This window comes from Gallinula chloropus (genome assembly GCF_964237585.1).
Source record: "Gallinula chloropus genome assembly, chromosome: 4".
In the NCBI taxonomy this organism is placed as follows: domain Eukaryota; kingdom Metazoa; phylum Chordata; class Aves; order Gruiformes; family Rallidae; genus Gallinula; species Gallinula chloropus.
The window spans coordinates 34,000,620-34,061,567 of NC_140088.1; the positions used below are offsets into that span (position 1 = coordinate 34,000,620).

The 60,948-nt window shown below is 49.9% G+C and overlaps 3 protein-coding genes across 3 annotated transcripts in view; 1 reads left to right on the forward strand and 2 right to left on the reverse strand.

Annotated features, from left to right (window-relative positions):
* Positions 1 to 5,356, reverse strand: part of VPS18 (VPS18 core subunit of CORVET and HOPS complexes) — a gene marked incomplete at its 5' end in the record, with an annotated part of 13,201 nt that extends 7,845 nt beyond the window's left edge. The window contains one exon of the mRNA XM_084263454.1: positions 5,266 to 5,356. Within this exon, the coding sequence (XP_084119580.1) occupies positions 5,266 to 5,356 (91 nt within the window). The remainder of the gene's footprint in view (positions 1 to 5,265) is intronic.
* An 8,834-nt stretch (positions 5,357 to 14,190) lies between these two features.
* RHOV (ras homolog family member V) lies at positions 14,191 to 18,489 on the forward strand (the record flags this gene model as incomplete). The annotated part of the gene is made up of 3 exons (XM_084263915.1): positions 14,191 to 14,386; positions 17,693 to 17,751; positions 18,049 to 18,489. The coding sequence occupies 3 exons, from the start codon at positions 14,191 to 14,193 to the stop codon at positions 18,487 to 18,489; spliced, it is 696 nt and encodes a 231-aa protein (XP_084120041.1).
* A 22,114-nt stretch (positions 18,490 to 40,603) lies between these two features.
* On the reverse strand, positions 40,604 to 60,747 carry SPINT1 (serine peptidase inhibitor, Kunitz type 1). Its single transcript, XM_084263547.1, has 11 exons — positions 60,700 to 60,747; positions 60,085 to 60,560; positions 51,174 to 51,325; positions 48,996 to 49,134; positions 47,700 to 47,870; positions 46,996 to 47,022; positions 45,305 to 45,430; positions 43,704 to 43,754; positions 42,649 to 42,819; positions 41,899 to 41,955; positions 40,604 to 40,805 (listed from the first exon to the last, which is right to left on the reverse strand). The coding sequence occupies exons 2-11, from the start codon at positions 60,515 to 60,517 to the stop codon at positions 40,609 to 40,611; spliced, it is 1,524 nt and encodes a 507-aa protein (XP_084119673.1). The 5' UTR covers positions 60,518 to 60,560; positions 60,700 to 60,747; the 3' UTR covers positions 40,604 to 40,608.
* Positions 60,748 to 60,948: the final 201 nt, after the last annotated feature.

Here is a 60,948-nt window from a genome sequence, read left to right on the forward strand (position 1 = left end):
GGTGTCATATTTGCTAACTTCCCGTCAACTGGAGCCTTCCCAGTTAGCCAGGACTGCTGGTAAATGCTGGAAAGTGGCTTGGTGAGCATTCCTAAAGGCTCCCTCAGTACCCTTGGGTGCTTTCCATCCAGCCCCACAGACTTGTGTGTCTAAGTGGTGTAACAGGTTGCTAACCATTCTCCTTGGATTCTGCTCCACATCCCTGTCTTCCTGCTCAGGGGGCTGGGTACCTAAAGAACAACTAGTCCTACTATTAAAGCCTGAGGCAAAGAAGCCATTAAGTACCTCAGCCTTTTCTTCACCCTCTGTCACTGTTTCTCTCCCACATCCAATAAAGGATGGAAGCTCTTCTTAGCCCTCCTTTTGTTGCTAATGCATTTATAGAAACAATTTTAATTGCATTTTATGGCAGTAGCCAGAATAAATTTAAGATGGGCTTTGGCTTCTAATTTTCTCCCTGCATAACCTCACAACACCCTCAACCCTCCTGAGTTGCCTGCCCCTTCTTCCAAAGGCCATGAAGTCTCCTTTTATTTCCTGAGTTCCAGACAAAGCTATCTGTTCAGCCATGCCAGTTTTCTTCCCTGCCGGTTCATCTCTTGGCACATGGAGATTGCCTGACACCTTCAACATTTCCTTCTCAAAGACTGTCCAGCCTTTCTGAAATCCTTTATCCTCCAAGGACTGCCCTCCATGGTACTCTGTCAACCAGGCTCCTAAACAGGCCTAAGTCTGTCCTCCAGAAGTCCAAGAAAACCGTTCTGGTGACCACCCATCCTTACTTCTCTGAGAATCAAAAGCTTTACCATTTCATGATCTCTGTGCCCAAGACAGTGTCCAACTGTCACATCACCCACAGTCCTTCTCTGTTCATGAACAACAGGTCTGGTGGGGCACCGTCCCTAGTTAGCTCACCCACCGGCTGTGGCGGGAAGTTACCTTCCACACGCTCCAGGAACCCCCTGGGCTGTTTCTTATCAGCTGCATTTTATTTCCAGCAGATGACTGGCATGTTGAAGTCCCCCATGAGAACAAGGGCTAGTGATCACAAGACTTCTCCCAGCTGCTTACAGACTATTTATTCTGCTTCTTCATCCTGGTTGGGTGGTCTTTGACAGCATCCCACAATATCTGCCTTGTTGGCACTCAACCCTAACTCCACCAGTGTCAAGCTCTGGAGAAGCAGAACACTCCCTAACATACTGGGCTACGCCATATGCCAGTGAACTGCAAAATAAGGCAGCGTTCATATAAAACTGAAGCCAAGAGATGATACTCATTAGCAAAATCCTGGAACACACGTACATCCACAAACAGATCTTATCACAAAGTTTCACCCACATTTGTCCCATGAGATAAGTTTTCCCATAAGCACAAAGCCTTACATAACCCTCTGACAAAGAAAATAGCAGAGGATCTCAGTCTGACCACACTACGTCAAGCTAAAAAGCAAGACAGATTGACACATTGCCAGGTTAACCCAGCTGCCTCTCTCCACATGTGAGTGAAGGATTTCTTAAGCAAGCAGATCCATGCAGCAGTTACCCTGGACAGGAAGATTACAACCCAAAAGAGCTATAGCAAGTTATGGCCATTCATGGTCGATGCAGCCAGCTAGAAGGATGTAAACTTACAGTGAAAAGAAACCTGGAATTGCATCTCAGAAAACAGACTGCTTCCATCCTAAGGAGCACAGGCCTGACACTCTCTAAGCCTGGGAATTACAGCACCATTTCAAAGCACACTAAGTACCTATAATATCCCCCAAATTATCCTGAAAAATCTAATTTCAGCCATTTTGGTGCTGAAAAGGTTAGTGTAATAGTGGAAAGCAGCCCGCCAGCACTACAAATCCTTAAATTACCTACTCCACTTGTGCCTCCTCTTTGCCTCTGTCACCAGACCAGCTGTGGGATCTTTAAAGGATTCTTGTTTTCGAGCAAAGATGTACATGGAGGAACAGACAAAGCAAGCACAGTCTGGGTAGGCAGCCTTTTGCTCAGCACATGTTTTCTTACACACTGATCCATATCTTAAACATTCCCCACTTAGGCAAACACATGTTCCTTCCAATTCTTCCCAGTTAGGCAAAACAGATATTCTTCATTTCAGATTAAGGAACTGCAATGCCATGGCTTAAATTTTCTGGTACAAATCGCAGTTCAAAGCTTGAAGACAAAACTTCCAAACCACAGATTCACAGGATGTCCCAGCTAACCAACAAACATAAACACATCCTTACACATATGAAAAGGAAGGATTACTCTGATGGGAAAAACCCACATAGCAACAGATGACCAAGTCACATTCATTTAGGCAATCTTGAGTATTTTTCAGGTTGCCAATGAGCAAAACAAGACTGATAGACAACAAGGAAACCCACACACAGGAAGGAAAAGGAAGAACTACCACCCACATACATGTAGGAGTTTTGAGTTAGGATGAGCTGTTTGTTTGGTTTTTGTTTATTTGGGGTTTATTCAGTCATAATTCAAACCAGTGGATTGGATTCCAGCATTTGGGACTCTTTAGGACTGTGTTCATTAAAATTATAACAACTGTAGGAACATCAACATGAACATAAGGATTTTAGCTACCATCCATAACAGAAGGATGCACTTATTTAGCTTACAGTTCTCTATACAGAGGAGATACATATACAATACACAGAAGAACATTTCACAGTGAGGGTGACAGAGCCCTGGGACAGGCTGCCTGGGGGGGTGTGGAGTCTCCATCTCTGGAGATATTCAAGACCCGTCTGGATGTCTCCCTGTGCAACCTGTCCTATGGAACCTGCTTTGGCAGGGGGGTTGGACTCGATGGTCTCTGGAGGTCCCTTTCAACCTCTACAGTTCTGTGATTCTGTGAGATGTCTATTTTATACCAAGAATTGAAAAGAATTTCTTTTCTTTTCAAGAATTTCATCCTGGCCCCAATGGACCATTTCTGTTCAGGAGAGATTCTACTGCAGCATTTCCCACCCTGATTTCTAGACAAATCTCCCTTTTCCCTTAGAGCTTTCAATCTCTTCAAAGAGTTAAGCTCACCAACATCATCTAAGTCTAGAGGATCAACGTAGGCCTTTTCATGCTGAAACTGTAGTACTTTAGGTTGGCAACAGTCATAGCTTGGTTACCTAGACCTTTGAGAAACAGCACCTGCAGTTTAACAAGCACAGGGAATGACTAATGAAGCAGAGGACTAAGTTTTAACCTCTTCCAGAATTTCCAACCTAACCTTTGGGACTGCTTTAAGGAGGTTAACTAAATAGTTAGCTTACATCTTTTTTCTGAAATCAATTTGCTTAGACTTCAGACTGCCTACAACTTCTACCAGCCTAAACTTTGTTCAAAATCATCACTGCTGTCTGAATTAAAAATAATTAAAATCCTGATTAGGTTGTGGCTTTGCAATTAAGCAGTTTCCAAAATGTCCTTTGTCAGCAATCCTCAGCAAACAGGCGGATTTCTCAACTGTAAGACAGGCATGACTGAAGACAGTGTTGCAGCAGTCAGGAAGAAAAGCTGAGTCCTTGAAAATTTATTTTTGGTAACACAGTTTGTCCCAACACCGTTTTGCACAACACCTATTCAGGACACTCACTCTTTATCTAACATTCCACAACAAAATAACTATGCACATTGAAACAAACACAGGGTATGTATCCACGTCAGTACCTAGACTCCGAGTAATCCTGCCTGCGTATTTATACCCAGTAGTATACACAGAATCACAGAGAATCCCTAGGTACCCATCCTCTACTAAACCATATCCCTGAGCACATCATCTGCCCATCTTTTAAACACATCCAGGGTTGGTGACTCAAACCCCTCCCTGGGCAGCCTGTTCCAGTGCCTAATAACTCTTTCCATGAAGAACTTTTTCCTAATGTCTAATCTGAACCTGCCCTGGCACAGCTTTGTGCCATTTCCCCTTGTCCTATCACCTGTCACTTGGGTGAAGAGACCAACACCCACCTCTCAACACCCTCCTGTCAGGTAATTGTAGGTAGCAATAAGGTCCCCCCTCAGCCTCCTCTTCTCCAGGCTAAACACCCCCAGCTCCCTCAGCCACTCCTCATAAGTTTTGCTCTCCAGCCCCTTCACCAGCCTGGCTGCCCTTCTCAACACAGTATAATTCATCAGTTCTTTACAACATATAGAATAAACCTCACAACCTGGTTTCCTCAAAGGGGAAAGAGCGTATCCATGCATTTCACATCTCAGTGACCCAAAAATGCCAGATCTGTGTAGCAGCTGGTACTACCACAACAGCACCCAGGAGAACACCATCCTCTCGTAACCTGTATTTCTCCTCCACACGCAAAATGTTATGAGGTTGCATCTAATAGGGAACAATTATTGAACCTAATAAACCTTTATCCTGGGAAATACCTCCCATTTGTTTGCTTTCTCTCACATGCAAGAAACAGCTGACTGGTCATCACACTGATTGCACACCTTCCTGAATAGTGCAGGACACCAAAGCTTCACAGACGTTGACAGAAGCATTTAATAACAATACAGACTGCCTTCTTAGCAACCTTCTTCAGCAGTAACTTTTGTCATCATGTAGCTAGCCTAAAGGAAGCACTTCAAACAATGAAGCCTTTGGTAAACTACCCCTCAGTTAGGAAAGTAACCACGCACAAGAGTGACTGTGCACACGGCCTGAATGCTGTGGCTCTAACAGTTGGGTTCTTCAGAGAGGGGGGGAAAAACTAAAAAAAATAAACTGATGAGATGGTCCCAGACAACTACCACTGCTCTGAACTGAATACTGCTGAGGTGTGGTTATAATTTGTGACTATAAAGACACGTCCCTTCACGTACACGTGTTTCCAACACTCCATGGCACAAGGGGGTATGGTCTTATGAAGCCCTCCCACAGGTAACCAGCATCTCAGCTTTGCTAAGATGACCCTACATCAAACCATCTCACACAGTAAACGATGGTAAAATGAAACGCAGCTGAGCACCATGCCACACAGGCTGCAACACACCTCTCAGTGCAAGCGTTCCCGCAGCCTGCCGCACCCTACTCCCCATCCCGCCCCCAAGTAACGCGCTGACACCCTGCCCTGCCCCCCCGGCAGGAAGACTCCCACACACAGGAGCCCCCGCCGAGGGGCTAACGGCGGGAGCAGGCCCCCAGCCAGGCGAGCACTGGGCCTAGGCCTCCGCTACGGGAGGCACGACGTGCCATGGGCCCGGCTAGAACCACAGCGCCGCGCTGCCCCCAGGGGCCGGCCCGGGCACCTACCGGAATGCGGGATGCCCACGCTGGCGCGGCTTTGCTGCACGGAGGCGGAGCGGTACAAGGAATCTTCATACTCGTCCAGAATGGACGCCATGGCCGCCACCGCCACCGCCACCCCCAGACCCGCCGGCTGCTTCCGCCACCGCTCAGCTGACCTCAGCCACGTGACCGCTCGACAGCGCGACGCAACGCACCGCGCCTGCGCCCCGAGCCCGCCTTCCCCTGAGGGAAGGGGCCAGCTCTCCTCAAGTGCCGGGGGGAGTTCCTCACGCAGAGGACTGCAGCCCCAACCTTCTCGTCCCTCATAGCACCCTGAAGGCCCTTATCGGCCTGTACCCTTGCTGCCGGCAAGGCTTGCAGAGCCTGCGCATCCCTACGGTGCAGGTGGCTCCTCTGCACTGCCATTGCAGCCGTGCAGGTGTGATACTGCACCTGGGAGCGAGTGCCCCAGCACAGCGCCTGCGACCAGTAACAGGCTGGTTTAAGCACCCCAGCATGCACCCCCACATTGTGGTTCTGCTGCTGCCCTGCATGGGAAAGTCTTGATGGTTATTGCGGCAAAGCACGTGGGGGTGTGTTGTAAGGCTGCGCTTGCATGGCGCTAGCTTTGCTTGGCAAGCACATCTCAGCTTTCCAGACTTGGCACATTGGATTCCACTTCTGCGGCACTAAACAGCACTTCAGAGCTGGATCTGTTGTTCTGATTATGCCAACAAGTGTCAGTAACACCCATACCCTCTAGATTAAACTAGCAAAATTTATAGTAATAGCATTTACCAAAAGACTGGTCTCTTGCACAACACTTTCTGGGTCTCATCCTGTTAAAAATGGGGGTGGCCATCACCTATGAGGGTGGCGAGGCACTGGAATGGGTTGCCTAGAGAGGTGGTGGAGGCCCCATCCCTGGAGACATTCGAGATCAGGCTTGGAGAAGGTCTGAGCAATCCCATCTAGTTAAAGGTGTTCCTGCTTACTGCAGGGGCGTTAGACTAGGTGGCCTTTAAAGGTCCCTTCCAACCTAAGGCATTCTGTGATTCTATTCTATGAATACAGGTGTACATAACTGTATCTATACTATATATTCTATGCAATCTTCACAACACTTTCTGGGAAGAACAGAGAAATACTGTCCCATGGGGTGCAGGGTAGATCCATTACAAGCTAAAGGAGGGCTTCCCAAATTTAGCTTGCACATTAGGTGGCCATGAGGCACCCGCAGTAGCAGTGGTGCGCAGTCAGCTTTGCACAGACACAAACATACATCTCCTTTAACCCTGCTCTGTTCCTGGGCACCTCGCTCCCATAATCTAGGGCTCTGGTCTGCATCGTTCAGCCTCAGGCCTTCTCCCCAGCGCTGAGCTGGACGTGCAGGTCCCACGCTAGCTGGGTCCCTGGAGGCTCCCATGGCATGCCTCTGCGGGGTCACCTCTGTCTGCTTAGCTAAAAACATGAGATTGCTCTTCCTGACTCAGCCTGCCTGCAAGTGCTGGCAGGAGCCGAGTCCCAGCCCCAGCCTCTGCCGTTTACCCTCTTTATGTGGCAGCTCTGAGCCAAAACAACAAAACCACATTCCTTTGCTCTCCATTCATCCAGATCATCATAAACAGCAACTGTTCCCTTTCAGCTTCTCAAAAGGTACACACAAATTACATGAGGTTTAGGGTAATGAGGTAGGAAGGGACTGCTTGAACTATCAGATCCATTCTCCCACCTGTGTAGATACCACATCATATAGTCCTTTCTCTGTTCCTATCAAGCTCTGTCTGAAAGCGTGGGTATTTTTTCCCATCTGCTCCAGCTCATTCCCATTCCACATGCTGATTACTGTCGTGACCTCAAGCTCCAATTTCCAGTCTAATGTAAGCTGTGGCTAGTCTGAATCAATTTCTTCTTGTTCAAACGCTGTCCCTCAGTGTAAAGGACATTCTAGGGCATTAATTGTCTGCAAAAATCACCACAAATCACAGCCTTCTTTCAGATGTACCAAATCCAGGATTTACCAAACCGTTTTTGCCTCTCTCCTCTTAAAAAGAGGAGACACTTCTTTTCCTGAAGCGTCCGAATAGTCCTCCACATCAGCTGCAGCTTCGCCTCATGTTGATGTAAACAGGGGTGAACACAGTTTGACCCCTCGCTTGAGATGAGAATAGAACAGAAATCCTTGTGCATGAAATATTTGCGCATGAGGTCTCCCCCTGTTGCCTTCTACAATGCTGCTTACACTTTTTCTCTGTTTAGGTATATTTTTAGCAGGAGAAAACTGAAGGATTATTTAGCAAGGGGGAAATGAACTCTCAAAATGTATCTGGAAATTAGACTAAATTGAAAGTTGTGCCAATTTTTTCAGTGCCCAGCTCTATGGGGTGTTTCCATTCAAAGACAAGATCAGGATATATATTTATAATATATTTTGCCTTGGTTAGGCCCAGAAATAGAAGAGATATTCTCTCTTATTTTGGCAAATACTATTGCGAGTAAGGACTGATACCTCATGAAAACCTTTGTCTGAATTTAGAATGGTTAAATTGGAAGCCAGATCCTCATTATATTTGGAAATGAAACATCAGCCTAAAACTAATCCAGGCCCATGAGCCTGCTCTGTCCATCTGCACTATCATCTGCTGTGGTTATTTAATTTACAAACATGTGCAATAATTAAATCCCAGTGATGCATTCACAGATTTCATACTCTGAAAAGAAGGGGAGAGCAAAAGTTGCTGGCAAAAGATTTATTAGGTCTTTGATTCACCAGGAGTATGTGGAGGTTCAGATGATTCTATTTTGTGTGTAGCAGTGCTGTTAAGTCCATAAGAGGGACTTGTGGCAGAGAATCAAGTGATTTCAGTGATGTTTGGATTGGAAATCTAAACTCTGGTCTTGCTGTGGTCACACTTGCAGTAATTTTGGCTTAAAACAGTTAACATTTTCTCCAATCTGTGGATTTAGCTACTGACATCTAGATGCTGTCTGACGTGAATCTCTTCAGCTGCCTTGAGGAACAAGTTCTAGATAATGGCATTGACAGACATATACTGGGCCCAAGGACCAGATTCCCTGCAGATTAAGCCTGTCTAAATTTGGGCTTCCACAAGACTATGTCTCTGTCACTCCTGGCTGCCCTGTCCTACCCATGCTTTGTGCTAGCATTAGTGCATGTATGGCTATGGAGTGAGGCAGTTCATTGCCCTGCAGCAGACAGCTCTCTGATCCACAATCTAAACATGAATGCTGGTGCAGAAGAGAGGGTGGGAAGGGCTGTGGGAAGAGGTGAAGGCAGAACAAAGGCAGCTCAGATTGAATTGACTTCAACTGCCCCTGAGATAGTCTAATGACACAGTTATAATTTGAATTAAACTTCCTCACAGATTTCCACTCAAGACATACATTGATCATCACTCCATCTCACTGTAAATAGAATATTCCTCCACTGCCTTCATAAAAGCTATAGGCAAATAAGTGTATTACCCCAAATGCCTCAATAAGATGCCAACAAAGATGGCACAGCCGGGCTCTCAGACACCTGTGTACCTGCTTTAAGGAACGTGCTGCTGATACCAATGTCCCCCACACAATCAAGAGTCCTTCTCCCAAGAGTGACACTTCCTTCCTCGGTGACAGGCAGTGTCTTTGAGTGATAGCTTGCAGATTTACTCCAGCAAAAGAAAATACCATGGCCGTGAACTGGAACCTACATGGGAAGCCATACAGCAATTATAATCCACACTGGAAGAAATCAAGCCTCAAAATGAGTTGGCCAGAGCTCACCTTCTGGCTATTAACCAAGGCCCCAAGCTCTCCAAACTCGCTTCCTGCAGACCAGCATCGCTGAGTGAAATCGTATTATGCCAGAGCAGCGATGGCAGACCTGACTGCCACAGCTCCTCTGACACCTTAAGAAGTTTTCCCACTACACATGTAGTGCCCTTCAGGAAGCACACCTGGTAACCTCACGGAAACTCCCCGGTCATATCCCATCAGCCCTAGACTGAGCATCCATGCACCAGAGAGAAAGGGCAGCAACGTGCTTTTGCAGTGAGAAAACCTTTTTCCCACCACCAGCACCCTGTGACTAATCGCATCACCAGCACCCTGTGACTAATCCCTCCGTTCTGGTCCTCAAGAAAGGTCTAGAAATGATAAGGCTGAGAACTGAGACTGGTAACTTGGCAGAGACAGTGGTCTTACAGCATTTTATGGTTTTCCTAGCAATCCCTCTTTAACCCAGCCACTCACTGTTAGGGTGTTACCTGCCTGCCTCTCCCTGTTTCACATGGGGAATATGAACCTTATCACCTTATTACCTCCCTCACTCTCCCAGATAAGTGTTAACTCCTCTTTTCACATAAAGTGTCTAATTGATTGACATAATTCAATTACACTGAGAGCACTGTCTCCCAGCCTATCCTTAGTCTGAAGTTTCCTGTTTCAGTTTCAAATAAAGGGCTGTGAGTACCTTGAGCTTTGCCTGCTTTTTCACATTTATCAGCTGATTTATTAAACGATGGACTTCTCCAGCAGATGGCAACACACTTCTGGATTGTTTACAGAACATCTGAGAGGCAGGACTCGTTCCTCTGCAAGTCTCTCAGGGGATGAATTTGTCTCTGAGAAAGGGACTGAGTACAATATAGGTGCTTGCTTTTCCTTGGACCATTTAAGAAAATATTTTTGAAGCTAGTGACGTTGTAATTTATCTTTTATTTATCATTCTGTAATCTTAAAACGTAATAAAAGATTATTGATGTAGCTCTTTACCTCTGTGCCGTATCTCTGCATCCCCCCACAGCATTGTTTTTATTTCCAAAGAGGAATAAAGAAGTTCAGAGGGCAGGATACTGGGAGCTGTACTCTCACATCATTTCTCTCCTTTAGTTTCCTAAGAGGCATTCCCAACTCACAGCACTCCGGTGCACACTGGAAATACCCATTAGCTGCCATAGAATCAATTATTTTTACTACTGTGGACTTAGAAACTACGGAGCTCCTATCAATGAAGAGTTTTATGTGGCAAAACAAATACTAGGATCTTTCTTCCTTCAATTTCAGCTGTAGTGATTTTTCTGCAAAGAGCCTGATTTTTCCACTGACTTGTGCATTGGGGCTATTTCTGCCTTTGCAAGGTTGACAGAAAACGGTACAAAGAAGCTTTTGACATCACTTCCTGCAAGTTGCAGTGACTAGAAGAGGTATACCACAAGGGAAAACCGGGCTCCGGCTCTTGTCTTCACCCTTTTGTCTGTAGCTTCTTTTAAGTGGTAATTAAGCTTGATTTTATGCTTGATTTTTTTTCCCAGGGAGGATGTGCACTTAGGTGCTTGAAAAAAATGCCAGGTGACTCAGCACTGGTTGTCTCACTGCTTGTGATTAGGAAGGCGACCGGCCGGGCAGCGGCTGTATCTCAAGTTTTTCAGGGTATCTCTTGGCATCACAGCATGTGGTTTGCTCTGGCACCTGCACTCAAGTTTACCCCCTCTCTCAGTCCAGATCCCCACCCGTCTGCTCTGGTGGGTGATGGCATCATTGCCTGTTCTCACCATCCACCCATTTTTTCCTGCTTCCTCGCAGTAGCACTGTGAAAGGATTCCGAAATGTGATCCGAGGGCATCGTTTGCAAAGGGAGTGTACTGACATACACAGCCCACTTGTACAAATGCAGGAAAAGCCGAAGGCCAGGTTCCCTCACTACCGTGTTACGGGTCCTAATAAATTTTCCTCTCTCCTGTGGTAAGAAGGGGGGGCTGCTATTTTTAAAACCCAGCTCTGCCAATTCTCACAACACGCAATGCTTATTCTGAGGCAATGTGAGTAGCTCAGGAGGCTTTGCAGGAGGCTACGGTAGTGGCTCCCGTTCTGCGACTTTCAGGAAAATCAGTCTGCTTCCACGCCTAATTAAGAAGCTATGAAAGAGATCAGCAGAGAGGCAGAATATGATGCTGCCAGAGGTGTGGTTTTGCTCAGGAGGCAGTGAAAGCCAAGACCACTAGCTGCAAAAAGTCCCACCATCCCGATATTATAACACTGCACTTCAGAGGGGAGAGTGTATGGAATAGTTCGAGCATATGGAATAGTTCAAGCTGATCCATAACTTTGCCCCCACCACGAGACAAGCCCTAATTTCTTCCTCATCCTAACTGCCTTAGTTATAATTTCTAACTTAGTCCATAGGTGGACTTTTGCTACAGCTCCAGTGAGAAAGGTGGCTATAATTAATAGAAATGGTCAGAAGAGGAACTCTCTTCCTCTAAACAGCAGTGCTTTTTAAATAATAGGGCTTTATGCAGATGTATAGAGATTGTTCAGCAGTGACACACACTGCCTAAAGGTTCAATTTCCCCTGTAAATCAATCAAGGTGTACTCTCACAGAGCAGCCTTTCTGTTTACATGAAGAAGCTACACACACTAGCGCAGCCCGGCTGGGTAACAGCTGAACACTAACAGTACCTGAAAGCTGTATTTCGTCTGCCCAAAAAGAGTTTGCTCTTCTGTGCTTAATTCCCAGTGGATGGGAATTCACATATGAGGAATACCGTCATAATTGGTACTAATTATAATTCCTGGGAGAGAGGCCAAGCACAGCCTCACAGACTGCGTTATTTCCCACTCAGCCGGAGAGCCGATGCTGGCAGGAATGCACGTCAGGAAGGTGGCGTTCCTGCTGTAACTCCTGCGTGCACAGAGCCCATCCCTGTGGCTGTCAGTTGAACGGCTCTAGGAATGGGATGGGCTTCCACTGAAAAATAAAAGCACAACGAACCAAAACTGTACCGAAAACCTTGCAGAGCCAAAACGCCTGACTCCTCACGGGGTTGTGAAACTAAACCTGCATCTTCTGTTAGCTGTCAGGAGCGATGCAAGACCTGAGAAACAAACCCGTGGGAGCTGCCCTGTTTGTTTGCTTAATCACCTAGTTTAAATATAGATTAAAAATCACTTAAGCTCATCCACAAGTTAAGCGTGTGTCAACCAACGGCTGTCAGAAACTGCAAGGGAAAAAAGAACAGAGTCACAGGAGGAAGGGATTTTAGGAAGGATGAAGAGGTTTTAGGAAGGGAACGAAAGGAATTCAGTCCTTGGAGTGAGGCAACAGTACATCATCTGGAGGAGCATCCATTCCCAAGTAAACAGCATCTAGGAAAGAAGAGCTGCCAACTTCTCTTCATCTCTTTCCCCTGCTACTCCCTACACTTGCTAATAGTGAATAATTTGGTGAATAATCCCTCATTTACATTCATTTCTTCCAACTAAATGGAAATGTCATAGTTCACAGAATGTCAGCCTGTGCCTGAAATGCACCGAAAAACCTCTGCAGGACCCTGACTTGCTGTGCTGCCTGCCCCAGCATAGCATGTCCCTGCCAGCCTGGTCGGAGGCACAGCCATTATCTCACATGTCATGGAGTGTCGCCTGTCCCAGCAATTTCTGCCTCTTCGGGGGTAGTTCAGCTGTCACCTGGCTCTGAACCAGCACTCAAGAGCATGGCATTGGGAAAAGCCAGCCTAACGCAAGCCAGGTGCTTGAGTTAGCAGCCAGTTGCTGTAACAAGACTATTTGGCACATATTTTAACAGCAGCCTAGTGTATAGCACCAGCCACTAGCTAGCAAAGAACTACACCCTTTGCTAGCTAGGTTGTGCTAGCAAAAACACAGAACAGGTTGATTAAAGCGAACTGCTGGAGAAAAGTGCAGAAGAAAAAGCCATCTTGCTGTTCCCTGGAAGCATGTGGTGCAGCCTCCAAAGAGTGGACATGCTTTGTCCAGCCAAGACTCTTGTACCGGAGGGTCTGCAGTGCTTGTGACCCATCAGCCATGGGGAAAAGCAGTTTAGACTCTGCCTGGTTTAAAGATGTCTTCCCAAGTTTAACACAGGGGAAACGCCTAGGTAGCTTCTCAGTGTGGATGCAAACTGCAGTGAGACACAAGCTCAGTGTGAATCAACGGCTCCTTGCAGCGCAGGTCTGCAGCATGAAGGACATCCCATAACTAAATTGGTGGTGTTCATCGACAGCCAGAGTTTAGCTCCTCCGTTAGGAAACAGCTCCACTTTCGAAGCTGATGGTGCAACGTTAGACGTTGCACGCATTAATACTTTCCCCCCAGTGTTTTCAGTCACTTGAAGGTGTTACTCCGGGTTGCTGTGATAGCATGTCCACATCTCAGCTTCCAAGTAGTGTGTGCCCACTCTTCTGTTTGTTTAGCGGTGCTTCTCCAGGCCGCGAACTGCCGGGGCTGGGATGGAGCCATCTTCCCAGCTTCGTCAAGGGCACGGTGTGCTGTGTGGGCAACTGGAGGGGCACGTGTGACAAGGCAGGAGACTGGGAACCCCTGCGCATATCCAAAATACACCACGTGGCTTTTGCCAGCGTGGGGCTGGGCGAGAGGAGCTCGGTGATGGCAATCGCACCCTTAACTAACGCGACGTGTGGCTTGTTTCCCGATGGCCCTCACAGCACCGACCAGCTCTGTCGGGTTTATTCCCGCCGTGCCAGACATCGCAGATGCTCCAGGGGCGGTGGGAGCAAATGCATCTGCGCGGCAGCTTCTGAAAATTACAGGGGGTGTGAGGGGGGGGCGGCCGCGGCTTCCCCGTGCGTGCGGAGTGCGGTGGGGTCCGGCCGCAATCCCGAGAGCAAGGGCTGCTGCTCGGGGCCGTGGCGGGAGGAGGCGGCACCGCGGCTCTCGCCCGGGGCGCGGCGGCGGGTGGAGTCGGCCGGGCCGGGCCACGCTCCCGGCGGGGCGGGCCGGGGCGGGACTAGGGAAATGGAGGCCGGTTTTGGGCACAGGGCGGCAGGTGTAGCGATGAGGAGTGGTGCCGGGCGGGTCGGAGAGTGTGGTCCCGCACGGCAGCGCGCAGTCCCCGCCGCAGCTCCGCCGACCGGGAATGGCAGCGGCCCCGTCGCGCCGCTGAACCCGGACGAGGTGCCGGCGCCATGCCCCCCCAGGAGCTCCTGGACTACTCGCCCGCCCTGCGGAGACACAGCCCCCCCCGGGGCAGCGGCCCGGAGCTGGGCATCAAGTGCGTGCTGGTGGGCGACGGTGCCGTGGGCAAGACGAGCCTGGTCGTCAGCTACACCACCAACGGGTACCCCGACGAGTACCAGCCCACCGCCCTCGACACCTTCTCTGGTACGCGCTCGCCTGGGCTCCGCGGCGACTCGGCCGGCCGGGCAAGGGGGTTGGCGGGGTGGGGGTGGGGGGAGAGGAGATCTCCGCCAGGCGCAGCCGAGCCCTTCCCTGGAGCGGGGGGGTTGGGGCGCTGCGCATCGGCGGGCTCTGCGGGTGTGGGGTGGGCGCAGCCGGGGGGTGGGCGGGGTGATGGGCGGTAAGGGGGGTAAAGGCCATGGGCATGTTCTGCAACTCGGACCGAGACCCCCCCGCCAGGCGTCGGTGAAGCTGGGCGGGTGGGCATCCTGCGGTTGGCAGCTCTGCGTGTCGACGGGGTGTGCATCGAGTTGGGCTGCGAGGTCTGCGAAGCTTTGCGGTGTTACGGGTAAATAGAAGAGGATGTAACTTGGTGGTGGTGCTGAGCTTCGTTGCACTGTAGGCTTTCTAGTTTTAGGTGGTATTCAGCAAGAAATCCTTTGCCCTGCATGTCCACAGGAGTTAGCACTGAACAGAACCTGCCAAGATGTTGACGAGCTTTATGAGCCCGGCTAGAATTGCCTCCCTTGTCAGCTGATGAGCTCTCATTAGTTCCCACTTTTGTAAATGCCATCTTTGTTCTTGTTCTCCACTCCGCTTCTTTTGGGCTCTGATTTCTAATATAAACCCCAGGAAAGCACAAAGCCCTTTGAAGGATTTCTGATCTTCTTCTGATATGAAGAAACACAACAGTATATGACAGTATAGATCGTTAGATTAGAGATGGGCTCAAGTCAGACCAGGGATGAGACTTCCAATGTGTCATAGTCTCAGGGGTTCTTAGAGGGAGTGTCTTGTTTGTCTGAATGTCCCCCAGTTGCTCGCTCTTATGCAGGGAGTTGTTGCTTTGCTTTTATTCTCTCCAAGATCTTCCACTGTCCCTTGAAAGAAATTAACTGGGAACATGCTGCTGTTCAGGGTCCAGCAGCCCTTTGAGAACATGGAAGGAGACCTTGAGTCCTCCAAGGGAAAGATCGCCATTCTCTCTGCTCCCTTTACACCGATGCGTGCAGTCTGGGCTAGGAGAGGCTTGGCATTACCATAGTTATTAGCCTCCACGTTTCTGGAAAGGGCAGATCCATAGTAAAATCATCCAGAAAGTTGGAGGCAGCATGAGTTCAGGGACTCCGTGATTAGCAGCAAAGAATGTGAAGATAGCTCCACATGGGTTTAGCTCCACTCTGGATGTCCAAGTACCAAGCCTGACTTTCCAGAGGTGCATGGCATTTTGCAACTGGTAGAAATATAAAAAAAAATAAAATTAAAAGCAGGTCTTCCAAAGGTAACTTTCTGCTTTTTGGAAATAAATGGGAGAAGTTTCCTTTCCCACCGCTACTCTTAAACTGGATAAACTTGAAGGAAGTCCCTCCCTGGATTCACTAAGCACAGTTCAAGATCCATTTCAGAAACTTTAGCCCAATTCTCCCCACTCTTGAGGAAGAACCTGCACCTGAAACTGGTGGCAGAACTGAGCTTCACAGTTTATACCATCCTGACTCTGATCAATGGGCTGTAATGCCAATAATATGATAGGAGAAAGCATTGCGTTATCAGGGGAACAGCTCTGGGACTGTGACCCAGCCACATCCGTCTGGGTGCTGCTTCCTGCTGGGCGTCACTGCCAGGTAGAGCAGCTTTGAGTGAAATGTGTACCCAGTGCCCTTTCTCTACTGGGCTATCCTGTTCTGCTGGCCCCTGCGCTATTGTACCGAAATCCAGCCTCATCCCGAGGGTGTGTACTTTGAGGGCGGTGTTTGGAGGGCTGGAGCAGAGCTGCTAGCGCAGTTTAGGCTAGCAGCCCGTACAAAAACCCTTGTGCAAGCACTGGAGCAGCAGGTAATATCCGTGGTGTCTATCTTCTCAAGACTGTAAAACTCTTCTGGGATGCTAATTCCTTCTCTCAACCTGCTTGTGAGACAGAAGCAGCCAGATACTAGAAAGGCAAATGCCCGGTGCCTTGAAGATCAAGTCAGGATCTAACAGGTTCTTTGATCAGGAACAGGTTTATCTTCCTCCTCTCAGGTCAAAAGATATGGTAACAACCCAACCATTTCTCAGTCACAAGGAAGCAATGACTTGCAGATATGCTGTGAAGGAGTGGCACTGTGGTGGATGCACCCACCCCTTGGTGTTTCCTTCAGTCTTCCACCAACTTTCAGTTCATCTTTTTTGAGTGTCCCCCTTGTTACCCCCAGGCTGCTTTCAGGGAAAAGGAGGTCTCTCCTCCCAGCGCTTAAACTCTCCCAAGTCAGTTGTTTCTATCACTTTTCTCACCTGGCTGATTACTTAAAAAAAATCACAGAAGCTTGATCCTCCTTCTGGGTGTGGGGCTTTTTTGGGGTTTTGTGATGGTTTTTTTTTAACAGGACAATAAAGTCTGCTGGGCACAGCCAAGGCATTTAGCTAGCTGGTGTCAAGTGCCAGCCATTATCAGCTTAACCAGGATCCTTGCCTCTGTTCACCAGAGCACAGCTCCATCCACCTTGTCAGGACTGTCAAGTGACTTCCAGCTCCCCCAACAGCTTACTCCTTTTTTTTGTTGGTTCCTAGATAGCCTCTGTGGTGTCTGTGTTAGAAACTTTTAACAGTTTCATGTCAGATTTCCATCAGAGGTCCTGCGAGGCCTCAGTCTGAGTCAGCTGATGCCACATGAAGGCTTACTGTGATTAGGGAGTGAAATTGGAGCAGACCTTATATGCGTAACTCAGCAGTTTTTCAGTGCGCAGATAGTCTCTGAAGGGGATTTCACTCTTCACTAGTTCCCTTTTTGGCTTCTTCATTTCATAAGCTGGTTTTAGGTCTTTGCATTTATGGAATTTATTTATTCTTTTTTAAAGGCTAAATTTCTGGCCCAGATGGGAAAAATCTCCAGTAGCTTATTTAATTGGAACCTAGTTTGAACTTCCACCCCGGGCCAAGAAGCTAGGAGCAATTTGCTGAGGTTCTTAGTTTGTGTTTATCTGCTCTCTTGGGGTGTGGAGGAAGAACAAGAAGTTGTTCTCAGGGCATTGTCTGGTGAAGGACTTTCTCTAGAGAAGCAGTTGACCAGTAATATCCAGCGGTCTGAAAGAATAGTTCCATAACAGCCCAAAACACCTGAGAGCTAAGCCAATCAGAAAGTCTGCTGCAGGTCTCTCCATGTGCCCAGGACAAGCTTCAGCTGCTCTAGTGAGGTTGGGGAGGATGCTCAGTGAGGCCAGACTTGAGTGACTTCAGTGAGTCGGTTCAGAGGGATACAAGCCAGTGCTCTGCAGAAAAGCCAGACTCATCCTTATTTTCTTTCTGCTACAGTGCAGGTCCTGGTGGATGGAGCCCCAGTCCGGATCCAGCTGTGGGACACCGCTGGACAGGTAAGCTCTATCAAAACAACTGTCAGCTCTGGTCCTGTGGGACAGAGACTTCTTTGCAGATGGTGTTTAACTGGGAAGGAAGGAAAGGCACTGGTTGAATGTGAGCTGTTTGCTGATGCGGCAGTCTCTGATGGGTGAATGACAGACTTCCTCAGCACCGAAACTTGTGCCTGAACTATAGCATGGCCACCAAGTTGGCACGATGTCCTGTCTCTGAGGGTGTTATTGTCCTACTTCACACCTTAAGAGTTCACTCCAGTGAAGACTTTCTTTATTTTCCCCCTCCTTTTTCTGCAGGAGGACTTTGACTGTTTGCGCTCGCTTTGTTACCCTGACACCGATGTCTTCCTTGTCTGCTTCAGCGTGGTAAACCCAAGTTCCTTCCAAAACATTACTGAGAAATGGATCCCCGAGATACGAACTCATAACCCCCGGGCACCAGTGCTGCTAGTGGGGACGCAGGCAGACTTGCGGGATGATGTCAATGTCCTCATCAGCCTGGATCGCTACCACGTGAAGCCTGTGCCCCGGCCTCAGGCAGAAGGTTTAGCTGACAAAATCCGGGCTGAAGCCTACCTGGAATGCTCAGCGCTGACCCAGAAGAACCTCAAGGAAGTTTTTGACATGGCCATTGTCAGTGGTGTTGAGCACAAAGCACGGCAGGAAAAGAAGATGACTGCCAAAGGCATCAAAACTCTCTCCAAGTGCCGCTGGAAGAAGTTCTTCTGCTTTGTCTGAAGCTGCTTGGAGCTTCAGTGGGGGGGAAGGAAACACCTGATGCCAGTATTGGCTCAGCACCTTCTTGGAGTGACTGCTCCTATGGCCCCAGCAAGGAGGGTATGATAAGCTGTTGGGCTTGGAAACCTGGCTTTTGCTGGGTTACAGCATCAGATGCCTGGGAGACATGAACTGGATTTCCATTGTGCCAGGATGTGGAATGGTCCATGCAGCTACAAGTACCCACCGGGCATGTCTGTAGTGTCCCAGACTAATGGGAGCCTTTAATACACCAAGACTCTGTCCCAGCACAGGCAGGTTCCTTACACTCTTCTTCTGTCTGAAGCTTAACACGCTTTCAAGAGTCCTGACGCAGCGTAAAAGGAAAACCGTGAGGGACTTGAGAAGTCTGCCCATGCTTTGGTCTGGTCTGCAGGTCGGGCAGAGAGCAGGGCAAGGGGTGACTGCTGAGTTTGTAACATGAGATTTGGGTTCCCCCCTCTCGTTCCGCTTGCCACAGTAGGTAGAAGTCACTTGGCTGTGGAAAAGCCCCACTCTCTTCTGACAGACCCTGTATCGCGAGTGCCCTTGAGAAGGCTGAAGCGTTCTCTAGAGAGGACTCTGCACGCTGGTGGGTGTCAGTGCTGCAGCCCTATCTTAAGAGGTAGTTGTGAACTTGAGGACCTGTTTTTGAAAGGTCTTTTGCGTGTGTTGTGTTTTGGGAGGGAAAAAAATGGGTGAGGAACAGCAGTGAAGTGGCTCTGTCTGTCTAGCAGAGACCACACTCTGTCAGTGAAGGGTTTGTAACAGAACCAAGAGGTGCAATGCAGACAGAGAGCCATGTGGGTAAGGAAAGGAGAATGGAGAAGGAAGAAAAGGAAAGAAAGGAAGGAAGGGAATAAAAGGGAAAAAAGAGATGTAAGGAAGAAATTGAGATGGAGAGAAAGAATGAATGTTGTAAAATGCAAGTTGTGATTCTACTCAGTTGAGATGCTGATATTCAGAGAATCTTTTAGAGATCTGGAAAACTTACTAGGCATCCAAATTTGAAGTGATATTGTCCGTACATTAGGTTCTGAATCAAAAGGATGGGGTTGCAGGAAGAGAGAGTTCCTCTTGGTCAGTAAAATCCTCAGGAGACCAGAATTTACCTCGTGCTGTTCTTCCTGAGGCTGTAGAACAGGAATGGAGGGCTTGGGCTTCTTTCTGTTGTGCTTCCCTTTCTTAAAAATCACTGCTTGATCTGCTGAAATCACAAGCAAAGGAAATCCATGAAGTTCCTGCCAGAGAAAACCATTCGCTATGTATGCTCCATTGCCCTCCCTCCTGTTTCTCAGAGGATTAATTTCCTGGTGAGTCTACTGACATTTTATTACAGAACTTGCATCAATTTCTAAAACTTCTTTCACAGAGACATTTCGTTCTGGTTTATGTAGCAGAGAGCATGACAGGTCTGTCAAGCAATGCTTTAATACTCAGGGTGTTCTCTGTAGCCTGGTTGTGGCCCATCACTTTGGGGACAGCTCTGGAGTACTGTGATGGAAGGAGATACAGCTATAGATTGTTTTCCCTGGACCAAAAGAAGCATACCTGTGCCAGTCGGCCTGTAAAGAAACCCAAATGCAAGTAATGTAGGATGGCTCTGGGTCCAAAAAAGCCTGTGCAAATACCTCTCAACAATCTCTCTGCAGCACAGCTCACAAGGTTCCCAGGATGTGATAGAAGCCGGCTCTCTCCCTGGGTGGTAGGGGATGAAAAAAGTGGGGTAGGTCTTACAAAGAGAAGTGGCCCACAGTCTTGGAGCTGCTTGTAGGGTAAGGCTGAGACACCTGAGAAGGATGGCACATCCCAAGTGAGCTGAACATTGAAAGGACTTCCCCAGCTGAAATGCCGTCCAGGTTCAGGGATGAGCCCTAAGAGACAGATGGCGAGTACAAAGGCAGGCAGTAGCCAGAAGTGAGGTGCCCTACACACCTCTAGGCAGGACACCACTTCTTGAAGAAAGCTCTCACTCAGCGATGCGTCCCTGCGTGTATTTCCTACCTGTACAGGCACCTGTGCTGTATCACTAGTTCAGTTTGTTGAGTCTTTATGCATTTCTTTAGCCAGTGAGACCCAGGGCTGTGGTGTGACCTGCGAAGGAGAGCACGCCATCCCTCACGGGGCAAATCCACGGGCGGAGAGAGCAGCACCCTCCCCTTCTGCTGGGGAGAGCAAGGGTCGTCCTGCAGCAGCTTGGTGTGAAACAGGGATTCTTTCTTTCTGGAAAAGAAACTGTATGGAGAGCTGCTTTCTTCCTCTGTGATTGTGTCTAATATTTGTTCAAATAAATTTTTTTTAACATCTGCTGTTTGTGTTTGCAGCTCTGTGGGTGCACAGTAAGTTGGGCTCAAAGATGGAAGAGGACTTACTGCATCTTACTGACAATAGCACGAGGGGGAAATTGCCCCACTTCTCTCTCTGTGTCCTACAGTGTGAAAATCCCCTCAATGCTGAAACCTTCCGTGATCCTTCCGCTGCCTCAGTTAATTTTCCTCTCCCTCAGCAGCTGCTCAGGGTGGAGTAGCAAGGAGGGGGATGGTGAAGCAAACTTCCCAAGGCTTTCAGTGCCTCTCCCCAGGAGCTACCATCCAGGGGCCAGGAAGGAGGCCCTCCCATCACTCTGAGGCAAGCCCATGTAGGACTTGCTTTTGCAGCCTTAATAACAGCATGCTGCTCTGTCATTACGCCAGTGGCCATTAGCCTTTTTTAGCTTAACTCAGTAGTTAAAAACTGCTGAAAAATTTTGTCAGAGCCTGTGTCCCGTATGTGGGAGTATCCCAGAGACCTCACAGGACTCATCCTTTTAGCTTTAGCAGGAGCCCTGACCTACTGTGATGCTGCTATCTGCCCATGGCTGGAGCTCTACAGATGCTCCAAAGGCAGAGGGCTGGGCAGGGATGCTCCCGGGGAGTTTGGTGGAGATGCAGGAATGAAAACACCAAGGCCCACAGTGCCACAGGAGTGAGCAAAGGTGATTCAGCAGCTAGAAGGGAATAGGAAATTACTGCTGATAAAACCTGATTTGGGAGCTTGTCTCATTACTTCTTTTTTTTTTTTTCCCAAAGTCTGAGAACGTGCTGTCCTCCTGCAGTCTGCTCACTACGTGCAAAGCGACCTGAGGGATTATTTGGAGCTGGCTCCCAGCTTTGCAGCTTCTCAGCATTAAAGCTTACAGGAGAATCTGTGAATGGAAATAGCAGGAGAGTGTGAATTAACTTTATAGGCAGTGAGTCATCCCACTGAGCCATATCCTGTCATGTGTGCAATAAGCACCCTAAAACTCCCTGAAACCAGTGAACAAAGCTGAGCTCCTGGGGGTGGGGGTGAATCTCTCTCATTAAATGAAGTGTCTTACCAAAGCCACCTGAGGCGTCTTTAAAGCCCAGCTCTAGTCCACTCCACCGAACAGTACTGGACCTGTGCTGCTGCCTGGCTCTGGTGCAGTTTGGGCTTGTTTCTGCATTGCAGTGCTGCTTGACCAACCTGTATTTTCAGATGATGCTGAGAGCACAGAAGAGTTCCTGGGAGACTGTTGCTAACACAAACCACCCCACCAGGCTGGATGAAGCTAGCCAAGCCCATTGCCAGGCCAGTACAATCCCACACGAGCACCATGTACTTCAGTGCCAAAAAGGATCCTTACGATTAGTTGATCTGACTTGCTCCATAGCATAAAGCTCAGGATTAGCTGCTAAAGAAAACAAATCCAATGTGACTCCAGTATTTTCTTTCTTGCTCTGGATGCTGGTCAGCAGGCTCCCACACAGCCCAGCATCCAGCAGAGTAACTCATCAGGGCTTTCCCACCCGCGTTGCAACACTGCAAGTGCTTCAGCACAGGTACACACTGCATCCTGTAATTCTGCATGAAGCTGGTATGGTAGCTGCCATCTCTGATGGAGCTGAGGTGTCAAAGGCAGGAACAGGGATAGAAAGCACCCTTTTGTTTCTTTTCTCTGAAGGCAGCACACCCTAAACAGGCTTGCTGGTGCCAAGAGGGTTCCCAGCTGACAGTTGCTTTCCTGAGCTTCCACTGAACCCTGACTGGGAATTAATCCCCAAAATAATACCAAGTTTCATGTGACTCAACACAGTGTCCTTCCAGCACCAGAAGGGCACGTCTGAAAGGTCCTTTCAGGAGACCTTTATGCCCTGTAGGTTACATCCTATTTACTTTGAAAGGACAGGCTAAATTTTTTACTGACGTAAGTCCAGCAGCAGAAACCAGGCAGTGCTTGAACCCTGTTGAAATGCAATTACCAGAGAATGGCATCCTCCCCCACTTCCTGAGATTGCACTAACAACCTTATCACCTTCTTAACAGCCCCCAATTTATTCCCCAGGTGCTAACTAGCTTTTGCTTCTGATTGCTCCAAGTTTAATGCTATTTATCAATTAGGGAACCATTCTCAGCTTGGAAGAAGGCTCCGGTTTGACTTTTCCCAGTTGTAGTGACAGCTATGTAGCTTGCTTCAACTTTGCTCTTAATTCCTTCCTGCCCCTGATTTGGGCTAGATGGGTCCTCCCCTGTGGTCCTCTCTGTGGCCTTGCAAAGAGCAGCACAGTAACACCACAGAAGCTGGGCTGAGCAGAGGCATGGCTCAAACAGGCACTGGCACCAGAAGAAATGTTTGTCCTCTGCCAGCCTGTGCTTCAGTCAGACTGCTGCTCTTCCAACCCTGCTGAGACTCCCATGTCCTCAGCCTGCTTGCTCTGCTTACATGTCTCTCAGACTGCCCTCCCTGTACAGGAGGATGCTGGTCAAGACCCAGCACCCAGCCTGCGTCTGCTCCCAGAAGAGGAATCAAAGAGCTGGCCCAGCTGGCACCTGGGCCTCCTGGAAGCTGCTTACTCATGCCTCTGCGGAGTCCAGCCCTGGGCTCTCCGTTCCCACCGTATAAATACAGCATTGTACTTGCAAAGACCTATTGCACAAGAGAGCAGGGTATGTTTCAACTTATCCCTCAGACAGGTTCCCTCTGCTGCAGCCCCACGTGATCTGCGTTCCCAGGGTGACACCATGCCCTTTCCAGCTCTGGGACTGAGCTGCTCAGCATCCAAACTTGCAGGACTTGTTCTGGAAGAGCAGGAGGAGATGTGGGTCCCATCCTCCCCCTCCATCCCCTCACCCCAGCACTGCCCCTGGGGCACTGTTGTGAACTGAAATACTCTGGTTTCTGCTGCTGTGGAGGAACATCAGGTGCAGGGAAATTTGGCTTGGGGACAAGTTTCACCACTAGTCACTGAGCCAGGCTTTTCTTTCCCATGAGATAATCTTGGGCGGGGCAGACAATCTCTTGAAATTAAAATACAATGAAAATACACGGGCTTCCCAGGGTTTAGGTAAACCTCTCTTTCCTTGTTTTCTCAGAAAGCGAGCCAGGTGCTGCTGAAACCTTCCTCAGGCTTGCAGCAGGTAGGCCAGCCAGGCTCAGCTTTCTGGCTGGGCGTTGGGGCCCATTGCTCCCCCAGCCCCTTGCTGGCAGCAGGGGCTCACCTGTGGGACCTGGTTGTGGGAGAGCTTAGCCTCCTGTGGAGGAACCTCCATAGTCCTATAGATGAGGATAGAGGAGAGAGCGCACATTAGGGAGTCAAGCACGCATGGCAAAGCCCCCTTCCCACGGCACCTTGGTGGCTGCACTGCTGCCTTTGTGGTGGTGGCAAGGGGACAGAGCCAGTGGTTTGCAAGCAGCCACGCACACTTCATGCTGGTGGTGCCATCACCACTGTTAAACTCTGAGGAGGCTCTGGGCACTAAAGTCATGGGCCTACCCTTCCTTCACCATGTCTCTAAGTGTCTTGCCCTGCCATTGAGCTTAACTCTCTGCTTCTCCAGGTGAACACCTGGTTACATAGCTTGGTGGCAACAGGGACACAGGGGATCTAGCTGGGATCTCACTGGCGGTGAGCACCAACACCCCAGCCCTGCAGACTGAGGCGCTTTCTTATTCAAAGGGGAAAGTCAGCATCATGTGCTGCAGTGGGGCCTGTCCTGGGAAGATTTGGTTCTCCCAGCTGAGGCTGTCCCCCCATGGGGTGGACAGGAGAGAATCCAGGAAAATGCTGCCCGAGCAGTGAAAACTGTTGTCAGGCAGTGTTGCAGAGCCCTAGCTGCCATCCCACAGCAAGGCCTGTGCTGGGCTGCCTGTCCGGGGAGTGGCCTGTGCCTGGGGACAGCCAGTGCCCACCGCTGCGGGGATCACTGGGGCAGCTGGGACGCTGGATTCTCTATAGCGCTGCAGCAGGCCAGGAGGCAGGAGGAGCACCCAGCTATGGGCAGAGCTTCAGAAACTGCACATTCATCTTCCCTGCCAGTAAGTCGGAGAGTGCCCGGGGCGGGCTGATGACGCACAGCACACCTGAGATCATTTTCATGGGAATAGACCCGTGAGAGACAGCGAGAGGAAGAGTCAGGGAAACTCTCCCAGCACTTCAGTCAGTGTCAGCATTCACAGGGCAGATTTCACAAGATAAACAAAAGCCTTTAATAACTGCACTAGAGGGAGGCTTTGAAACCCTGTGAAACCTCCGCCAGGAAAGAAAGAATGGCAGGCTCCTTACAGAGTGCCAACACCACCAACCAGCCAGAGGCTCGGCAGCCACAGAGAGAGAGGGGAAAAAAAGCTTGCAAAAACCAAAGTGTGAAGATCTGAGTGTGGGTACCCAAGCTATACTCACAGCTGTGGATACTAATAGGCATGGTGCTATATATAGCACAGATGAATATTCATTCCTCTTGCTAAGGGGTTTTAATAACATGGAGCAGATGAAAGATGTCAGCCACCCTGGAATATTATCTGGGCAGCAGTGTATAATCTGTCAGAAGGGTAGGAGAGGACATCTAATGTTGTGATATCTTATATAGGATGAGTTAGTTTATTTCTTGAAAGCCACTTAGATCTGTAGAATAACAAGAGTTATTAACATCTAGCAGTCTTATGCATATGGGACTCCTGCCAAAGGATGCTAAGCACCACACACCACTCACTCAGAGGAGAAAGAGATAGAGCCTCTGTGGGTTGGGATAAGGACAGTTTGCTGACAAAATCACCATGAACATAGAACAATAATGGCAAATTACACTCACACCCAGTGACAACACAGAATACCTTACCAACCTGATGATTACAGAGTGCTGCCTGATGCAAGGACAGACCAACTGACTAACTGACCCAATACCCTAGCCACACTCAGACTGTCCTGGAGGAACCAAGCCCCTACCCCTCCCCAACCAGTCCCTTTTATGGGGGAGCGATGTCAGGTGGTGTGGGAACAGCCTGGGCTAACTCAGCCCAACTGGGCTGGCTGCTTGGGAAGGTTAATTCTGGCCTGGCCAGAACCAGGACAGATGCTAAGCCTGAAGTATGGGGACTCCATGCTAACCAATAAAATGCAGACAAGCCTTGGGAGGGACAGGACATCCTTAGCACGGGCTGTCTGTCTTATGAGCACCAGGAACAGCAGGGTCCTACCCTTCCATGTAGTGCATTAATCTGCTATCTTCCAGCATCTCTTTTCAGATGATAAAGACACTGCATTAACTGCTGGGAGAGAGGGCAAGTCTAAATATAAAGTCACCAGAAACCTGGAAGTGCTATCATAGTTTCCCTGTGTGGTTTTGAGTGAATGTCTTCTCCATTTGCAAAGGGGGGGGCTCTCTTCTACAGGGTGAGATACACGTTTATTAACTGGTATCCACAGGGCGGCACAGCAGGGGAAAGGTTATTGCCAGGAACATCACAGTGCATCTCCTCATGGACCTCAAAATGGGACAAAAGCCCTGAGACACCAGCCTCTGTGAGTCTCCAAGGAGATCCAGGAAACCAAACCAGATCTGGAGTTCAGGCAATTAAAGGACAAAATCAGTATTCATTTAGAGCAAATGACTCTGACCTTCAGAGCTGTTGAAGGAACCATGAAACCCCATGGTCTGGAAAATAAGTAGATGATTAAAACAAAGCCCTTTACATATTGCTACTTAAATGGTACATATATCACCTTGGAGATGTGGTGGGAGGGGAGGAAGAATGAAACGTGGTATTTTTGTATAGTTAGTGCTATCAAGTTCCCAGAGAAAAATGCAGAGATGAATCCAAAATGCAGAATGTGTTATGTTGGTGTTTGGCTCTGCTGCTCCTACTCAGTGCCTGTAGCACAGGCTGAACTATCTGAGCACATCTGCAGCCCAGGCAGGTGAGAGGCCACTGCACAGGAGGCCTGGGAGCCCAGCAGCAACAGGAACCATTCCCAAACAAGACTCAGAACTAGCTTTACTTATGGGTAGGAGAAGCAGCATCCTACCCCGAGTCTGTCCTGTTGTAGGGTGAGGCGAGGAGGAAGAGGCATTCTGACTATTGAGATGCCACTGCGTAGTTTAGCAGAGGTGATCCAGACAACAGCAGCACACGTTTCCAAGGGCAGCTCTCTGGGGAAGCTGGAAATCTCTGGCCACATCTGTGGCCAAAATAATTACAGACTCCCAGCGAGAAAGGCTGAGGGGGCAGCACAAGCCTTTAAATATTACAAATGGGGCTCTCCAGCAAGCACTGGTTGCTCTTCCCTAAACTCTCTCTACGTCAAGGAGCATAAAAGAGAAGGCAGTAGGAAGAGAACAAGTCCTGCTCTCAACCTTCCATCCTAGAGCATGGCTTTATTGGTAATTAAAAACTACATCTCAGCTTAATTTTCTTCCCACAGTTGGCTGTACTCTATCTTGCCCCCATCTCAAAGAGGCATGTCAGTCCTTTCATATCCCCAACTGGAGTTCACAGAGGTTTGCCAGCATTAATCAGAGGCAATTACCTCTGCCTCTTTAGGCAGGGATATCAGACCTGAGCCTAGAGTGACTCACAGCAGGATTGCTTCCCCCTGCAAGGTTCTTCCAGACATCTCCTTTGCCTGGAGACCTCAGCTGCCTTTGGTCATTCCATGCCTGGGAAACTCTCCTGGCAAGGAGCAAGCCCCAACTACTACCCTGTCCCATGTACTCCGCATCTCTGTCTCTTCATCTCACCTAGAGGAACCAATAAGAGGGCAACATGGTGGCACTGGCTTGGAATCATCTAACCAACATTTTCACATTTTGATAGATAAGCTTTTCTCAATGGATTTTTTTGGGGGGAACCATCCTGTGTTGGTGACCACCCACTGCAATGCAGTCAGAGCTACTGGACCACCAGACTGTTCTTGGCAGTGGGTCTGGATGAACCCTGGAGCAATCCAACCACACTGACCACTCCTGACATCTCCAGGATTCCCACCTTCCTGCTGAGAAGAAACAAGTCACACCTTCAGCCCTTGCAGCTCTGATGCCATCAGGCTGGAAGGTGACCCCTTTCCAGATCCTTCAGCTTCTTTTCATTCAGGAGAGAAAGGACTCATGGTTTCCTAGAGGGAAAATCTTCTGTCCTACAGAAATCCCAAGGTTCAGTGTGGGTCATACCAAAAATATACTTTAGAATATTTACCAGAAATATTCCAAAGTAGTAGAAATATGTCCTAAAGAAGAAATGGAGTTTCAGCACACTGTAGCACTTGGGAAGAAGTGAACTCTAGTAATATTATGCACGATATGATGCAGATACTATGCTGCCATTAACGTTGTCAGCCTGCCAAGACAGCCCCTCTGCAAGTGCTGGCTGTAGGCGTCCTCCCCAAACGGGTTGATGTTATGGGGTCAAATGAGCAGGAAGGAAAGCAATTGACTGAAAATAAACCAAATCTCAGTAAACAGATGAAAGTCACTAAGGGATAATCTAGTTTTGTGCAGAAGAACCGGAGCCCTCAAAAACCCAGGGAGCTGGAAAAACGCCTGAAGCTCCCCTCCCGGGGGTACAGGTCGGGGGTGCTGCTTGTGGAGTCCTGCCTCTTCAGTGCTGAGCGAGCAGGGTACCACTACTTCACACAAGGTGCTTCCCTGTGAAACAGATACCACTCTGGGTGTAAGGAAGCTGCAGGGTGGTAACACACATCCTTGATGTCAAAGTTGCACAGGAAGCAGCTGGTTCTGAAGTTGGTGAGAGCGGCTTGGTGAGCAGCCTGAAATGGCAGGGGCTGGCTGGGTGGCACCCCGTGTCCCACCCAGGGTTTCCAGGCCATGCTGAGTGCAGGCTTCTTTTCAAAGGCCACAAAACTCAACTCAGTGAGCAGGGAGGGAAAATGGGCACGAGGCAAAACCGCCAGTGTCTTCTGCACGCTCCTTCATGACACGCACAGATGTGCTCAGCTGTTGGCAGTGACTGCCAAACAAATGAGCTGTCACTTCCATCTCGGGCGCTGCCAGTGACAGGGAAATCTTCTTATAATAGGGATGATTCCCAGCAAGGCAAACAGCTCTTTTTTTGAAGGAGCACTTCCCTTTTTGCTGAAACCTTTTTTCATCACCTTAGCCAGCATGTACATCCCCATCTGCTGTTCTTAAATGGACAATAGCCTCCTTACTGGTAGGAATTACCCGTGTGTTATGAAGAGGACAGGGAGATGAAAAGCAGGCTTGTCTGACAAGGCAAGCCTTCCCATCACAGAAAACTCTGCGGCACATAACAGGCTGCAACACTGTTTTGGTGCCCATTGTTCCTTTGCATAAAAGCCTTTGAACCAGAGTTAGTAATTATGGGAGCCGCACCGTGCACAGCTCCTCAGCTGCTGATATGTTTATCAGTGGAGCATCAATCTGACTTGCTTCCAGGAGGTTTAGATGGCATGGGGTCATGCTTGCATCAGCTATTAAACTCCTCAGAGCTGGGATGATCTCTTTCTCTCTTTTGCATCTGTGAAGCACACAGCATCAGTGGTGTCCCCATCTCTGATTTAAATAGCTGTCTCAACTCAGTGATGACGATGTATAAGGCTTTAAAGCTTGGGGACTAGAGAGGCACTGCAAAGGTGCAGGAGGGTTTTCTGCCATTTCCAGGAGGTGGCAAACAGAGGGGCTTTTAAACTAACAGATCTTGGTATGCTGAAATGCATTTGGTCATGAAAACACAAAGGTTTCCTTCCCTTTTGCCCTGTCTGAAACTTGCCTGATGACTGGTGGCAAATAAGGGGCTTAGAAACAGTCACCGGCCTGGCAGGATCCTCTTTGACATCTACCTTTACCTGGAAGGAACAGGGATGCTTGGGCAGCAGGGCAGTCTCTCTGATCGGTCCTTGGGTGAATCAGCAAATCTCAGCCATGTTAAACACCCTAAGGATTTCTGAAATCTGTCTTATTTTGTGATGTTTATTGTCAGTCCTTTGGACCTGAAGATCCAGTATTGCAACCACCAGATATGTGAATTATTGCAGCTTGGAATGAACTGCAAGGAGAGGTTGAGACAAAGCCACTGGGCTAGCCTCTGCACTAGAGTCTCTGCTTGCTTGTGCTAGTGTAAAAAAAAAAGGATCTTTTAAAGCAAAAGAACAATTTTGGACACAAATTAGATGGGTACAAACTGGACCAAAATCAAGACGAGTTGGAAAGTAGAAGATGGTTTCTTGGTCACTGATTCTGGATGTTCTGGAGAGGTTCTACCTGGAACAGTGTGAGGACAAACTTCTACCCTTGAAGACTAAGGATGACTAGTTTATGACAACTAGTAGATGACAAAGGTGTCTAAAATAGACAGTAAGTAAGTGGACATGTGTCAGGAGGCCATTTCCAGCCCTGCGTTCAAAAGCAGTTTCATAGGACTGCTGCACCTTACAGTTACCATCGTACTAGGGATGGCTCCTGAGCTGTGCTGAGAAACTTGGACTGTACCTATGTGCAACACGTATTACTCCACTCTGATTGCAGCACAGACAAGCATAGGCTTGGTTAGGAACCAAACACGGTTTGTCTCATTGCTTTTAGTGGCCAGTTTTAAGAAGCATCCATGCACCAGCTCTTCCCTCGTAACGGGGTCCTTAGTCAGGAGCCTCCTTATTCCTTATTTCCTGGGATGGGACAAGGACTCAGCTCCCATCAGCCACCCATAGGACTCACAGAAATTGGCCCAAGACACCAGGGATGGGAGCACAGCACCTCAGCAGACAGCCCCGAACCCTTGTCATAGAGGCAGCGGTCACCTGGTCACCAGGAGGTGACTAGTCAACCTCTGAATGTATCCAAGAGAAGTTATTTTGTCCTCTGCTCCAAGGAGATGAAAAGTACCCTGGAGAGGATGGTTTAGTTTGGCTTTGCTGAAAAGCACCTTTAAACTGGCTGAGAAGATAGCCAGGTCATTTTTACTTTCACACAGCTGCGGGAGATCTCCCAGGACTAGGAGCTGGAGTGTGGGTCTCCTGTAGGTGAGGTTTCCTGGGGATGAAGGTTTCCTTAGCTTCAGTCTTGCTATTAGACACTCTACCGAATCAGAGGTGTTGCTTTTTGCAGCCAAGGCACGTTTTCAGTCCTTAGGGTTCCTGTGCTGCTTTCTGCAAGGTTTGCAAGTGTCCCACCCAGTCTGCTCCTGGAGTGCATTACACAGAGCCAAAAATCTCCTCGGTAGTTCAAACTGGAAAAAAAAATGATTCCCACATCCTTTCCTGGCACCATCACGTCTGGTGCAGAAAGTGTACAGGGCCCCAGGAACATAGCGAGAGATAGTGTGCTTCTGTGACTGGAGAAAGATGCAGTCTCCTGCCTGATGCTCTGGTATGTGGATTGTGCCACACGGTCTGGTGGTTCCAGACACCTTCCAGTGTGTATCAGAAGTCTCTGGGAAGAAAAAAACAAACCCTGCAAGAAAACAAGAGAGTAAAGAAGGGAGTGCTGAGAGTCAGACAAAGACAGAGCTTATGGGAAAGTGGAGGGGAGGGGGGCAAAGGAGCAATAGGAAGTCAGACTTTGAACGAGCCCGGTCATGCCTTGGGTGCCGGTTCTACCTGCCTGCTGCCTGACCACAGCTCAGTTGGCCCAGTGACTGCAGTGGGAACCGAGGCGCAGAGCAGCACCAAGCAAGCAGGGTTTGTTTTCTGGTGGTGCTCCTGTGGAGGGGAGGAGGCCGAGACACCTTCCCATCAGTGTGTCAGCCTTTGCCAAAGGCCCTTTGCACAGGCACCAGAAGCGACTCTGGAGAAGAAGCACTTGTTCACACATGAGGTCTCTGCTGCGGGGTTTGGGAAGCCACTGGCTGTGGGATGGTGGCATAGGAAGCTTTGCTGTTCTCTGCAGCTGACCTTGGGGTGCATCTAGTTGCCACAAGGGACATCGGAGGATGCCATGGTGACAGGACCAGGTATATTCACAAGTTTGTTGCACCTTAGCATCCATTCCCTGCTTTACAGCAGAGAAATGGCATCCCTATCCAGAACATCTGCCTTTCTCCTACCCTGGAGAATACAAGGCTTTGGCCAAGCTCTGAGCTCGGTGAGATGAGGCAGCAACCAACTAAAGTAGCAAACACCTGGGCACATGAGCCCTTCTCCATTGTGAAAAAGAAGTAACAGAATTGAAAGTTAATTACAAGCTCAGATTAACTCTTCTGGATTTCATTAGTTATGTATCAATTAGGCCATCTCAGGAGGGAGTGTCATTAGGAGCTAAGGAGTAGAAGGGGCATTAGTTGGATGGAGTCAGGGAAGACAGCTACTGCCTAGGGAAGGACAAGCACCCTGGGCTCTCCACCATCCTCATTTCCCCAGTTACTTCTCAAGGTCTGGGGATGATGACTGTGCGTTGCTGCTTTGCTTTTGCTGAAGAGAGCAATGAGAGAGAGGCTTGGGTACCCAATCTGCAGGTTATCTGTGACTGGAGAGCACTCCAGCTACAAAAAACATCTGAAGGACCTTCACTGGTATGCAGGGAGTGGAGCAGGGACACGGGGCTTGGTTCCCTCCAGCCTAGAAACCTGCTGAGCTCTTCACAGCTACCAAATGAAAAAAAAAAAAGCGCTACCCCCACTTACCACCACTTTTTTGGGTTCTTTTTTTCACCCAGGGGGAAACGATGACCAAGTGGCCTTTCGCACCCACCTTGCATACAGTGCAATGACTCCATGGACAAGATGCCAGAGCAGGAGGCTCCTGGGAACCCTGCGAGCCAGGGCCCAGGACGTCCCTTTCTGGCTCTGGGAGCAGCTTTTCCCCTGACCTACCCGCAGTCACACACACAACCCTGCCAGGCGGTCCTCAGCCAGCTGTCTCAGGCGACTTACACAAACAAAGTGGCTGCTTTTGCCCCAAACACAGGTTCTGCTTGGGCCTGCACTCCCAGACCTTGCAGCCTGCTCCTCCTGCTGCTGAAAACCAGGCTCAAGGGAGAAGTGGACACAGTTTTCCATTCACGTTTCACCATGGCTGTTTCCCGGCTCTTTCCTTCTTGGAATTGGGCTGTCAGAAGAGTTTCCAGCCCACAACCAGCTAATCATGCGCAATTAAGGTAAACCTGAACCTGTGGAGGATAACTGAAGGCTGGGAAAGCCCCCTTTTCTCAGCAGCTGGGTGAGGCAATTTACAGAAAGCCTGGAGGCACGGGGAAGAAGGAACCTTTCATGAGGTTGCAGGTCCATGTGAAGAGTGGGGAATGCAGTCTAGGGCAGCACTCCTGGCCCCCTCAGCCCCAGTGCCGTGGGACAAGGCAGGACAGCAGGTGAACTGGCTGCCCCAGACACCAGCCCCTCTGCAAACAGTGCAGGGAAAAGCTCTCCAAACCACAAGAAAGGCTGAGAGGCGAGGTGGCAACGTCACTCCTGATGTGTTGATGAAGAGATACAGCGAGTGGGGGTGTGACTTGCAGGACAACAAGCAGAAGCTGGGGACAGTTTTCTAGACCCTCAGTACAGTGCTGTGGAGTAGGGGCAGACAGGCTAGGGGGGGATCAGAGCTGATGGGGTATGGATGCTCTCCAAGGGATGCTCCTGAAGGTTTTCTCCTGCCAGCACTGGTGCTCAGCTGACGCCCTGGGGAGTTGGTTCAAGGAGCTGCGGGAGCAGTGAACAAATTCCTGAAAAGTGAATAGCTTTTTGGTTTGGGGGGGTGGGGGGAGCCGTCAGTGCTAATGTAGTGAAAGCAGCCAGAGTTTAGGCTTACCCCTTTGGCAGGGACTGGCTGTAGGACAGGCTGAGTTGTAATGCTGAGCTGCTCCCTTGGGCTCAACTTTCCCCATCAGCTCTGCAGGCTGCTGCTTACACACGGGTCCTGCCCTGTCCTGCACCCTTGGCTGGATGTTCCCTTCAACACAGAGGAACAGCCTGGCTGAAAACTCATCCAGGAGAAACTCAGAAAGTCCCTTCCAGCCTGTCCCACCAAGCAGACTGGTGATACAAGGACCAGCACCCACCAGAGGGAGCCCAGCTCACCTGCAGCGCATGGAGGCAAACACGTTCAGCGGTCTGGGAGAATCAGCTGCAGCAGATTGTGAAATGCCAGCCGTGAGGTACTGCACATGAGATCTTAGATCAGTACCAGGGCCTTGCTGAGGAAGAACCATCCTAGTGATGGAAAAATACCAAGGAAAACAACTATCTATATTGTTGGTACCTGGGCTTCCTTCTGAACATCACCTGTTGCCCCAGAGTTGGCCAACAGTGGAAGTTTCCCCAGCACACAGCGCTTTTAGCAATCAAGTGTCAGTATCTCCCTTCACCAACCACTTCCAAGCAGAGTCCTTCAGACGCTTACTCATTGTCTCGATGGCCAGGTATTTGCATGGGTTTTACAGCCTTGTGTGCTTAAGACAGTAATGTGGTGGGAATGCAACAGAAAAGGAAGGAGATAAAGCCTGGCTGGCTGAGAATGTGCATATACAAGGTGATGGGAAGAATGATACTGGGCACATACATATTGTGCCAGCTCTTCCCTTTCATGTTGTGCCTTGTGCAGACCCTGTCTCTGATCAATCAGTTCCTTAGCTGCAGGGAGATAGCGGAAGGAGGATGGAAATTGCATGGCTGAGCAGCGGAGAGGTGGTGGAAGGATCAGTTAGCAGGAGACATGGCAGGCAAGAGGCAATTCCCAGGCAAATCATTTAAAACAGACAAGCCCAGGATTAGGGGTAAAGGGGAAAAGATGATCCTCCTCCCCCTCCCAAAATGCTAAAATGAGAGGGAAATAAGATTTGTTGACAAGCTGTAATTCTACAGCATAAGCAGGGGTAGTTTCTAAGTATGAGAGAGAACCAGTTCAAACTGGTTTAACAGAAACTTTGTGCACAAAAAAACCTCTAGTGATGACATTAGAATAAGAGAGTTGCATCCTCGGCGGTGGCTCCTGTCTGCTTGGCTGCAGGGCCACATGGGCCGTGCACCAACCCCACCGCTCCCAAAGCACCCGCCTCTGTTGTCAAAGCGCCGTGACTGTGTCACAAATGCCCCTTTCATCCTCTACACTGGAGTTACAGCTGCCTCCAAGGCAGAGAAAAGGGCTGCGTGGCCAAGACTCAGAAGGCACAGCTACCAGCTTCCAAATTTTATGATGCTCTACAGAAGGACTGTTTTGGCTGGCTTTGGTTTCAGAGAATCGTAGAACCATAGAATGGTCTGGCTTGGAAGGGACCCCAAGGATCACAGAGTTCCAACCCCCTGCCACAGGCAGGGCCACCAATCTCCAGGCCTGGATCTACACAAGGTTGCCCAGGGCCCTACTCAACCTGGCCTTGAACACCTCCAGGGACGGGGCTGCCACCACCTCTCTGGGCAGCCTGTTCCAGCACCTTACCAGCACTGCCCTAAGTCCTCTGATTGCACACGCACACACAAACAAATCCTTTATTTCTGTGTGTGTTGGAGAAGGAGCAGAAGTCAACAAAAACATCTGGGGAACTGATCCAAGTAGATCCAAGAGGGAGTAGCACCCCCATACATTTTTTTTAAAGTCTCACTTGCAAGTTTTAGCTGCTGGGCTGGTGACCCCAGGCGCTGGGGCTGGCTCTGTAGAACCCATGCAAAACCAAGGGCATGCAGACCCAGGGCACAGAGGAGCCACGACACGAAGCTTGGGAGACCTGAGGTCAATTCTCTGTTCTTCTGAATGTTGTACCACTTCTCCTCTGCCTTGCACGTGGATTAAGAGACCCAAGGGATTTCGGATATAGTAACGTGGACTACAACATGGCTGCAGGTGGGAAGGAAGGGAATGGGACCTCACATTTTATGGTGCTGAGAGGGGCTTCGGGCATCTCACATCTCAGCACCCAACTCCAGCAGTGCACAAAGTCCCTGCTGGTTTGACAGCAGCGTCCGAGGGTGGGATGCAGGGGTATTGCTCCCCCCTCTTGAGGACACATCAGGGAGACTGTTAAACCCCACTGGGCGACTGCTCTGGCTGAAGGATCACCCCGTAATGAATAAAAACCCCACAACCCACAGCTGGTGGTGGAAGCACAGGCAGGAGGCAGGAAGCCGAGCTCATGTCCCAAAGAGGGTGCAGCTGGGGGAGGGAAGGGCTCTCACGATGCCTACGTGAGAGGGACACTATCGTTTAATTTAAAGACAAGTTTCTGGCTGCGGGAGTCCCGGCAGCTCAAATTCCCGGGCCAGTGCTGCGCTTCAACCACTCACAAATATTTTTAACAATCCCGAAGCATCCGGCAGGCAGGTCAGGTGTGTCAGGGCAGAGAACAAAGACACAGACAATTTGTCTGCACTGAGACGTGTGGAAAATTTGCCCTCTTCGTGCCGGAGCGCCTGGCTGGCTCCAGCGAGGCTCCTGGCCTCTGCAGCTCCTGTCAGCTGCTCACTATCATTTTGTGTAGCCTCTCATGTAGGCTGGCTCTGGGCAACCTCGTGAAGATGGTAATTAAACATTGGGTCTGGGCTCCGTGAAATCTCCTAGAGCTGTTACAGGAACCGATGGTGAGTTTCAAAACTCCTGACACAGCTGGAGATGAGGACATCTTGCAGAGGCAACCACTGAGGAAGGGCCGCAGAAACTCTGTCACGCCTCAGGTGGCACCTTGCCCAGGAAACACTCATTTCCTTGTGACACTGGTCAGCCTTGCAGAAAGGTTCCTCCATTCTCTTCTACATGCTGCAGGTGAGATTGGGTCTGCTGACTGGACTTCTCTGTGACTATAAAGTATGACAGCACAGTTGCCCAAAACTGACATTCACAATTTCTATTTACATTACGCAGAGCTTGCTGACAGCCCCATTCCTTCTTCTTCTCCCAGTTTTTGAGCTCTCTCTTTAATCTGAATGAACTGTTCAACCTCAAAGCCCCCCAAAATTTCTTCCTTAAGTGATAAATTAGGCAGTAGAGCTGAAGTAACTTATCAGAACATATCACATCGCTGTGGCTTTTGGGTGTGGGGCAATATTCAGACCTGCCACTGTGGAGCTGTCCCTTGTCGTGCCAGGGTGGCTGTTGTGTTTATTTGCAGAGCCATTGTGTCACAGGGAAGCTGGAGACACCTGATATTTAGCTGTGAGCTAATGCTTCTGCCTCCAGCCCTGCACCCACAGAAACCCTGCAAGATCTCCTCCAGCCCGCTGGGATTAATTCAGCCAAAAGTTTGGGCAAGCCCTCCTTCCTTATAGGTCACAGCAAGGCAGGTCAAAAGCTTTGCTAGTCAGGAAAGGATGAGAGGCTTGATAGGCTTCCCACTGCAGAGGTGGAGGCCACCACCAAATCAGACTGGGCACTTGTGAAGAGGCAGCAGATTTCCCTTGGTGGAACAGGACAGTGGGCAGCAGCTCGTGGGGCTTGGCAGGAGCCCGGCTCTCTAAACTGTACAAACAACCCCCTCAAAAACAGAGATCTTGGTGGGGAAGACTTTGCCTGTACCCACTGCAAGGACAAGGGGCCAGCTCCAGACCCCCGAGAGCCTCCTGCACCACCGAGAAGCTGCGCTGGGGCAATGGGCTCTGAAGGGGTCTTACTGGGGAGCTCCACACCAGGAGAAGCAGCTCTGTCCAAAAATGACCAACACTTCACATAACCACTTGGTTTTGGCAGCAGCAGGGGAACAGCGAGGATCTGGTCACCATCAGGCACTGCCAGTGAAACGCGGCAGCTTGGCTCTCAGTAGAACGTGTGTCTCTCAACCAGCCCACAGCAGGGCAGCCTTCATATTGGGTTTTTGAGGGGCAGGGGAGAGGGTTCATTTTGCAGGAGCTTTCAAAATCTGGACTCCTGTCCATAAAACAAGCCCTTTTTAAAGGGCTGGGATTTCCCAGAGAGCAGAACCTTGCTTCTGGCAGGAGGTGGTGGAGGCTGAAGGTGGGTGGGACACCCAGGGGGTCCTAGGGTGCACAGGGGTGCAGAGCCTCTCCCCAGCCACCCCAAGCAGGAGCTGCTGGCGCAGCCCGAGTGACCCCACACGGTAAAATCTGGGGAATGCAGATGCCTGGCATGCTACAGGGGTGGCCTTGGGGCAAGGCCATGGCTGCCTGGCTCCAGTGGCTGCCGCCTGTCCAAGCTTCCCTGGGACACATTTTATTGCAATGGCTGCACTCCTCACCACCCAAGAGCAGCAGGAGCAGCAGCACAGGGCAGGGTCCGGCCCCTTCACCTGCCACTGCACCCCTTCTCACTCCCCTCTGGGTTTTGGGCCTGAAGGAGGAAGCACTGGGTGAGCGGCCAGACTTGCAGCCCCCACGGTGGCCATGTCTAAGCAGGAGACAGGGATGTGCCTTAAGTGAACGAGGCCATAATACATGTAGCCTGCTCTTTCTGGAGACCATCAGGAGAAGCAGCGATGGTTTCAGGTGGCACTGTTGTGCCAGGGATCACCCACACCGTGCTGGCACCAGTGCCCCATTGGCTCAGCTAAGAGCTGCTCCTGGGACATGGGGGATGACAGAGACAGAAGTAGCTAGAAACAGCAGGATGGGGGAGCTGCTGTAGAAGGGGTGAAGGGACGGGTGGCAGTGACAGAGCAAACCACACAGCCCCAAGCAGAGTGCAAGGGAGGTAGGCTTCCTGCTGCCAGGTTGGTGACTCGGGGCAGCTTTGCCTGGTTCCCATATATATCCATTGCCCATTAGCCAGGTTCACATTTCACCAGCTTTACCCTGCAGTGCCTGAGCCATCACCAGCCTGGAGACACAGCTACAACTCCAGGTTTAAGAATAGTGTCTGCTTGTGGTTTCAGACCCAAACCCTAAACCAGTCTGACCAGCTGGAACCCAGTTTCAGGTTACACCCTGCTTTGCTCTCTGGGTGACTTGGTGGGTAATGATCTCACTCCGAGCACACCTCATGCTGTAGTTGCTTCTCCAGGCATCCATAGATGTTGTACCCCCCCACCTCCCAGCCTTCCCTGAGCCATGGGACCGCTGCTGCGGCAACACCAGAGAGAGCGCTCTCTGAGCAGTCTGGGCAGATGAAAGGGTGTGAGATAGCAGGTGTGGGAATTGTACCTGCCCCCTCGGTGGGTCATTGCTCCTCAGACACCACTCCCAAGTCAGATAAGACAAACAATTCCTGTTTATTATCTGCGAGCGCACCAAAAAACAATAAAAATAATCAAGACATTAAGTTTATTGCATAGGCCACGATAGGCTGTGGGGAAAAGAGAGAGATGGAAGAAAGGATACGAATGACAGATCACGAAAAGCCATGGAGGAATCTGACCAGCCCCAGGACACTGAGGCACATGCCCGTGACGGGGAGAAGCGTGAAGTCAGATTGCCAGCTGGCTGTGGGCAGCTGTGTGCCCTCCCAAGCCAGGCATCAGCCTAATGAGGCAGCTTCACTGGAGTGGCACTTGAGAGGACCTGAACCATGCCCTGAGCTGGGCACAGCTTCACCAGAGCCTTCCAGAGCCGCTCCACCCTCAGCCCTGAAAGGGTCCCAATGGGTGAGCTGAAGTCTGTACATAGATTGATGCTTTCTACACACACATGCAAACACACACATATCCACATCCTGTCTCTTCACAGCAGTCCTCCAAGAGCAGCAGGCACGGGAAGTTTGGGAATTGGTGCCAACCCCACAGCCCACAAAGCGTACCAGGCATTTCGGAAATAGCAGCTTCTGCCCCCTACAAAAGTCCTGGGCTCCCAGAGGTATGAGCCTGCACAGCAGAGATGCAGCAGTACCGATCTGGGAAGTACCACACTGCCTACGGGGGAACAAATGAGACCTGGCCGAAGTGGGGGTGCCACACACTGCCATGGAGCCAGGGATGAGCTCTGGACATCCCGGAACGGGGCTCATCTTGCACCGGGAGGGACAGGTCAGCAGGAATGAGGAAGCCCAGGGACGTCAGCTGGTGGTAGCCAGCCCACTCTTGTGCTCTGGGAGATGCCAGCAACTCAGGTCAGGCTGTGTGCTCAGACAAGAGATGCAGCAAAGGTCCAACTGCAAGGGAGCTGGGTCCTTCCACCCGCCCCTCCTCATCAGCAGGAAAAGTCAGGGCAATTCCTTTCCTTTCATGCAAGAATAAATAGGTACTTCCTTAATGTGTTGGGTTCAGGGCAAACCCTGGGAAAACAATCAGGGTAACTCAACGGAGAGAAAACAGTGGATACACAGTGTACACAGGAGGCTGCAACACAGCAGCCAGACAGGAAATCCATCTCTGTCTGCTTTTCTGTGAAAAAGGAAAGCTTAGTGATTAAAACCCATGTTTTTGTTCCCTTCCATCCCGAAAACAGCCAAATGCTGGAGAGCATCACAGAGCCTTTGGAATAGGTCTGGACAGTTATGTGATTCTCATAGCTCTCAAGAGTCTCACCAAGACCAGAAGTCTGGGACTCCCAGCACTGCTGGGAGCTAAGGGCCACCTTGCAGAGAACCAGGGGAAAGGGACTAAAATATGAGGTTGGGTGGAAGAACGTGGCACCGCGAACAAAAATTTGCTGGCTTTGGCGAGCCTGCACCATTCACCCGTGTGAGCACTACACAGAGCCAGTCCCAGGGTCCTTCAGTAAGTCGAGTGGAGTTGTGCTCTGGGTTTGAGCAGGAAGAAAGATGTAATTCAGAGTTTCACTGGATTGTTTGAGGTAAGGAAGGGATAGACATCAGAGGGCATCATAATGCTCCCAGATCCTCACTTTCCAGAGCAGCCATTTAGCCAAGACAATCACCACAAACACTAGTACTGCCAAATCATGGCTGGATCTTAGCCTGATGCTATAAATTTCTTCGAAAAGAAAGAGTCCTTCAGGCACAGACCCGTGTATAAAAAAAACAGAACTCCAGAAGTTTCGGGGAATGCCCCAGTGCCAGGCTGGAGACAGAGAGAAACTGAAGGTCAGACTGGTTTGGTGACACTGCTGTAAAACAGATGCTCAGTATCCTCTGTGGTGGAGAGGGTTGAGTTGGTAGCAGTGGTCGGCTGACGGCGCCGGCTGTTCTTCTTCCTGTTCTTCAGGAAGAAGTAGCCAATGATGGCCAGGACCACCATGATGCAGATCCCGAGGAGCACGGCGATCACTATCTCAAAGGCGCCTGCGGGGAATAGGACATGTCAGAAGGGCTGCTCCCCGAGCCCCGACACAGCAGGAGCGGTCAGGAAGAAGCAAGCACAAAAGCCGCTGCAGAAGACCTACTGGCAAAGACAAGAGGTGGGCAACAGCTGGCCTGACAGCGGGGTGGTCACTGCACGGACCAGGCAAGGAAAAAGGAAGACAACCCTGAGGCGTAGGGGTACGGCCAGGCTGCCTCTCCCAAGTCACGGTTCCCATCGTTTCCCGGATGCACCACGCCCTCTAGGGGCTCATCCGTGGCTCACCTGACACCCCTATGGATGCCCATCTTGCTCCGTGTGTCAGCAGTGAGGCCACCAAGGGCTGCACCTCCTGGTTGGGAGAAAGCTGTCGGAGTGAGTGAGCTATGGTGGGATGGCTGAGGTTTTGGGGGAAGGCTCTTAGCAGAGCTGTGAGTGTGGTCTTCTACAGCCAAGCAAACTCCTGCATCATCAGTGCAGAACCAAACATGATGCATTTGAGAGCTGGTGTGTATCTGAGGATTAAATCAGCCTCTGGGGTGGAAAAACGTAAGTGTATCACTTCAGGAGTTGTCCAAAAGCGAGGCCTTGCAGCTTTGTGGTGAACAGACATCAACCTTAATGTGATACACTTCTGAGAGCTTGTAATTCAATAGCTTTGGTGTTCTTTGCAGTTGCAGAGAGGGTGTATAGGGTCATCAGATTTCCCCACAGTCTAGTACCCACCGTTATTCACATACCCACCTGGGCCTTCTTTCTTGCAGAACTTAGTGGTCCTTACATGAACTTGGCCCTTAGGATGACTTTTACTTGCCATTTTTTGATGTTGAACAGTGGAACATTCATGCAAGTTGATGGAAGGAAAATCAGGAGCCTCTGATATGAGCTACTGAGTTACACTGACAAAGGAGAAATTGGACCACAGATGCAGAGAAGCATCTCTTGCCACTGCTAGCATCCCACAAATCCCACATTGCACCCTCAGCTTCAAAAGGGAGGTAGGAGAGAAAGCCCACCTTTCTAAGGAAAGACAAAATATTTTTCCAAACAGGGTAAAAGCAACAAGCAAGATGTGTAGGAGAAACTGTTACTCACTTAAGGTAGCAGTTTGAGACTCAAATGATTCCCATCTCCGGCCAATGGCATCTGCTTCTGAATTGGGAGCAGAGAAGGGGAAGAAAAGTTTTACCAAGAAGGTTGGGAATAAGGAATAAGACAGGTTTCTGAGGAACGTATTTCCAGTGCTTTGAAGCCACTGAATGCACACAGCATCCCTCTTGACAGCCATGGTACTGAGCTCCTAGGCAGGCTGGGAGGCACAGTGTAGCTGAGAGTGGCACTTGAGAAAAGCAGCATCAGTTGGCCTCCCAACAGATACAGTTTGGCAGAATTTCTCCTGTTTCAGCTGTTGGTCTCTCCAGCGACATGTACAAAGCTCTACAGCATTTAAAACTTCTGCCTAGAGTGTGTCATTGAGGATTTCCTTAATTCCTCCTCTCCCAATTGAGGAGAGCTGGAGCCACGCTAGAAAGTTAGATTCTTTTTAGAGGTACCTCAGGTTATTTCTGTCACCCTCCTCTGTCCCTTATTCAACATCAGCACCCAAAATGTTTTCCAGCTCAGAAATGACAGGCTGCATTGCAGAAAGATGCTGCAGACACACACTGTTCCCCATGAACCATTGGTCATGGTGAAGAACGCTGTGAGGCATGGCCAGGGCTTGAGAGCAGAGCTGCTTTGACTGAAGGCTCCCAAGTCACTGCCTCTTTGGGACCACAGAATTTAATCTGGAGTGCTTTTCATAGTTTGATCAGTAAAACTCCATCCCTCACTACATGCACTTACTTGTGACACCTGCACAGGATTTCATGCACTTTTCCTCTTCTTCAAAGTTGTTGCTGTTGCCACCACAGCCCCCATAGGTGAAGGGATCACATTTCTCAGAGTATGGGTTGTAGTACCAGCGGGGGATGCTCTCAGTGCACTGTCCGCTATCAGGCAAGTCCACACAGTGACCTGGCAAAGCAAGGGACAGATGCTTTAGCAGCAGCAGTATTTTCTGCTCACAACAGAAGAGCACAAGCACCATGACAGAAGGGATCCATGACCAGAGTAGTGGTTCTCAGGTCCGCACTGCCCAGTTGCCAGCTGCTCAAATTGGCATTGCCAAGGTGAACTTCCAGCTGCCCATAAACCCAACTAGCAAGGAGGACAAAGGGACGTCAGAGTGTGTAGTCATGCCAGACCTTGGATTCAAGGCCACGTAGAAAACAACCTGTGCTCCTTGGGAGGCAGAAGGGAACATGAAGAGTGTGGATACACAGAAACCACAGTGTGGCTCAGGTCTTCTCTCCAAGCAAACTGCATTTAAGCTGACTTGGGATATACTCTTTTAGCGCCGTGACAGTGCCACTGTCTATACTAACACAAACAAAGCAAAGGTATGGGATAGAGTGCAGCAATATGATTACTCATATTGGCATAGAATCACAGACTGTTTTAGGTTAGAAGTGACCTCAAGAATCATCTAGTTCCAACCCCCCCATAGCAACCCCTGAGGAATACCCCTCGCCATTGCTGTGTCCCACACTGCTTTGGTTTGCACTGTCTCCAAAAAAAGTGCTTCAGGGTTTCATACAGGCCAGGTACTGTGCCCAGCAGGCAATATGCATGAGATCTGCTTGGGTGGAAAACATTTAGGCAGGAGAGCAAAAGCCTGGTATAAACAGCTGTCCTTAAGGTCCAAGAACAAGCCCTTGCTCATTTTTAGTACAAGGACTACCCAGATGCTACCTGTTTTGGAATTAGACAGGGTAGCAGTTTTACCATGAAACAACAAATTGAGGAAAAAAACCCAAAATCTGGTAGCTGTCAGCCTAGGTCCTCTGGACGGTACGTACCTTGCTTATGCGTGACATTGATTTTCTGCAGTCTGTTGAACTCACGAGCATCTGTGAGAGAAACATTTAACATTAAAACTTCTCTTAGCAGTGGAATGCAAAAGCAATGCCTCCATCCACACAGGCACAGTCAGAGGGGACTTCCCTTTGCTATCCCAAGCCAGGGAAAGGGAGATATAATTTGAGGTCCTTGGGTATCTTAAAGCTATGAGGCAAACATGGGTAAAATAAAATGTAATAATCACAGACTCACAGAGCTACAAGGTTGGAAAACACCTTTATGATCATCAAGTCCAACTGTTCCCATCCTATGGTAAACTTTATGCCTAAGTACCACATCTACCTGTCTTTTAAACACGTCCAGGGTCGGTGACTCAACCCCCTTCTTGGGCAGCCTGTTCCAGGCCCTGACAACTCTTTCAGTGCAGAACTTTCTCCTAATATCTAATCTGACCCTGCCCTGGTGCAGCTTCGTGCCATTTCCCCTTGTCCTATCACCTGTCACCTGGCTGAAGAGACCATCTCCCACCTCTCTACACCCTCCTGTCAGGTAGTTGCAGGTGGTGATAAGGTCTCCCCTCAGCCTCCTCTTCTCAAGGTTTAAACATCCCCAGCTCCCTCAGCCACTCCTCATAGGATTTGCCCTCCAGCGCCTTCCCCAGCCTGGTTGCCCTTCTCTGACTCGCTCGAGGAGCTCGATGTCCTTCTTATGGTAAGGAGCCCAGAACTGGACACAGCACTTGAGGTGTGGCCTCACCAGTGCCAAGTACAGGGGCACAATCACCTCCCCAGACCTACTGACCGCACTAGTTTTGATACAAGCCAGGATGCCATTGGCCTTCCTGGCCACCTGGGCACACTGCTGGCTTATATTGCTGACTTGCTCATATAATGAGCAAGTATTCCCAATTTCTGTTCCACAAATACAGAGACAACACTAAGGAAAACAAGGGCTGCCCTCTTAGGGCACGTTTGGTTTTTCACCAAGGAGCATGGGGAAACTGTTGTCGCTCCAGGTTTTAAGAAGTGTGACACAGGATGTGAGAGGGCGAGAGAGTTTAGTCATATATTTGCAACCTAAAAAGGCAACAAAACATCCACGTAAAGGAAAGATGTTATGGGAATTATGTCAAGGAGAGGGAGGGAGGGTTACAGACTTGGGGAGCTCCTGTATTTACACTAGGATAACATGAGGACATTAAGGGGATTGTGACACCAGAGAGACTGGGAGAAAACATACTGTTTCACTTCCCATCTCCCAACTCTGGGAGAGCAGGAAAGGTCATTTGGTGAGAAAAATAGTGGAAAGGGAGAAGAGAACAGGCTCTGACGTCTTACAGACAGGTGCAGAGAAGAGAGCTGAAGAGTATTTAAGAGGCAGGAAACATCCCAGAGGGAAGATCAGCTCTTGCTGTCAGCAGAGATTTGGGAGATGGCAGAACCAGCACTGTGGAAAGAGGTAATGCAGGGTCATGAGGTAACAACAGAAGGCACCAGAACGCACTGAGTACCTTACATTGCACTCATTGCACCTGGACCTTACGCTGCACTCACTTCTAGGCAGATACTAAGTCATCTAACCCAAAATCTGAAGTACTTACATTGTTCACAATACATCTCATCTGAGCCATCGGCACAGTCCATAGTTTCATCACACTCCAGATAGGCGTCGATGCAGCAGCCATCCTTGCATCTGAAGAAAGGGGACTGACAGTTCCCATTGCACACTGCATCAGAAACAGTTCAGAGAGCTCATTAACACTCATTCTTTCTCACGGCCACACAGATGCTTTATGTAGAATTTAAAAGCTGCTTATAGGAGTGGCAAACAAGAAACAAGGCAGATTGCTTAAGGTCTCTCTTCAGTGCCACCCTGGACTCAGAAAGAAAGAAAAAGAAAACAAAAAGAAAAAAAATAAATCAAATAATTTTTTTGTAAATGAAACATTGCTCTGGGAAGAGCCAGGCTTCCTCTCTAAAAGAAGTACATAGAATCACAGAATTGCAGGATTTGGAAGGGACCTCCAGAGATCATCGAGTCCAACCCCCCTGCCAAAGCAGGTTCCCCGGGACAGGTCACACAGGGAGTTGTCCAGATGGGTCTTGAGTATCTCCAGAGAAGGAGACTCCACAGCCCCCTGGGCAGCCTGTCCCAGGGCTCTGTCACCCTCACCTTGGAAAAGTTCTGTCACATATTGGTGTGGAACTTCCTGTGCTCCAATGTGAGGCCATTGCCCCTTGTCCTGTCCCCACATAGCTCTGAGAAGAGGCTGGCCATTTCCCCCTGTGTCCCACACTTGAGATACGTATGAACACGGATCAGATCCCCTCTCAGTCTTTTTTTCTCCAGGCTGAGCAGCCCGAGGTCCCTCAGCCTCTCCTCGTAGGGGAGATGTTCCAGTCCTTTAATCACCTTTGTAGCCCTCCTCTGGACTCTCTCAAGGAGATCCCTGTATTTTTTATACCAGGGAGCCCAGAACTGGACACAATACTGCAGGTGGGGCCTGACCAGGACAGAGGACAGCAGGAAGATCACCTCCTTTGGCCTGCTGGCCACACTCCTTTTAATGCACACCACTACACAGAAGGTGGAAGAATGAGCTACTCAGGAGACACTGCCCAAGCACAGGGGATTAAATTAGGAAAGCCAAACTGAAACCTGTGCACTGGGCTGTGAGAGACAGTAGAGAAGAGCAGTTATTCCCCTCTGCTCTAGAGGTGGTCCCAAGTGTTGAGTACTGCGCCCAGTTCTGAGCTCACCAGTGCCCTAAAGACACTGGCATACTGGAGTGAATCCAGCAGAGGCTCATTAAAGGGCTGGAGCTCAAGATCTAGTGTGAGGTTATGGAAAAGGTGGAGACAGACTCATTTTGGAGGTGCACAGTAATAACAAGAGCAGCAACAGACGTAAGTTCCCACAAGGGAAAGTGATTTGATATGAGAGGAAAAAACTGTAATAAGAGTTCATCAGACATTGGCACAGGTTGTCGAGAGCAAGTGTGAAATCTCCTTCATCACAGGGCCCCAAAACTGGACTGGCTGCAGTCCTGAATAGCCCAGTGTGACTCAAAGCTGGCCCTGCTTTGTGGAGTGGGTTGGGCCAGATGACCTCCAGAAGTAATTCCCAACCTAAGCTATCCTATGGCATGAAAGCGAAAGGCTTAGTACAGAAATGAGTCTCCAGTGCCTCAGTTCCCACGCTGACCCAGTGCTAATGAAAAGCCACAGGAATGGCTGTGAGACACAGAGCCTGAGCTCACAGCAGGATTACTCAGTGGTACAGGAGGCTCACCTGGCTGTTGTCGCCCACCAACAGAACCTGAAGAGACAAGGGGGAAAAACAAAATACATTTACCACCACATCATTTTGTCAGCTCAAGATCAGCTTTATATTGCCTTCCTATCTCACCTAGGAAGCGTGTATTCTCCAGAAGCAAGTCCTGCATGGGTTAGGGACAGGACATACAGATGTCCACCACCCAGAGACCCCAGATGAGGAGTGCCTATATGAGGAAGTTCTGGAGAAGCACAGAGGAACTTCCCACCACTAGCTAGACCGTGCCCAGACGGTGTTTCTTTTCCAGGGCTTTTGCCCTCTGCAGCTCCTTAAGCTGTGCACCACAAAGGGCCTGGCAGAGGCTCAGCCCATTTATCTGAGGCAGCGCTAAGTCACTCTCAGACTTGGCTAGTCCTGGCTGAGGGACAGGATTAATCTCATTTTTGGAGTGAAACCCTTCTAGCTCCCACACAGCACAACACTACTCTCTGAATTTTGGTTGAAGTGAGGGTTTCTGCAGCCATTCACCACCCCAGGGGAGCAGTGCTCCAGGAGCTGGGTCAGATATGTTAGTGGTGTAAGACTAGGACTCCCTAGCCATAGTTGTCCTCAGCTCTCTGGGGGTCTAACTAGCTGCCAGCCAAGAAGCTGCAGCACGTCCCCACAGGGTCATCCCAATCCTATGAGAAAGAGCAGACAGATCTTCAAAGCAGACTCACCTCTAACATCCTTGCAGGCAAGTTTACACTCCTCTTCCCTTAAATAGTTATTCTTGTTGGGCTTGCAGCCACCGAAAGTGAACTGCTCACACTGCTGAAGGCTCGGGTTGTAATACCAACGTGGAAAAGATCCCCGACACCAACCCACCTTCTTGGGAGTCAAACAGTGCTCTATCAAGAAAGTTAATGTAAAATGTTCTGGTTAGCTTGCTTTGCCTCCACACATACAAAAGGAGAAAATCTTCCAAAGGGAAGTTCAGCAGCAGTGTGGACACTTGTCTGGAAGATTTATAAAATCTTGAGCAGCATGCAGTAGGGAATCACGGTATGTATTTCATAAAATGAAAGACAGGGTCACAAGATCAAATTAGAAGGTGCCACATCCATAAAACAAAAGGAGCTACTTCTCCACACAGCACAGTGTTAAGCTGCAAAACTCTGTGCTTCAAGATGTTGCTGCTGTGCAAAAAGGGATTCATCCATGGCTATTAAACCCAAAGGCACCATCTTCTGCTTTAAAAAAATCTCCCAGCTGCAAATTCCTTGGGGACCAGCCAAACAAAGTAGGGATTTACTAACAGCATACCATGTTCTTCTACTCCTTCCAAAATACCAGTCTCTGAACACTGTTGAATGTACTGTACTGGCTTCTGGACAGACCTTTATTGTCACCTGACAGCTGTTCTTGTGCCTTTATGGTAAAAAAAAAAAAAAATACAAGGATACCTGTGGCAGAAGAAGTTCCCTGCTTAGCTACTAGCCAACCACTTGTCCAAGAACTCCTTGTTCCTAATGCACTTGCAGGGCTGAACATTTTGATCATTACACGAGGCCATTAAAGTAAAACATATAAATAAAGCCAGGGACACTTTGAATGTCATGCAGACAGCTCCACCTGTCCTGCAGCTAAGGGGAATTAGGGCCTTTGCAGCAAAACCATGAAGCCAACAAGACCTTTCAGGTTCTCCTGTCTTACAGCCTGGGCTGCACCCTGGGCTTCAGCCACTCAGGCATCACCCAGCAGAGGGTAATGACATGCAGAGAGGATGGGGTTACTGCAGACCACCTCTTCTGCAAGAGGATGCAAGACCTCTAAAATAGACCCCTGTGAATGACTCCTGGCTAGGTGGAGGCATTTACTGGGAGTAGACATACAAGTCTGGTCTCTTGATTGCACTCTTTTCCCATCTACCTCTCTGAGAAGAGCACCAGTAATGCCAGAGAGCACCCAGGCTTGGGGACTCCAGGTAGACATCCATGGGCCCTCCAGATAGACATCCATGGGCCCAGGCTCACCTTCAGTCTGCTCAGAATTCAGCACCATGACGGTGATGTTGGTGAAGTCCTGCTGCTGCGCAGTGTCTGTGACAGTGAGCTGGAAGACGTAAGTCCCCGCCCGCAAGTTGGAGATTTCTACCTGATCTTCTTCATGCTTCTGAGAACACAAAAGAAGAATGAATGCATATGTAGAAGAAGACACCTCTAACAAGGGAGGGTATGAGGCCATAGAAAGCCCACATTCCTGCTTTAGGAAGAAAGGAGCTGGACTGGAAAGCCACAGGCAGATGTCTGGCATTAAAAACACCTCAGTGCTATACAACCCCCTCCCACCACCCAAATCCATGGGCTGGTACCCAGCTAGAATAGCAGACAGAAATAGTACCACAAGCCTAGTTATGTATTTCATATTTTGGGACAGTGTGATGGCACGAGGGAAAGTAACAATCTTCGGAGAGGACCAAAATGCCTGCAGTTTTCTTTTGTAAAAAATAAACCCCATTATGAATAATTTACATAACACACAAGGAACAAATTAAGTGTACTTAAGAGATTATATGTAGTCTTTCTTTTTGAATATGAAAAGCATAACTAGTGTTAGGGACGGAAATGAACACCTATTTCCTTGCCTGGTTTCTCCAAGAGAGTGAATTGTTCTGCCAGAACAGAAAGCTGTGATATTACTGATGCGAGCTTTTCCCCCCATGTTTGCTAACAACACCGAGCCTCCACTTCTGTGCTTCTCTCACCCCCAAAACTTGCTTCGGCTGGGCCAGGGAGAAGGGGAAAGGGAAGGAACACTTTCAGATTTTCCACAGCCACCTCAGCACCCCAGAGATAGTCACTGCTGATCAGCTGTAGGCCCAATACACTCATTTGCTAATTATTCTAAAAACTGCCACAAGCTCCAAGGCTTTCCAGAGCATTCTGTGGAAGTTTAACAGTAATCATTTGCTCTTGGAAAGGCACAATTCCCATTTCACAGAATCACAGGGTTGGAAAAGACCTTTAAGATCATTGAGTCCAACCATTCCTGTCCTCTACTAAACCATATCCCTGAGCACCTCAACTACCTGTATTTTAAACACATCCAGGGTCAGTGACTCAACCCCCTCCCTGGACAGCCTGTTCCAGGCCCTGACAACTCTTTCAGTGAAGAACTTTCTCCTAACATCTAATCTGAACCTGGACATCTAATCTGAACCTGAAACATCTCTAACATCTCCAAGAGAGTTACCACTCACACCCTAGATATCTCAGTGCTGCAGAGGCTGCAACTATGATGTCCGGTATTATAAAGGCTATTGCCCATCCTATAGGCCTTGTCATGTGGGTTTTCTGGACTGTGTTGAAATCTTTTCTCATTTTATTTATCCAGATTCCCCTTCCCAAGCTCTAGCTAAATTTACTGGTATCTGTAATTCCACTCTTCTACACATAGGAACGATGACGGGTAAGTTCCAGTTTGTTATATTCTCATTAGTAAGACAGCTGAAGTAATAAGGATGATCAACCATCACCTTAAATGTGCCATCTTCTGGCTGAATTCTTAAAGAAGAGGTTGCCATAAACACGTAAGGGTGCAAAGTACAGACCATAACTGAATCATTATCCCAGGGGTTAGAATACTCCCTTCAAATCCTAATCAGCAGGGTGATTGACTCAACTCATTCCCACACCTTGAGCCAGGCAAGGGACGTGGCTTCTGCTCCAGTTCAGATAACACAGGAGAATGAACCCATGCTCTAAGGGAGGGCAAAGTCCAGGAAAAGCCCCAGGAGAGCAGAAGGAGAGACAGAGTCTGGTTTCTCAGAGCCAGAGGAGGTGAAGAACCAAAGCAGAGTGGAGAGGCAGGTCCCTCACAAACTACAGGAGCTTGGGAGCAGAGGCACCTCTTGCACCAAAGCTGCTGCCCTCATGGGTGCTCCTGCCCAGGTAGATCAGGTGTTTCTTCAGGCAGGCTTGAGATGGCATCCTGGGGCAAGGAGCCTGAGACCTGATGAGGTCAAGAAACGCCACATCCTGGTAGCGTGTGAGAGGGTGGGGCCAACCGTGAGAACTGCTCCATAGCTTTTGGGAGGACTGGCTCAAGGAGGGAAGGAAAAGATGAATTCTATGTCAGTACCTGTGAAAGCCCAACCTAGTGCAGACCACAGGTGACATCAAACAAGCTGCTTCCTTCCCGCAGCTCCCTACCTTCATCTCCACAGAGGGGTCGCCGAGGACCTGTTTCCATTCATAGCTGACTATCCCTCGGTCATCCGTGCTCTCTGTGCCTCTCAGCATCACTGGATGCCCTGGCTGTACCTTCATGTCCATGCCAGTGCGGGCTATCGGAGGACGGTCATCTGCAGAAGGAATGCAGAGAAAGGCTTGGGTAAGAGGCTGAAGGGTCCGGTTCTTGTTCCTGTTACAGGGGGAGGGGATTCTTCCAGTCTGAATCAGTATGGAATTCAACCACTGAAAAGAAAATGACTTTTATACAACTGTGCTTCTTGCAGCCTGACCGAGCAGCAGGCTATCCATACCGTTACTACTGATCTCACTAATTTGGTAACTCTGCCACCCACTCTGGCAGTGCCGTGGGGGCCAGCTGGCTCCCTGGCCACTTCTGCCCACAGGAAACACTGTGAGAAGGTGTCCCTGTGGCCCCTGTGCTCGGACCACATCCTCTCAAAACAGCGCAGAGCGATCTCCACCCTCCACTCGGGGAGATGACCTGACGTGGGCGGTGGAAGAATGTGGAACCGACTCTCCTCATTCCTACCACCATCTCTAAGCACCATGTCAGCGTACTTAAACCCCAGCTACGCAATGCAGGATTTGGATGGAAAAAGTCCTTCCTCTACCTCACCTTCCACCTCGCTCTGTGCCATGCATGCCTCAGAGACAGCGCGCAAACACCGCTTGCGAGATGGTTATTTTTGCTCCACTCAACACCTCCCCAGGCCGCAAGCATAAGAGATGAAAATGAATCCCTGCCCATGCCAGCAAGAACACCCTATTCAATGACACTGCCGGGCCTGACTCATAACTCCTCTGGGCCCGAACACATCTGATGGCAGGTTCCTGCACAGCTTAGCTGGCAAAACTCCACCTGGTAGCGCCTGTCCCAAGTCCACAACTCAGTGTGCAAGTTCAGCCCGAGTCATTCGTAAAGGCATCAATTTGCCATTTACAAGTCAGGCATAAATCACTCTACCATTAACCCGATATATCAGCTGTGACTGAAGAAGGGGATTAGTGCCCAAACTCCTTGGAAAACTACTCCATCAGCTAATTACTTTCACTGTTGTAGGCTCACTCCTGGTTTCCTGTTGGAGCGCTTGTGGATTCAGGTCCCAGCTGTGAAGCCTTGCTCAAGCCAACTGAAGGGAACTTTAATGTACTAACAAGCTAAATTTTAGTCCCTTCATCGCTGAATTCAGCAGGCTAGAGGGCTCTGCGACATGTATTCCAGGTCACTTACCACAAATCCACCCAGATTCTTCTCTTTTCTAGCATCTCTCACCAAACGAGGACATCCTCGCTCTATCCTGTTCTTACAAACACTGCTGCCACCACAAAGAGGACAAAAAAATCCCTTCCCTTGTTTACATGTTCATGTTGGGCTGCAGAACTGGGGTGGGCATGTGGGTACCAGCCCTCTGGGGTTCCCTCAGCAGCCTGCTTCCCAGCCACCTCACCTCCCTCACACAGGGCTGATAGGGCTACAGTTTCACTGGATAAGGGGTCAGTCCCTTCTGGCTTGTGCAGCTGCAGGCCTTCTGCTTAGGTTTATCACACCGGTCCATGCGGGTTTTCTGCAGTCTGTCACTGGTTTTATCTTTCATTCTGGCTTTTCATCTAAGCATCAGGTAGGATCAAGCTGATATTGGGCTTGATCCAACCACCCAAACAGGCAGAGGGATACCTAGATGCACTTAAGGAGTCCAGGAAGGTGACGCCAGCATCACGAGCGGAGATGCCCACCTTGGCTCTGAGTGAGAGACATCTCCCTGCTGTTCCTTCCTCAGGGCTGCATACCAGATTGATGGCTTCTGTCTCCCTTGGGCACAAAGGCTGCTGAAAGAGACCAAGCTGGGCCGAGCGAGCCTGGCACCTCTTTGGTTTGAGCAGGGCTGGTGAAATGAAAAAACAGGAGTTCTGTGGCCATGGGAGCATTTGTCAGCCAAAACAATGAGTGGAGCTGGCAGCACCTTCCAAACCAAACAGGGAATCTGCTTTGGCTCGGGGGTTGGACTTGATGATCTCTGGAGGTCCCTTCCAATGCCTACAATTCTGTGAAAGAACCCTACAACCACCCTGTACACAGTACTACGAGCTCTGAGAAGGGGGCACAGTCCTGCCATTCCTGCCAGGCAAGTGCCAGGAGCTCACCAGGGAGAAAGGCAGCCTGCTCCCTGCCCCTCTCTGTCCAGGGTGAGCCCAGCACATGGGTGAGATTGCACAAGGAGGAGACCGGTTCTTCAGCAACACAGAGGCTGATCATTAACTCACAGCAACTCCAAACAGTATTTTTCCTTGACATTTTTTAGCATGTACACTTAAAAAACCCCAAAACATGAAAACTGCAGGCCAAACATTTCCCCATGGGTCAGTTTAGTTATTTAGGGTTGTGGATTGCATGGTGAAGTAAAAGCTGGGTCCTGATCAACAGGGCAGCAACTTCTCCAGATCCCATCTCTGATGAGACAAACTCCCCGACCCTCCTCACCTCCAGAAAAACAGTCAGAGTACGTGCTTGCGCGCGGTGACTGCCATGGAGGAACTCCCTCTAGGAAAGGAGGACTTCATTTTCAAGTCTCTCCTTTTTCCTCCTTAGGGTGCCTGAAAGCTCAGTGACTTTGGAATTATTTCTGCTATGCTGCATATGGGAAACCTTCGGCTTCATAACCGGGCGCTGACAGAGCCGCAGTGTCAGCGGGCTGCTCGTAGAAGGGGAGACTCCCCGTTGGGTTTGTTTTGCCCCCAAAGTCTGTTTGAAAAATGAAAGTTACCTTTGCTATAATGCTCTTTTGACTACAGAAGGTTTCTGCTGCAAAACTCTGTAATTAACAGGGACATTAAAGCTTTATGATGCTCTTTACCATGGAGCACATGCTCCTGGAGTCACATCACTAAGTGACAACTTCAGCTTCTACTCGTAAATCAGAAAGGGGAAATACTGAAAGCTGGGGAGGCACTGTTTATAAAGGCATGGAGTGATGGAGCAAGGGGTAATGGAACAAGGGGTAAAGGTTTTAAACAGAAAGAGGGCAGATTTAGGTGAGATAGTAGGAAGAAATTCCCCTCTGTGAGGGCAGTGAGGCCCTGGCACAGGCTGTCCAGAGAAGCTGTGGCTGCCCTTGCCCAGCACTGTTCAAGACCAGGTTGAATGGGGCTTTGGGCAACCTGGTCTGGTGGAGGGTGTCCCAGCCTATACCAAGGAGTTGGAACTAGATGGGCTTTGAGGTCCCTTCCAACCCAAACCAGTCTCTGATTCTGTGATGTTTTCTTTATGATACCAGAGAAAAACTGGTATCCAAAATCATAGAATCACAGACAGGTTTGGATTGGAAGGGACCTCAAAGATCATCTAGCCTGAATCCCCTGCCACGGACAGGGATACGTTTCACCGGACCAGGTTGCCCAAAGCCCCATCCAACCTGGCCTTAAATGTCTCCAGGGATGGGGCATCCACAGCCTCTCTGGGCAGCCTGTTCCAGGAGAAATCCAGGGGATTTCTCTTTTGGAACTCAAATATCAGCCATTGCCCTCGAGACACAAATTCACTGAAAACCAGCTTTCCTCCATTCCAGTGCTCCTGCAGATACACCCTGAGTACATGAGACTACAAAGCAAAGCTTGAAAGCACCTCAGAATGATTTGAGTTTGCTGCTAGAAAGAGCTGGAAGGCTCTCCCATGGTCCATGAGGGGTTCTTACAACCTGTGGCTGTCAGTACAGACAGGACCAGCTCCCAAACGAGATGAATGCGGCTTGCACTGGGGACACTGAGGCCCTGCGAAGGGAAGGACCTTGCTGGGCAGAAAAGCCACTGCTCAAAGCCAGTGGGCAGGCCAGCAATAGAGAAAGAAGCAGAATTGAGGCCACCCAAATTCCAGCATCCATGAGACACGCAACCTCTGAGATTTCAAGCCTCAGGAACCAGCTGAACCTGCCCGCTGCAGAAGTAGGTGGGCAGAGGCAGGCAGCAGCGTGGCTCTCCCCACAGACCCTAAAGTTTCACTCAACGTTGCTTCCTGGGGAGTTGTTCAAAAGTGGTGTGGGGGGGGTTTCACTCAAATCTTGACCATCAACACTAGAAACCTCTCAATAGCAGCAGGCAAAGGTAAGGAAGGAAGATGCTGCTGCCACAGTGTTAATTCACCCGAGGAGCGGAAGGAAACAAGGAAGGGAACAAGGCAATGCAACACCTTGCATGGAGAAAGAGAAATACAGGGTCTTTCTGTGGGGATTCATCCTGCAGGCTGGGCAGTGAATGCTGTTGTGATAAAGCCATATGGTTTTTGGACCACTCACGCAGAACCAAGCAGCGCTCAGCACTAATTTCTATGTGTTTCCACAGTGGTTTGCGAGAGGCACGTGCAGCAGGGTCAGGTTAACTTCTCTAAAACAGTACAGCACCCGGTGGCGGGTTACATTTTCAGCTTAACACATCCTGCTACTGCCTCAGGCTCCTTCCATCCTTCCTGAGGGTGTGGGAAACCGGTCTGATTTGCTTTAGCAGGCAGAGGGAAACAGACTCCCATGGGTCTTGGTGCCATTTTAGCAAAGATCAGTTTGGTACTCCAGTGCCCTTAGGTAGCTCGGAGCCATGATGTGCAGCAGCCACAACACGCAGCACCTCAGTAAATGCTGCATCAGGAACCGTAGCAGCTTCTCATCGCCTGCTCTGCACTTGGAGCTGGCCCGGCTGGTCTCCCAGGGCCCTGTCAGGGCACATTAGCCTCTGGATCTATGATGCGGGTACTGAACGTGCAGTTACCCCCTCTGCCTGGCCTAAGCTGGATGTTGGAGGACAAGCAGCTGGCTCAGAGCTGAGCAGCATCAGCCAAGGGCTGACTGACCCATCTCAGGCCTGGGTGGGATCCCAGCACCGCTCACGTTAGCTGTGCTATGCCTGCAGGATGGAAATCAGCGTGGGACCAAACGTTTGAAGGTGGGTGACCCTCCAACTTGGGGAGCTCTGCTTTTGGAATGCGTTGCCGAGTTTTCAACCCACCAATCCCTCTCCGTGCGAGGCAGGAGCAGACACATCCCAAACCCTACGGATTCCCCAGCACTTCCCGTCTCCCACTCACAAGCCCTGAACACAACAGGAGGACAGTGTCACCAAGCATTTCACAACCACTGCAAAAGGCTCAGTTCAAGAAACGGGCAAAGGTTCAGGGAGGTTATTTTCCAGTTTCACACCCAGAACTGGTTTGCCTAGACCAGAATAAGCTCAGGGTAGTTACTTAAACACCAGGCTCCATTATTACCAATAAAGTGCCTGGTGAGCCTGCCCCTCCCGCATGAGCCAGGCAGAAAACTCGCACCAAAGTTCAGGCTGAGGAATCATTTCAGAGGATAGTGCCTTTTAACAACAACATCAGAGACTTTGGGCTCTATGCTAGCTCAAACAGGCAAGAGACAGAGCCAAGAAGGTGCCACGAACTCAGAAGCTCTTGTTCTCCAAAATACTGAAGATACCGTCAGATGATGAGCAGAAGCTACATTTCAGCCGTGTTGATTGTTGCCTGTACCCATGGGTTTTGATGAAGCTGTAAAACAGTAAGAGTGGCCACAGCGGGTAAGGGCAAAGGGTGCCTCTGTCCCTGTGTTCAGTTCCCAAATCTCACAGTGGATGCTTGAGCACCTAAGTATACACAGTGCTTCCCCCATAATACTTCCCTGGCTTTCAGCTGCTTCTGACAGGCTCAGGGAACACTCCAAGATTAAATGTGCCCATTCAGCAACGCCCTCCTGTGCTCTCTCTTTCAAGTGTTATCTAGTCTCCTCCTAAACAGAGACCCACCTCTTAATTCAACGAGTCTGCTCCCTCTAGTAGTACTGAGGGTCTTGCAACATGTGGCTTTTTTATTTAACATCCCCCACCAGGATCACTAAATATGTATTTCACTATTGACTAGAAAAAACATGCTTTCCATCCTCATCGTGGAGGATGGCTGAAGACCACCATGTGGGCATACCCTAAAGGCTCCTAGGACACCTGACAGCAGCACATAAATGAAAAGAAAGGATTACAAAGCAGCGTATAAACTTCTGCCGACCTTCGGAGCCTGGTCTCAGGGGGCAGACAGTAACCTGGGCTCCAGAGCAGCCGCAGAGCTTCATATTCAAACAGCAGTGCAGTGTATCAGCAGGAACATGAGACACCTTTGGCTCTAGTGCAAAACCTGGGCCAAGGTATTTTGCGTACAAACATTTGGAAGGAAAACCTGCCATGTCGAAAACAGCTTCCTTAACACTTGGTTCACCTGGCCTCTTGAGGCATCCTCCAAAGGCCCGGAAGGAAAAGTGCTCTACAGCATCCTTATGCTGCCAGGTGGACAGGCTCAGCGCAGCCCAGGGGCTCCTTCCTTTGGCCTTCTGCACCATCGCACCCGTCCTGACTCAGTGGCAGCTAGGCACCCACCTTCCTGCCCTGACAGGCCCATGCCTCCGCTGCAGACCCAACTCCAGCATTGCAGCTGGAGGGCCTTGGGATTCTGCTCTGGATTTTTTCATTTGGATCTGCACCAAAACTGAGATCTGCATTCTTAAGTGTCTCGTCAACTGCTGTGGGAAGGAGGAGGCAAGTCTCACAGCCCCTGTTATGATATGAAGGAGGAGGCAGCTCACATGGCCCTTGTTATGATTTGCTGTTTCTCCAGTACAGCGACTCCTTTCCACCCCTGGATCACCAAGTAGTAATAGCCCTTCATTTCTTTCCCTGCAATCCCTCTGATGTCATTCAAGGTGATTTGGAAAGCTTTTGGTGTCAGTCAAAAGTCAATGCCTCAAGATTTCAGAAGGGGAGGGAAATGTGTTTCCCGTGGAGGCACAGCACAGGCATTGCAGCCAAACATGAAGCAGCGAGCTTCCTGGTGCCTGTGGCTATGGCTGGAGACCTGCCCGGCACCCTGCACCCTCCGAGAGCGCCAACACAGGGTGTAGAAGGGACTGAGCCCTTCCTACACCCGCAGCAGTATGGTGGCATGAGCCCCACGTGAGCGAGGAGGGGCATGCCCGCCTCGGCATCCCTAGCAGCATTTCTGGTGTGTTTTTCACTTCTCCTCGATAAACCCTCCTGGCTTTTCCTGCTCCACCAAAGTCACCCCAGCATCTGTGAAAGTAACATCAGGGACAGTACGTATGGCAGCGTATTGGTGGCTGGGATGCTTCAGCTAGGTGCCATGGTGTGCAAACACAGCACTGCTTGGTGGCACAGGGAGCTCAGTGACAGGGACACTTCCCAGAGACCTGCACACGCGCGATGCCCGGCCCTTCGACCTGCCCATGGAGCAGGGAGTTGCAGCCTCCTCGTATGGGGCGCTGGTCCACAGAGCTGAACAGACGGAATTGCTCAACAGCACATTGTATTTTAATCTAATCTTGTGAAATCAGGATGTACTGGAGATGATGCATTCAATTCTCCTCCTACAACAAAGTATGTGGGAGTTCAGACAGCTGCCAACATGCCACCTCCAGCCCTAGAGACATAGGCTTAGTTCCTTCCTAACTGCAGCTCCAGTGAAAAGGATTTTTGAGCCTGAAATGGAGACACCACCACTGAAATGGACGCTTACAGCAACAGCAAGAAATTTACCAGAAGGCCCCAAAATGCGGTGGGAGGCAACTAGGCAGGCTAGAGGACAGGAGAACCACTGTCTGCCCCATCGCAGTTCAAACCCAGAAACACCCAAGGGCTGCTCCAGAGGAGTGTGCCCTCCTCCAAAACCTCCACACTGCTACTGCAGATGGACAAAAGCAGTCAGCATGGGGTTTGGTGCCATTTCATACCTTCAGCACATACAAGGCTCACAGACTGGCATATCCCTATAGAAGACCAAAGATTTATTCATCTCACACCATCAAGCCCAAGCCTGTGGGCCCACCTGGACACTCCATTCATCATGTTCACAGATCCCTTCCTTCTCCCCCATCACAGGTGGGCTGGGAGGAGGCACAAGGAGGCCTGACGGTACAGGTATCCCCCAACAGCCCTGCCCATGCATCAACGTACAGCAAACTGGTTTTGGTTGCCAAAGACCCAGCCAGGCTAGAGACATTCTGGCCTCAGTAGGCTTCCTACAAAGCATAGAAGAAAGAGGCAAAAGGAGGAACTGCCATGTTTTCAGTGTTGCTGAGCACCCTGCGTTTCTTTGGAGATGGCAGAGTACATGGCAGGTAGCCAGCTCCAGATTAGTTTGTTTTCCACCTGGTTTTCCGGATCTGGGTTCAGTCTTGCAGAAAAGGGAACCAGGTGTTGGAGAAAAGAAACCCAGCTCCAAATGGGAAACTTTCTAATCAGCCCCTTACGCTCCCCTGAGCTGCTCCCTCTCCCTTGCAAGGACCAGCCCCAACAAGCAGGGCGATACCAAGACACATCACCATCCGGGCTGGTGCTCACAAGATCCAGGCTGTGGCAAAATGAAAGGTAAGCGGATTGCGTCCTGCCTCCAGTCCCTGGGCAATTAAGAGATTAATACAGCCCTTTAAAACGGGGTGATGTGTAGATTTTTAGAGGATTTCGCTTTCCAACCTCAAAGGCCTGGGGGGGAGGGAGAAGAAAAACACCACTTCTTTTTTTTCCCCTCTAAATTGTCAAGGACCAAAACTCAACCTGCATTTGAGAAACACTTGCTTCCTTCCCCCACCCCTTCAAAAAGGTTAAAGAACAATTCCCTCTCCATTTACTAACAGGCAAACCGAGGCACAGATCTTAACGTGAGTTCATCCAAGTTAGGGAAAACCTCTGTGGCAGAGAGACACAGAGAAACCCCAGCTTTAACACTGACTTTACCCCAACCACCTGGCAGCTGGAAGAGCTGGCACCCCTGCCCATTAGTGCTCTTCCAGCCCCAGTTCGCTCAGACCCATTACGACGGGCACCTTACCACTAGATCCATGATCCTGCATTGCCAGGTAGGACTCGTACATGTCCTTCCTCAAGAAGTTAAGAAAGCCAGCCTTCCTGGCAAACCTGCAGACGAAAGTCTGCTCGTAGAGGCAGTTGAGAAGAAAGCAGCCCTGGATGTGGTCTTCCTCTGCTCCGGGGACCTGCTCCACGAGAGCCAGGTTACAGGTGGGGTCCTTACAGCAGGCTCTCATGCAGTCCCTGCTCCGAAAGACCATGGGGGACGACAAGAAGGTAGCTCCATTCTGGACAGAGGCATCCGTATCCAGCACGAAATCCGGCATCCCTGCCGTAAAGTCTTCCAGGCACTTTTCACCGAAGGGTTTTTCCTCCTGCCCTTCGCCAAAGTCCACCGCCAGCACCAAACCGACCCAGAGCACCACAAGCCACGGACCCGGGCTCTTCCTGGCCATCTCGGCGCCCCGATCCTCACCTCCTCAAGACCTTACTCCTTTCCTAAAGGGAGAGAGAAGATAGATGAAGCTAAGAGGGTGTCCCGGTGTGAGCGGGGACCCGGAGGGTGGCCTTGGCCGCTTCCCTCCCCGCCCCCCCCCCCCCGCAGCTCATCCCCAGGCACGCACTCTCAGCTCCCCACCTGGGCGGTCTTAGGTGAAACCGATGCTGGGAGCAGGGCGTCCCCCTCGTTCCCACGACCACCCCTCCGTGCATACACCCCTCAGGTGTGCCTCCAGCTGCCTCCCCCGGAGACAAAGGCACGGAGAGCGCAGGAACTGAAAACCAGCTCCCGCCGAGAGGGAGGAAAGGGAGGGGGGAAGGAAAAAAAAAAAAAAAAGCCACTCCGGATTGCGTAAAAGGAAGGGGAGGAGAGCTGGGCTGATACCGT

Excerpts from the sequence above, each read along its gene's own strand:
- SPINT1 (XM_084263547.1), bottom strand. The coding sequence starts at position 60,517 with ATGGCCAGGAAGAGCCCGGGTCCGTGGCTTGTGGTGCTCTGGGTCGGT. Across the intron at positions 49,135-51,173 it reads ACCCCTCTGTGGAGATGAAG|AAGCATGAAGAAGATCAGGT; the intron begins GTAGGGAGCTGC and ends TTGTGTTCTCAG. Across the intron at positions 47,023-47,699 it reads TGCCTGCAAGGATGTTAGAG|GTTCTGTTGGTGGGCGACAA; the intron begins GTGAGTCTGCTT and ends TTGTCTCTTCAG.